We start from the raw sequence: 72,089 nt of genomic DNA, 5'->3' as shown, positions 1-72,089 counted from the left end.
TTTAGGGCGCTCAGTCCGGAACCACGCGACTGCTGCGGTCGCAGGTTCGAATCCTGCCACGGGCATGGATGTGAGTGATGTCCTTAGGTTAGTTAGGTTTAAGTAGTTCTAAGTTCTAGGGGACTGATGACCACAGCAGTTAAGTCCCATAGCGCTCAGAGCCATTTGAACCATTTTTTTTTTGTCTCGTGGTTTCTGCATTCTGAATTTGAATTTGGTTCGCTATGTCTTTACGTTGTCTTGTCATGGTTTCAGTAATTTGTTGTAATAATTCTGCCAGATTGGTGGGTCCTATTGCGATTTGTTCCGACGTCCTACGCTCTGTGTTTTCGCCCAAGTGTTGGTTCGCAACCGATTGCACTGAACTATGCTGTGACACGTTTCTGCTCGCATTCCTTGTACTCTGTGGTAAGGGAGGTCTGATTACTTGTACTATGGGTTCTACGTATTCAAGACGCAAGTTAGAATCCTCATTGCCTGTCTCACTACTTTCCTTCTCCTCTGTCGTATGTTGACTTACGTTTTCTGTGCCTTGGCGTACATTATCCTCGTTATGGTGCGTTACATGTCCTATTTCTCGCGATACTGCATCGTCTGTTCTATTGTCCTCTATTCTCTGTCCATTTTCATGCTGAGTCTCTACCTCAATTCAGTCAAGGTCTCGATCTGCCATTGCTAATCTTTCCGAATCTCTTATTTTCTGCTTTAAAAGCAATTCACGCTCACTACTTCTCGTCAACATGCGCTCGTACGATCTCACGCGTTTCATAAACTTTTTGTTCACACGACTTAACACTACCAAGACTGACAATCCATTCACTTACTTGTTGGGTCAGAACCAACTTGTCAACGATGTATCCGCCACCAGTGCGCTTGCATTGGGGAGAAAACTTAATTCTAACAATTTTCAAAATTCATAACTTAATTATGCATTTGTCTCTCCTAGACTCATTTCTATTTAATACTGTTACTATGTATCGCAGCAGCTACTATTTTCGACTATGTATTACTTTAGAAAAAAAATTTCTTACAAAGAAAATTTTTCAGCAGGATATTTTTCTGATTTAGTTAGACATTTGGTTGACCTTCAATCATGGTATTTTACCATCCTGGCAGGGTCGCCATTTTCTAAACATTCATGGTGGTGTCTGTTTGTTCTATATCGTTTCTCCCTACCACTCTCACACAACGACACTCTGAGTGTGTTTTTTTTTGGGAATTGTCTAGTTTGAACCTGGGACCTGTTGCTGGTAAGAAGACGCTACACCACACATGCCATGTAGAATTCAGAAGAGTTCAGTGAGACTAGCAACGATATAACCAAATACTTAATGATTTCAGCATCAGCTCCACTGCACTCCCTGTAAAAGAAACTTAATACTAACTAAATTTAGTGGAAGGGGTTCAAGGCCTTCCTATTTTTAGTTAACTGGTAAAATAACGTCGAAATAGCAGTTATGTTTACCACTGGAAATTTTATTCTACTCACAAAACATTGTTTATAAATTGCACTATTGATAAAAGGAAATGTTTTAATACAGGATGGTAAAAACCAACTGCGTTCAACAAAAATGTGAACGAATATTCCCTGAGTTGGTTTCCAAGTTCTACAATGGATCGAAGGATGACCTATGCCATATCACATGTATAATCTAGGTTTACATTAAGTTTCACAAGAGAGAAATGGTCTACAGTGACCCTCAATTATCTTTAATTACTTATCTAACTTGTCGTAAATTACAGTGGCTGATGTGGCTTCTCAATAATTATATAACAGAGAAATCATAGTGTTTCAGATTTTTACTTCAAGTGGCAAATGTGAACACCATGAGCTCTAATTGACGATCGACACTAGTATTACGCAAAAAGGGGTGTAACAGATGAGACTTCTGCAGTTCTGAGTGAAGCTTTGTACGCTGTTATGTGGCATCGCGTGCGTTCATTACCTTGTCGGTGTTCGTCAGGGGGCGGTGGCCGGCGCAGCAGCCATACAGCTCGCCGTCTCGGAAACAACTCCCAACTCCTAACTTCTCCTTACTACAATTTACCGAAGTTGGTTTAAAAACATTATCTGGCTGTGTTTTCATCTGACCAATCAGGGTCTTAATGTTAACCTTAAGCTCCGCCTACAAAAATTCTGTCTATCCAATGAGAAACGTTAAACTTTTCGTGGTGGGTCAATGTTTCTAAAGTTTGCAACGTAACAGAGACGCGAAAAAGTCTCACGCTAAAAGCTGCAGCTGGTGTGGTCCGTTTAGCGTTATCGTAAGATCTATACTGTTCTTCTGGAGGGCTCTATCTTTTAACATGGGCTGGGGAGTGGACCTAATGTAACAGACACGCGAAAAAGCATCACGCTAAAACTTGCGGGTTGTGTGGCCCTAGTGGCTAGCTGGCGACGTGGGTGTCCAGTCCGTCCCTTATGGTAGGGCCTTCTAGCTTAACACGGTTCTGCTTTCGGCTTCTGTTCTCGTTTCTCCCCTCGGAATTGCGTCGGTCTCACGGTGGGAAGCTACGACATGCATTTAGGCATTCTTGTGTTAGTCTGTGGTATTCCATTTGCTCACTCGTTACTCGTATTACTTTGGTTAATGTAATGTCACGATTTAATCGGAGCTATGTGACATTCTACTGCATTTGCTTATCATGTCAGGGGTTTGATGGAAGGTGTTGGATTTGCCTGACATCTTACAAAATCCTGCTTAATTTTTAATTTATAATTCAAGTCTACAGCTGAATCGAGCATTTCTGTTTCCAGCCGGTAATTTAACAAATATGAGGGTCATTCAATAATTAAAGAGACAAATTGGCCAGCAGTAAAACTGTGAGTACGGCAAGTTTGGTACTTTAATGGCTTTAAGTTAGCATCATTGGAATGAGTCCAGATCAGATTCAGTATCAACATTGTTTTGTTTATAAAGTCACAAACAAATTTCAAGATGGCGAGTCCGTTTGGAACCTCCACATTAGTTGAATAACTTTCTCTAATTCGTTTTTAACTTCGCGAACACGAGAAACTAGTGAATATATATTGTAGAATATCTACACTTTATGGTGAAGATTGTACGAATAGTGCAAGTTTTCAAGTGGGTAGAGCAATTCAAAAATTATCGTGACTCAGTGACTGATGAACACCGTTCAGGCCGACCAGTTGCAATTTCAAATACCTCACTTGAAAGTCGAATTGATGACATTATCGTGCTGACCGAGGTGTGACTGTGGAAATGATAGTTGATAAGTTTCAAGTTTGTAATAAACAGTTCATAATATTATCTGCAACAAGCTGAAGTACCGGAAAACATGTGCAAGATGGCTCCCAAAGGAGTTGTCGCAGCTACACAAGGAAACTAGGTTGACAGCGTGCACAGAATTTAAGGAAAATTATGAAAGAGAAGCTGAGCACTTTCTCAACAAAATTTTAACTTGTGATGAACCTTGGGTTCACTATGATGAGCTGGCCGGGATGGTCGAGTGGTTCTAGGCGCTACAGTCTGGAACCGCGCGACCGCTACGGGTGCAGGTTCGAATCCTGCCTCGGGCATGGATGTGTGTGATGTCCTTAGGTTAGTTAGGTTTAAGTAGTACTAAGTTCTAGGGGGCTGATGACCTCAGAAGTTAAGTCCCAAAGTGCTCAGAGCATTTGAAGCATTTGAATCACTATGAGAGCCTGAAACAAAAGTATAATGCATGGAATGTAAGCACACCAACTCACCCATCAAGAAAAAATTCAAAACCCAAGCATCAGCATGAAAAGTCATGTTGACTATATTTTGGGATGCTGAAGATTCAGTTATTTGTGATTATCCCGAACAGCAGCGTATAATGAACAGTCAGTGCTGCTCGGATTCTCTTTTAAACAAGGTGAAGCTTGCCATGAGAGAGAGACATCGTGAATCTCAGGGGAGAGGTGTGATTTTCCAATAAAACAACGCATGTTCTCATATTGCTCATCTAACATGTGAAACTATCGACAAAATTGGCAGGGAAAAGTACAGCCTCATCCCCCTTAAGTCCTGATTTAGCACCTAAAGATTTTCGTTTCTTTGGTGCACTGAAGGAGGCAGGTGGAAAGAGGTTCCAGAACAACTAGGAAATGAAAACTTTTGTGGGAAATAGGTTCACACATCAAGAGTTCTTGGCAGCCAGAACAATAAAGCGTGTATCCCGTTGGAACAAGTGCATAAATGTTCAAGGGGATTATGTCGAAAAAGTACAAACAGTATTGTTTCGTAAAAATAAAAGCCTTTTCTCCAGACGAATTAGTCTCTTTAATTATTGAATGACCGTCGTACAAACAAGGTATGTTCTTAAATTCATGTACAAATCTTTTTCCCTAACAACTACCGTTTTTATTGCTTTAACAATTAGTTCCGTTTTCACCTGGAAGTCTCCTGGCTTACGGGATTTGGGGAGTTTAACTTTACCTCTAATTTCCTGCACACGACTATTCTTATAATGCACCACATCTGTGTTAGTGTATGCTACCAGCTCATCTCTGGAATTTACTGTTTAGAAATTTAAGTTTAGAACTCTTGCAAAACTAGTGCTTATGAAATGTTTTTATTCCTTGGTTTTTAATCTCTGCAAGGTGCGTGACATCCAATCCACCACATTTAGATATAATGTGACCATGCTGTTTAAGCAGATCCATCTGAGAATTGTGATTTATAAACAGATTTTTCTTATGTTCGTTAATGTAGCATATTGTTACAATCCATCATTTTCAGCCAGCAGTCAACATATGAACATCTACGATTGTCGTCTGCAGTAAATAGTAATATCTTGTACTGTACAGCTGTAGCCAGAGTTCTCAATATGCTGTATTTAAAGTCATATGTAAACCTTGCTTGCACATATGCAATAGCTTCTTCTTTTTCCAATTGTAGTTTATGTTCTTTCTACATGGCAACTGTTTCTGCCATTTACTCCAATATTCATTTTTTGACATCAGTCTCTTCCGTTTCCAGTTTCCTTTTTGTGTGCATAATACCGATTACCTAACACCTGCAGTATTTGTGAGAAAGGTAAGTCTTTAAAGGTTTCTAAAAAATTCACTTACTTCTCATTCCACTGCCTAAACTAGGAGAGATGTTAGAGATTGACGTAGCTGAACGTCTTCCACAGGCAAGGGGCGTCATTACTTCTGCTCTGTATGATATGTTTACCGGATATGCCAAAGTAACCAAAAATAGCCATACGTTGGAGTATTGGTTTAAAAAGGCCGGAATAAAGACCAAATCTACAAACGCTGGTCGAATAGTGAAGAAAATGAAAGATGGTAATATCCCAAGATTTGAAGAGGCGCGCTCTCATAAAAAATCTGATTTTACCTCAAGAGCATGTAGGTCGTTTTTGCGTGACCAGGACATTAACCGATACCTATCTCGAAAAATCATCCAAAGTTGAACCTGACGGGGAGGGTATTTAGAAAGATTAACCACTTCATTAGGACTGTCGTACCTCAACAATAAACCAAGTGGATTGAATATCTCACATTGTTTGAGTTGATTATAAATAACTTGCCGCATTCTTCTACACAACACACTCGTGCTAAAAACATGGTAGGTACCCATGATAAAAACAAGTGGACACCCGCTCTTCTACATATGCCTGGCACTGATGAGACAAAAGAAAAGAAGTTTCGTGAAACATTGATTTCGCTCAGAGCCAGAGTAAATTTACGGAAGTCGTATATATCATCTTGTGTATTGAGTAAGGAAGTAACAGATATTACTTAAGTACAGAATTTCTTCAGACGAATGAGTGAAATATGAACAGAATATGGCTATTCTTACATATTCACATTTATGTATATTATAGTTATTTCAATCGTGATTTCGATATAAGTGAGAAAAATAATCGTACTAAACTGTTAAAACTGACGTATTTATGGACAAGCTATGAACACTTTACCCAAGACTAACCAGTAAGAGAAAGGTTAGGAGTTTGTTTTAATGAAACGGAAATATTTGTTTATACTCTTTTAGATAGTGCCGCTGCGAACATGGTGGTGTTGCTAACCAAAGTAAACACAAATAGCCACACGTTGGAATATTGATTTAAAAAGGTAGGAATAAAGACTGTTTACGATATTAAGGATCACAAAAAAAGTCTGTTTTACAAAGCCCCATGTACCTGGAATTGATAAAGAAAAGTAATGTTACATGGCATCTAAATGTGGCCAGATAGATATTGTGCACCTAGGCCTATGTATTCCACTAATCACGATTGAAGTGATTTGTATACAGAAAAGAAAACAGGAAATTGAAGTCATCAAAATCAAAAAATCAAAAACTGCAGATTATGGCGTAGACAAATAGAAATGAGCAGCTATTCTTCGCATTCCCATAGTTACTATGATGGAGTATGGCTCGAAAAACGACGGACTCGACACAATTTACTGCAATAAGAGTTGCAGTACATCGACATAACAACGGTTTCTGCACAGTTTAAAGCCGACTGAATAACAGCTTTTACTGATAATTCAGAAGTGCTGCACAGCAGTCTGCTGTCATAAATGGGCAGCCCCTGTGCATACTGATACATAAAGAAAGCCAGTCTGCTGTTTGTCTGCTGGGGTAATATGATTACCAAAAGCTGACTGTATGGAATAAGTGTTCCAGACACTCAATGCTGAGAAAATCTTCGTTCCATCTGCACATAGTTTTAATAACCTACCTGTAAACTAAGTTGAAAATGAACTACTATCCTTAGGCCCACTTTCTCAGGACGAACATTCCATCTGCTGATCGAATCGGATGTTGTGTGTAAACCAACACTTATCTCACTATGCAAGTGCTACACTAGCGCAGCACATTTTTCGCGGCAGTACTGTCAAACAATGTTATTCCGTAGGCTTTAAAGGACGCAAACTATAACCACTTGTCTATAATTTTTGGGTGGTTTTAATAGTGATCTAATGCAGGAAATGTTGGTTACGATGTGTTTAACATTTACACTGGAAGGGTGTTGGTCCAAATGAAGTTGTCAGCACAGTGAGGTAATCGATTTCCCGAAATCGCAGGTATACACAACGCTGGTAGGCTAGAGTAGAATGTACGGCTATGTAATGGTTCAGCGTTGCCTGTATGTGCAATTTAGAGAACTCGATGGTGCCACAGCGCTGACAACTGCATTTCCGAAAAGCATGCACTTCTGTACCGGCTATGAAGATCTGCGGCCTACTCACTCCTCAGTGTACGTGCTAAACACGGCGCGTAAGCATTTCCTGCATAAGGCCAGTGTTATAACTGTCGTAACTGACAATTCGGAAGTTTTTACAACAAAACTTTTATTTTACGCGAGTCTACATAGAACTGACTGAATAACAACGAAAAAACACACCCACAAAGGCAGTAATAAATCCTACTAGAGGCAACAAAAGATAACATCTCAGTTTCCCATAAGAGTCCGTTGTAACACACATACACTTAATTCCAAGTCCTATTCCGATGGTGAAGACGTAGTCTTTCGTGGAGACGTCCCTGAGGCCGGTATTCGGCGTCAGCTGGTTCTAGCCTTTAAATAGTACTGGTAAGTCAATCAGATGTTGGTGTAGTAATACTTCCTGCAGGCCATCTCTAACTCACTGTACAGGAAATGCCGATGTTTACCATTGCTTACGCCTTTGGGCATAAGCAGCCTCGGTCATGTGTCGTGTTAGATGTGTTGCTGGCCCGCAGGAGCTACCTTGGCGACGGCTTAACAATAACCACTCAACAACTATACGAAAATGGAAGATACTTTGCATTTGATAATCTGATTATTTTTTCTTAAGACCTACGACGTAAGTTACTGTGGAGACAAACATATTTTTCCTGCTGCTTTAATGTAGCACTTGTGTAGTGACTTAGACGTTTGTTTTCCATACAACATACGTGGATGAATAATTCGTCCTGACTAGCTGGGAATAGCAAAAGCGGCTAGTCCATAACTTTAGCTGTTTTGTCTGGGTTCACTGGTAGATAACTAATACTCTTTGCAGACAGAAAATAGTTCATAAGCTATTCTCTGTCCTAAATGTTTGGAACAGTTACTCGTAGCCAGCCGGTATGGCGGAACTGTTCTAGGCGCTTCAGTCTGGAACTGCGCGACCGCTACGATCGCAAGTCCGAATCCTACATCGGACATGGATGTATGATGTCCTTAAGTTAGTTAGGTTTAAGCAGTTACAAGTTTTAGGGGACTGATGACCTAAGCTGTTAAGTTCCATAATGCTAAGAGCCATTTGAACCAGCATATTTGTACATCAGGAAGTTTTCATGTAGCAGTGTTCCTAGTACCTCAGCAGACAAACTGCAAAACGTTGCTAATCACCAAACAGCGGTTGTTCTGTCAGTTATTCGTTAATAGAAGCCACATGGAAACAGTTGGAACAGAGTAGAGTGGAGCACATTTTACATACTGTATTTTAGTCTAATAAACTTAAACAGCCTTGCAGTGCATCGAACAAAGGATCCATTCTGTAGCTTTGTTCCGCAGTCTGCAGCCTGACAATATGATGATGATTAGCCAAGGAAGACTTAACACTTTCTCGTAGTAGCGTTTCTGGGCACTTTATACAATCTATGAGGTTGTTACCAATAATTTCGTTCACTCCTGGGCTTATGATCTGACATATAAACTTGTTATCTATCTTTGTTTTGTATTTGGAGCTCAACCTCAATGAACAGTCAATTACAACTGTCTTATAGTTTTTCAAAAGCACAATGCAGTTTGTGGCAGTCTCTTTCCTTGTAGAAGCCGTGTTTCGATATAAAGTTGCTGCACAGCTCCACTTTATCCAAATGGTAACAGTCGTCTATATGGATCTGCTCCAATATTACCGGAAGTTCTCTTATCAGTACGTCTTATACGTGTAGCTGTTCTCTGTATCTTCTGGATGATTTCCAGTGCTTTCTTGCCTATTTTTCCAATATTCCTCCCGATGTGATATTTTCATTCTGGTATACTAGAAGTTATAGCTTTGCACTGACACTGTATCTCACAGTGGCGAACACGAAGAATTTACAACACAATAATGATTATATGATCCATACATCCCTTTCTTTGACACAATAGACCGTCTCCTTTCTAATCACTTCTTACACCCCACTCAATCACAGACTTTAACTAGTATAATGCTATCACAGGATGGTTCTATAATTGTGTAGGCACCTTAAAATTTTTCTTGCTAAGGAACATATTTTCAGTGTAATTTACGTTGCCAATGTCAGAAACAAGGTTGTTCTGAGTCACCAGTAATCAAACGAAAGGTTCTGTCAGTTGTTCTCGTCTTCCCACGTCTCAAGCCCAACTCCACTCCCCCCCCCCCCCCCCCCAATATGGCTGACAGATGGTTAGCGCTTTGAAGGAATCCATTTTGACTCTGTCGCTACCACAGAAGACTGGTCGATTTCGGCTATCCAACCTCCTCTTATACTCCAAAGAACCAAGATGGAGGCGCTCTGGCGAGCTACCATTTCATAGCAGCTGTGGCGTAAGTTGTTCGTTTATTAATACGACGTGGAAGTAATTGTAATAGTGTACAATGGGGCACATTGTAAATACTGTTTATTCGTGCCTAATACACTCAAACAGTCCTGCAGACGGTCAAACACGCACTCCATTCTGCTTCCAGCTATAAGATTAAAAACTAAAGGGCCAGAGAAACTGGTATAGGCATGCATATCCAAATGCAGAGATATGTAAACATGCAGAACATGGCGCTGCTCTTAGTACGGCCTATATAACAGGTGTCTGACACAGTTTTTAGATCGTTTACTGCTGCTTCAGTGGCAGGTTGTCAAGATTTATGTGAGTTTGAACGTGGTGTTATGATCGGCGCACGAGCGATGGGACACATTACCTCCGAGGTGGCAATGAAGTGGGGATTTTCCCATATGACCGTGAATAGCAGGACTCCGGTAAAGCAACAAATCACCAACATCGCTGCGGCCAGAAAAAGATCCTGCAAGACCTGGACCAACGACGACTGAAGAATCGTTCAAAGAGACAGTAATGCAACCCTTCCGCATACTGCTGCAGTTTTCAATGCTGGACCATTAAAAAGTGTCAGGGTGAGAACAATTTAACGAAACATCATCGATATGGGCTTTCGGAGCCAAAGCTCCCCTCATGACTGCGCGACACAAAGCTTTATGCCTCGCCTCGGCCCATGAACATCGACATTGGACTGTTGCTGACGGGAAACGTGTTTTCTGGTCGGGGAAGTCTCGTTTCAAATTGTATCTAGCGGATGGACGTGTGCGAGTATGGAAACAACTTCATGAATCCATGGACGCTGCATGTCAGCAGGGGACTGTTCAAGCTGATGTAGGGTCTGTAGTGGTGTGGGAAGTGGGCAGTTGGAGTGATATGGAACCCCTGATACGTCTAGATAAGACTCTGACAGATGACACGTATGTAAGCATGCTGTCTGATCACCTGCATCCATTCATGTCCACTATGCATTCTGACGGACTTGGGAAATCGCAGTAGGACAATGCGACAACTCACGCGTCCAGTATTGCTACAGAATGTTTCCAGGAACACTCTTCTGAGTTTAAACATTTCTCAGGCCACCAAACTCCCCACACATGAGCACTATGGAGAAGATCTGGGTTGCCTTGCAACGAGCTGTTCAGAAGACATCTGCACCCCCTTTAGCGACAGCCCTGCAGAGTCCACGGTGCCAGCTCCCCCCAGCACTGCTTCAGACGGTAGTCGACCCAGTGCCACGTCGTGCTGCAGCACCTCTGTGTGCTCGCTGAAGCTCTACACAATATTAGGCAGGTGTACTAGTTTCTTTGACTCTTCCGTGTATTTGAGAGGGGGGGGGGGGGGCGGGTGTATGTTTAACTGGTAGACATCCTAAATCACCAAAAAACCTAAGCCTCCTATTTACAATGTTCTACAAGCATGTATTCCGTATGACAGCCTGAAGCTATCAGTTATATAGACAGATATCGTCAAAAAAAAAGTCTTAATGTGACTAGAACATCTGGTAATAGGTGTCTGTGTGGGTAACATATAGACAGTAAATCACAAATAGTGTCATTAGACTTCCCGCCTTTTAAGTGTTTGCAGAAGGTGGTTGGAAATGTTAGTGATCCATACAAACTACGGAAGCTGTTAGGAAAATGTCATACTGTCTGCCACAATCGGTAGCTGTTTTTCCTCTTCTAATGCAGTTCTAGTACAAGACTGATGGTACCAGTGCATAGCTTGGCACTAATAGAAAGGCGCCGAGTGTAGCAACTGTCTCTGTGTTTCTGTCCTAAAGCAGGAATGCAGTTTCACCTGCAAACAGAGCGGAAAAGAATACTTCTGACTCTGTACTCGGCGGCGTAGACATGTTCATGCTGATGGTGGTAGCTGTGTGCTGAGTAGCAAAAAGTACTTCTGTGAATCGACTTACAAAAGTCGAGTGCATGCTGAATTTGCATCATGCGTAGTAGGAGGGGTTTTGGGCGCACGACAGCGAGGTCTTCAGAGCCCGTTCAGTAACATAGTGAGACGGGTGTCAAGAAAAATCCCAGAACAGGAGTATAAAACGAAACAAAAAACATGGGTGACAATCGTTGAAAAACATGTGCTCACCCACACCAAAGCGTGGGATGAAGCAGAGCGTCAGCAGTAAAACATGGACAACACAGGAAGAAAATTATAGAGGGAGCTAAAACAATGTAGCAGATGGGAGTGGCTGGCTGACAGCAAGGAAAAAAGAAGAGGAGTCAGCCACTCTCCAATATACTAAAACCACCAGCCTAAAAGTTTAGGCCAGAGTCCAGACACCTCACAAAACTTAAAACCCCTAGACACACACATCTCATCATTAGCTAAAACAGAAGGCAGATCCCCATCAACTTGTGCTTCTGCCCGTGCATCACGGTATAAAATGCAGTATGTTCAAATGTGCCGGACAGATATGGACACAACAAAAGCATCACAAAACGGAGGATCCTCGAGCCGTAATAAAAAGCTATGTGTGAGAGGACTGCCCGATCCGAAGACGTGTGAGGGCCACCTTCTCCCGCCTGAGCAACCGGCAGGAGAAACGCCACAGCCGAGTGGTTGACTTTATCAACCGCAGTTTATTGGCCGTCACTGCCAGCCATTCGTCCTCCCACAACTCCATGCACTTCCTGTGGAGTTTAGCGATGACTGACTGCAAGAGAATAGGACACTGGACCACATCCTCTTCTCTGCAGGCCTCCTTGGCAACCCGATCGGCCTGTTCATAGCCCCATATGCCGACATGACCAGGCACCCAGCAGAAGGATACTTATGTACCCCACCGTTGGAGCAAGTACAGTTGGTCCTGTATCAGCTGGACCATCTCCTCAGTTGGGTAAAGATTCTGCAATGACTGTAAGACACTAAGAGAGTCGGAGCAGAGAAGAAATCGATCGCCCCGAACACGATCCATCTGCTCCAGTGCCTTCAGGATCGCGTGGAGCTCTGCTGCGAAAACGGTATATTCAGCAGGGAGGCAATTCCGGGTAACTTGATCAGGGAAGACTACAGAACAGCCAAGGAAATTCTTCTGTTTGGAGCCATCAGTGTATACGACAGTGAAACCGTGATGCACATATAAAAGGTTAAAAAACAGAGATTGGAATGTTAAATCTGGTGTGCGATCTTTCTTAAAATTACTCAAATCTAAAATAAGTTTGGGTCTCCGGAGGAGCCAAGGTGCAAATCTGCTCCAACCGCGACGCAAAACACGAAGACCAGCCATAGACATCGCAGCAAGGCAATCCTGTGTGCGAATCCCATAGGGCTGCGTCGCATGTTGCCGGTTATGAAATAACTGTGCCAGAGGAGGCTGAGCAACGGTATGGTATGCAGGGGTGCATGGTGTGGACAAAGTTTTATACGCCTGGTGCACTGTAAGAAGCCGTCGTCGCATATGAAGTAGCGGTTCACCAGCCTCTGCACAGAGGCTCGGTTTGGGGCTAGTTCGGAATGCCCCAGTGGCCAACCGAAGCCCTTCGTGGTGCACAACGTCCAACATCTGTAGGTAAGAAGGCCTCGCAGACCCATACACCGTGCACCCATAATCGAGCCGAGATCGCACAAACGCCCTGTAAAACTGGATCAGACAAGCCCTGTCAGCTCCCCATGTACTGTGGCTAAAACACTTTAAAATACTTAAAGCCTTAAGTGACCGCCGTTTCTAGTCTTTAAGATGAGGTAACCACGTGAGCTTAGAGTAAAAAATGAGCCCCATAAACCTCACCGTGTCCTTAAATGTAAGAATAGTGTCCCTCATCCGCAACTAAGGAAAGGTTAAAATCGAACGAGAACGGTTAAAAAGAACACATAAAGACTTCTCTGTGGAAAACTTACACCACTCTTCCGCGCCCAGTCATCCAAACGCCTAATCATAAGTTGCAACTGACGAATTGTCGTTGCAAGGCTTGAAGAAGAGCAAAACGAAGAGAAATCATCCACAAACAAAGAACACTGGACAGAACTTTTCACTATGGACGTAATGCTATTAATAGCGATGGCAAAGAGAGTCACACTTAAAACGCAACCCTGAGGGGCACCGTTCTCATGCTCAAAGTGATCAGACAGGACGTCACCAATTCGGTATCGAAAATATCGCGGCGAGAGGAAAGACTGAATAAAAAGAGGAAGACAACGACGAAAACCCCATTTGTGGAGCTGCTCCAGGATACGCCGCCTCCAAGTAGTATCGTAGGCCTTCTCGACGTCGAAAAACACACCTAGAAGATGATGACGGCGTAGGAAAGCTTGTTGTGTAGACGCCTCCAGGAGGGCAAGGTTATCGAAGGTGGAACGAAACCTCCTGAACCCACACAGAAAGCGACTAAGGAGTTGTCGGGATTCTAACATCCAGACAAGGCGGCGGTTGACCATCCACTCGAAGGTCTTCCCTATGGAACTAGTGAGGGCAACACTATGGTAGCTACTTGGGCTCGTGCGGTCTTTCCCTGGTTTTAAAATAGGGATTAAAGCTGCCTCTCGCCACGCGTCAGGAAAGTGACCCGACGCCCAAATAGCATTAAAAAGTGCGAGGAGGATTTCTTTGTTGCGCATTGTGAGGTGCCATAGCATACTGTAATGGATCCTGTCGTGACCAGGGGATGTGTCACGAGCTCCAGACAATGCAGAATCCAGCTCCCACATAGAAAATGGGCAGTTGTAAACTTCATGACAGGGGGACTGGAAGTCCAGACTAGATCTCTATGGCGCTGGAAACCTGGATCCTGACTGGTTGTTGCAGAAACTGTGGCAAAATACGCTGTCATAGTCTGGGCAATGTTTCGCGGATCTGTGTGGAGAGTGCCGTTATTCATTACAGCAGCTATGGGGCACCTCCCTCCTCTGCCAGAATGTCTTCTGATGGTCTCCCACACGATGGAACTTTTGATGGAACGGTTAATGGTGTTCAGGAACTTATGCCACGACCTCTTCTTGCTCTCACGAATAATACGGCGACATCTTGCCCTCGCCACCCGAAAGGCTGCAAGATTCTCAGCAGTCAGCCCACACTTGAACCGACGCAGAGCCGCAAGCCTGGTCCTCATTGCAGATCGGCATTCGGCACTCCACCAAGGCACAGGTGGCCTCTTCCGGTGGCCTGTGGACTGTGGAATGGATGCTGCAGCGGAGTGGTGGACCGTTTTGGTAATATGATCCACCCACACCTCAACATTCGCACAGTGTTCGAATTGGGCCAACTGGCTATAAAGTGTCCAATCAGCTCCACTGAGCACCCATCGTGGTGGTCTGCTTTCGGGGGCCACGCCATCTGGCAGGTGAATCCAGATTGGGAAATGATCACTGCCGTGCAAGTCAGCGACGACTTCCCAGTGAGCAATGGCAGCAAGAGCAGGAGAGCAAAGTGAGAGATCAATGGCAGAGAACGACCCAGTCACTGTGCAGAAATGAGTACTCTGTTCTCCATTGAGCAAGTAGGCACAGGATGACAGGAGAAGCCTCTCAACTGCTCTACCCCTTGGGCAGGTAATTGCAGAGCCCCAAAGCACATTGTGGGCATTAAAATCACCACAAATAATGAATGGCTGGGGGAGCTGTGTCAGAAGGTCGGTGAGGGCCGCTTCATCAAGTACATCACGTGGGGGCAAGTAAAGCGAACATACAGTCAATGGCTGACGCACGTGCACGGACACAGCGACGGCCTGTAAAGTGGTCGTAAGTGAGAGAGGCGAGGAGTGGTAGTCCGTCCTGACGAAAATACCTACACCTCCTCTAGCTGTCTCTCCACGCAGGTCATCCTTTTTGTGGAGTGTATAGCCTCGTATCTCAGGGGAGTATGATGGATGTAAATATGTCTCCTGGAGACAGAGACACAGTGGTCTACCCTGAGAGAGTAGACGAAGTTCGCCCACATGCGTCCTGAACCCTTGCAAGTTCAAAAATGGTTCAAATGGCTCTGAGCACTACGCGACTTAACTACTGTGGTCATCAGTAGCCTAGAACTTAGAACAACTTAAACCTAACTAACCTAAGGACATCACACACATCCATGCCCGAGGCATGATTCGAACCTCTGACCGTAGCAGTCACGCGGTTCCGGACTGCACGCCTTGAACCGCTAGACCACAGCGGCCGGCCCCTTGCAAGTTCCACTGAAGTATGGGAGCCATCTATGTTGGGGGTAGCACCTTCATCCTGTCTCTCCGATGGGGCGGGGAGACCGCAGCATGTGGAGGGGCAGGCGTGGGACGAGATGATTGCCCCACACATACATCGAATTCTATAAACTCAGTAGAAGAGTCAGATGAAGCCTCACATAAAACAACATCCGCATGGTCAGATGGTTTACCACGGGATTTGACCCGCTGTTGCTGCTGTACAGGAGCTTTCTGTGGTTTGGTGGGCTTTGGGGGAGCTGATGTGGGAGTGTTAATTGGCGCACTGGACTTGGGAACAGCATCAGCTTTTGGAGGCGCCAGGAGCTGGCCCAAGTTCGCCACTGTTCCTTTGTCTGCCGTTCGAGTAGGGGCTACCGGCTCTGAAACACTGGCTGCGTTGCAAGTGCACTGACAGCAGCAGGTGTTAGTGCCAACGCTCACCAACTCGGTCTGCGTTGAGGCATCGACTTTTGGACTAGGCTTCTGAACCAGCGATGCAAAAGATGTAGCAAATATGGGACGTTGCATCGACTTATAGATTTTCTTGGCCTCACCATAGGGGATACGCTGGGTTGTTTTTATTTCCTGGACTTTGCGTTCCTCAAAAAATATTCGGCAGTCCCTACTCCAAACAGGGTGGTTCCCAGAGCAATTAATACATTTAGCCGGAGACGAGCAACCATCTCCTTCATGAGCAGCCTTACCACAGTTTCCACAAGTCGCTTCGCCCTTACATCGTAAGGTGGTATGCCCAAAACGCTGGCATTTAAAACAGCGCATTGGGGTCGGGAAACAAGACCTCACACTAAGGCGAGGGAAGCCAGCTTTAACATGTTCAGGAAGATTTGTGCTACTGAAGGTCAGAATAAAGGAGTCGGATTTGACAGGATTGCCATCAACCCTGTTCATGATGTGTTGGACATCAACGGTACCTTCTGGAGCCCACTCACGTTGCAGTTCGTCCTTGGGAATGTCAACTAGGTCCCGGCATGTCACAACACTTTTGCTGTAGTTCAAGGTGCGATGCAGTTCAGTGCCTATGGCATACTCCCAAGGCATTTAGCAGCTTGCAGGTTAGTTGCTTGCTGGGAAGTGGAAGTTTCCACTAGCAAGGTCCCATTACGTAAGCGCTTCACCGATTTTAAGGAGCCACAGATGCCCTCCAGTCCCTTTTGTATATAGAAGGGCGAAACCTTCTCGAAACTACCCTCCTTCCGTTTCACAATGAGAAACACATTCGGATTACCAGAATGCATTCTGTTACCTAAGACTGGACTTGTCAAAGAAGTGCCGGAGTCAGGGTGACTGACTGCACGAGCCCTCTTAAGCGACTGGGTGTTAAAACCTTCCAGCGGCCCACCCTTTCCGCTGCGAGGAAGAAAAGAGGATTTCTAAGGATCCATCCACGAGCACCTAGGGAACTAGAAGTGCACATAGACAGTCCCGCGTGCCTAGGTAAGCCTTATACACCTGAGGTGCGGCAGGTTCCCCAGAGGTTGCCCGCTAACGACTGTTCCACCTCAACAGCCATGCATCTCATCAGCGCGCAGCACACCTTCAGATTGAGGGGTTGTTTATAGAGGTTTATTCCATCCTCGCGATCCGGGCGGCCAAGCCAAGATCCCCACTCCCTGAGACACACAACATTCCACCGCCGCGCAGCACGGTGGTCGTTAAAGCATGCCCAGAGCTTACGATGACAGAGGACTGGCTGCGCTTACCAGACCCCAGCTCATAAACCCCAGGGTCGCCAAGCCCGTACCCAGCAAATGAATGCTGAGCCCCTGGGGGCTGCATCAGGCGAAGAGTGTCTCACAAACTGACTCAGTATTGTGAAGCCAGCAGTGTGGCATCCTGGCGCTGTACCGTCTCTGCATTAATTTATAGTCATGTTTTAAGATGTGAGGCTGACACGTACATGAATGTAGTTTGTGCCTTATTTCCGTATTCAGACATTTTCTTCCTGTTCATCATGGTAGTTCTGCTGGCAGGTTTAGAACGTGAGTTGCATGCATTTGGTGTCCGTACGTTTTTAAAGGTTGACGGTAGTAATGCTTGCAGTCATTGCATCGACTCTTTTGCGGGGGCAAAAAGTTTGTCTTTCTTTGTAGTGAAAGCAGTGGCCCTCATCGTGTTATCTTACGAGAGTTGGAATTTAAATGGTGACAACTATTTATTCACAACCAATAGAAAAGGGTTAAACGTTTGCATCGGTTATTGCCCTTCAAATTAGTCAACAGCATTGTGTAGAGCCCGTTGCCAGTGATGTGGAAGGCGTAGTATACCGTTAGCAGAGCCTGTTCTGTTGATGGTGCGATTGGAGCGGTCTAAAGTTATACTGATTCTCGTGTACGACTGTGACGGTGTTATCCTAACGCATTACGTTCCTCCACGGCAGACCTCCAATGCAGAGTATTACTTCTCGTTTTTGGAGCATCACCTGCGACCAGCTTCGCGAAAGAATCGACTACACGTTCTGCCCAACCCACGCATCATTTTGCACGACAAAGCGCGGGGGCATACAGCGCAGGCTGTGGCTGCAGTGTTCGGTCGATAGGACTGGGAAGTACTGTACCATCTACCATACTCCCCGCACTTCAGTCCTTTTGCCTTTGATTTGATTCCGAAGTTGAAGGAACCACTTCGTGGCATGTGCTACAGAACTGTTCCAGAGATTCTATAGGCAGTAGGGCGCTCCATTCGCACCATCAACAGAACAGGCTCTGCTAAAGGTATACTACACCTTCCGCTACGTTGGCAACGTTTTCTACACAACGCTGGTGACTTCTTTTGAGAGTAACAGATGCAGACATGTAACCCTTTTGTATTGGTTGTGAACAAATGTTTGCCACTATTTAAGTTCCAACCCTCGTAATATCAGGCAGCTGATATGATTTCTTGTGTGTTTGCATTTTGATCTTTCTCAGTACTTGTTGACCTATTGTTACATTCACAAGGAGTACTTGAGGTCCATTACTTTTATTAAGTATGTTCTGTCTGCATACACCTCTAATAAATTACACTGCCTCAAACAAGTACGGCAGCGAAGCGCTAGAGAAACATATTCTTTTTCCCACAATATCCACAAGCATTGTTACTCCAGGGGTGCAACTTTTCCAATGCACAGAATTTAGTATTTCAGCATCTCAGCATGTGCTACAATATTCAAAACTTTTTAGCTATCATCATCTCAGTAGAAATGCATGTGTGTTTATATGTGTGTGTGTAGGGACAGGACGAGACTTGCAGAAAATGTGAGTTCAGTCAAACATCTTAATGTAAATGCGCTCAGAGTACCGTCCTAGATATGGTTTCACCACAGAATGCAGACCTAGAATGTACTGACAATTACCAAAGAGCATCAGAGCAACAGTGCATAATTCATAAATGGTTCATATAATTTTGAGACCTACGCTTAATGTCAGGCAGCTAATTATTTAAAGTGTACGCATTTTTTTGTCAGCATTTACACAGTAGAAAGATACACATCTGCATAAAGTGCTCAATTTTTTGTGGCTGGTACTTCTGTAGTTCGATGTATGTACTAATTTTTACCACCAGCATTGTGTGTGTGTGTGTGTGTGTGTGTGTGTGTGTGTGTGTGTGTGTATTTGTGTGAGGGTAGATGGATGCTTGCTGTTTTTGGTTGATACTGATGTAAAAAAACAATTATAGGACATATTTATATGTATGTATAAATATGCATCAATTTAGAACCAAGAGTCACTGTAATAGCCAGTCATTGCTATGCTATATTCTTCCTGATTGACTGACTGTACAGATATACTCAATGTATCAGGTTGGTGCTGTGGCTCATGGAACACCAGCATCGGATTACATGCCCTCCTGCCATTAGCAAGTGATATGTTATAACTAAATTCTTTTAATGCGTGTGCATCACATAATTACTTAGAAACAGAATTTGCTTACGCCGAAAAGACAATCATTCAGCAGAGCAACACTGTATTCCATAATACTACTGTCAGTAACACTGTTCGGTAACTGAAGTAACTAATTACCTGGATTGTGTGTACTTCCCCGCAAGTCACCAGTATTTATCTCAGAAGCTGCTGATTAGATCCCTTATAGGAGTGTTTTAGTATTCACAAATATGTAGGAGAAATTCCGGAATGTGTCTAAGCATAAGATAATGCTTTTTACTAATGACGACTATTGATACCAGTAGCAAGAACCTTTGGGTAATGACGACATTCTCACTTACGTGGTCGTCTGGTCATACCTTCTAAATGTGACTCCTGTTGCAGTCCAGTTTCTCTATTCTCTGTGTGCTGCAATGTGGGCATCCCAGAGCCATGGGATGGAGTTTGGGTCCAGCAAACGACCACAATCATGCATGCGTTTTGTTTCAATGCATAGTTAGCGACGTATATTTATGTTACATGCCACCCGAAGTGAAGAGCAAACCCCAACACTGAAAACTGTACTGAAGATCGTAATGATGTTATCCTAGCGTGGAAGGTCGTTCTAACGTAAGAGTGCCTTTGAGATCGTTTTAAGTAGATCTAAGACAAGTATTTTGGTAAAATAATATGCACAATATAGAAGGTCAGCCATCCCACGCTTTTACACCCTTTGCAGTCGTAATCAGCTCAGAATACTTCATTTTATATGACTGCGCTAACGAGACGAGTCTGTATAATTGATTTCCAAATTAAATAATTAAATTATGTTGAGCCAGATCATATTTTGCATTGGAATCCCTCCTGTCAAATATAATTTAGTCATACAGCTAAATCTACATCTGTACTCTGCAAACCACCGTGAGGTGCATGACAAAGGGTGCGTCTCATTGTATGTTTTATTAGGGTTTCTTCCTGTTCTGTTCACATATGGAGCACGGGAAGAATGACTATTTGAATGCCTCTGTGCATGTAGCAATTATTATAATCTTATCCTCAAGATTCCTATGAGAGCGATATATATGGGGGTTGTAGTGTATCCTTAGAGTAATCATTTAAAGCCGGTCCTTCAAACTTTGTTAATAGACTCTCTCGGGATAGTTTACGTCTGTCATCAAGAGTCTGCAAATTCTTTTCAGTATCTCAGTGACACTCTCCCAAGAATTAAACAAACATGTGACCATTTGTGGTGCCCTTCTCTGTATACGTTCAGTGTCCCCTTTAATCCTGTCTCGTACAGCTCCCACTCACTAGAACAATATTCTAGAACTGGTCGCACGAACAGGTCGCATGAGTGATTTGTAAACAATATTCATTGTAGTGTGATTGCACTTCACCAGTATACTACAAAAAAAATGAAGTCTTCTACCTGCTTTACCCACGACTGAACCTATGTGATTATTCCATTCCATATCCCTACAAACTGTTACATCCAGGTATTTGTATGAGTTAGCCGATTCCAACATTGAGTCATTGATACCAAAATCATAGGATACAGCGTTTTTTTTAGTTTTTTGAAGTGAAAAAATTTTTCATTTCTGAATTTTAGAGCCAGTTGCCAATCCCTGCACCACTTTGAAATCTTATCAAGAACACACTGAATATTTATGCAGCTTCTTTGAGGTATTACTTCACTATAGATAATTGCATCACCTGCCGATATCCTGATATTACTATTGATATTGTCGACAAGGTCATTCATATACAAAAGATTACATGCTGTGTCCTCCCTACAAAATTCAATCCAATCACAGATTTCACTTGATGCCCCATATGTTCGCAATTTTGACAATAAGCGTAGGTGTGGTACTGAGTCAAATGCTTTTCGGAAATCAAGAAATACTGCATGTACCTGATTGCCTTTATACAAAGCTTTCACTGTCATGTGAGAAAAGTTCTAGCTGGGTTCCACCTAATCGATGTTTTCGAAATACATGCTGGTTCGCGTTAAGGACGCCATTCTGTTCAAGATACCTCATTATGTCTGAGCTCAGAATATGTTCTAAGATTCTACAACAAATCGATGTCAAGGATATTGGTCGGTAGTTTTATGGATCACTTCTACTAACCTTCTCATAGACAGGTGTGACCTGTGCCTTTCTCCAAGAACTGGATACGGTTTGTTGTTCGAGGGATCTACGATAGATTATACACTCCTGGAAATGGAAAAAAGAACACATTAACACCGGTGTGTCAGACCCACCACACTTGCTCCGGACACTGCGAGAAGGCTGTACAAGCAATGATCATACGCACGGCACAGCAGACACACCAGGAACCGCGGTGTTGGCCGTCGAATGGCGCTAGCTGCGCAGCATTTGTGCACCGCCGCCGTCAGTGTCAGCCAGTTTGCCGTGGCATACGGAGCTCCATAGCAGTCTTTAACACTGGTAGCTTGCCGCGACAGCGTGGACGTGAACCGTATGTGCAGTTGACGGACTTTGAGCGAGGGCGTATAGTGGCCATGCGGGAGGCTGGGTGGACGTACCGCCGAATTGCTCAACACGTGGGGCGTGAGGTCTCCACAGTACATCGATGTTGTCGCCAGTGGTCGGCGGAAGGTGCACGTGCCCGTCGACTTGGGACCGGACCGCAGCGACGCACGGATGCACGCCAAGACCGTAGGATCCTACGCAGTGCCGTAGGGGACCGCACCGCCACTTCCCAGCAAATTAGGGACACTGTTGCTCCTGGGATATCGGCGAGGACCATTCGTAACCGTCTCCATGAAGCTGGGCTACGGTCCCGCACACCGTTAGGCCGTCTTCCGCTCACGCCCCAACATCGTGCAGCCCGCCTCCAGTGGTGTCGCGACAGGCGTGAATGGAGGGACGAATGGAGACGTGTCGTCTTCAGCGATGAGAGTCGCTTCTGCCTCGGTGCCAATGATGGTCGTATGCGTGTTTGGCGCCGTGCAGGTGAGCGCCACAATCAGGACTGCATACGACCGAGGCACACAGGGCCAACACCCGGCATCATGGTGTGGGGAGCGATCTCCTACACTGGCCGTACACCTCTGGTGATCGTCGAGGGGCACTGAATAGTGCACGGTCCATCCAAACCGTCATCGAACCCATCGTTCTACCATTCCTAGACCGGCAAGGGAACTTGCTGTTCCAACAGGACAATGCACGTCCGCATGTATCCCGTGCCACCCAACGTGCTCTAGAAGGTGTAAGTCAACTACCCTGGCCAGCAAGATTTCCGGATCTGTCCCCCATTGAGCATGTTTGGGACTGGATGAAGCGTCGTCTCACGCGGTCTGCATGTCCAGCACGAACGCTGGTCCAACTGAGGCGCCAGGTGGAATGGCAAGCTGTTCCACAGGACTACATCCAGCATCTCTACGATCGTCTCCATGGGAGAATAGCAGCCTGCATTGCTGCGAAAGGTGGATATACACTGTACTAGTGCCGACATTGTGCATGCTCTGTTGCCTGTGTCTATGTGCCTGTGGTTCTGTCAGTGTGATCATGTGATGTATCTGACCCCAGGAATGTGTCAATAAAGTTTCCCCTTCCTGGGACAATGAATTCACGGTGTTCTTATTTCAATTTCCATGAGTGTAGTTAGCAGAGGGGCTAACTCAGCCGCAAATTCGGTATAGAATTTGACATGGATTCTATCGGGGAATGGAGCTTCGTTCAATTTTAACCATTTCAGCTGTTTCTTACACCACTGACACTAAAACCTATTTGGTCATATTTTCAATAGTACGAGAATTAAATTGGCGCAGTTATTCTGTGTTTTCCTTTGTAAAGGAACATTTGAAAATGGAGATAAGCATTTTAGCTTTTGCTTTGCTGCTCTCAATTTCGGTTCTTGTCTCATTAGCTAGGGACTGGACTCTAACTTTGGTGCCACTACAGCCTTTACACAATACCAGAACTTCTTTCGGTTCTGTGAAAGATCACTTGACAGTATTCTGCTATGGTAGTGATTTAAAGCACTACGCGTCGCCGTCCTGATCTCTCTATATACAGCCCTACGCTCTTACACCTGTTCTGCAGTAATGTCTGTTCCTTTAGCATTTCTTTACAGTGACTGTATACCATTGAGGTTCCCACCCGTTATGAACTGTTCTACTGGGTATACATCCATCCCGTCTTTTGTACTGTGGTAATCAGTGTTGCCACAACCATGTTCTGATCACTGACACCGATTTCGATGTGGCCATCTTCAAAGAGGTCAGATCTGTTTGTTGCCATTTGATCCAATATGTTTTCTCCATGAGTGCGGTTCCTAACTATTTGTTCTAGGTAGTTTTCAGAGAAGACGTTTAGTAAAATTTCACAGGATGTCTTATCTCGCCCACTATTAATAAAAATGTAATTTTATCAAGTAATTGTTGGGTGATTAAAGTTTCCACCAATGATTACAGTATGATTGGGGAACTTACATACAAGTGAACTGAGTTTTTTCTAAAGTTTTCTGTTATATCAGGAGATGGATCTGGTATGCAACAGAAGGATCCAATTATCATTTTATGCCCACCCCTGATACGGAGCCTTGCCTGAACAATCTCACATGCAGTTTCAATATCTGCGCTCCAGGGATTTGAGTTCCTTGTCTACTGCAGTAAATTCACTATCTCCATTTCCCTTTTGGCCATCCTTTCGACATACACTTAAATTTTCCCCAAAAATCTCATTGCTGTCAGTCTCCAGATCCAGGTCTGGGGCTAGCGTTGCTGCCTCTACATCACTGCGTCCTAGGTTCGATTCCGAGCCGGGTTCGAGATTTTCTCTGCACAGGGACTGGGTATTTGTGTTGCCCTCATCATTTCATCATCATCATCATTCGTGGCAGTGGCTAGATTGGATTGTGTAAAAGTTGAACTGTGCAAAAATTGGGACTTTGTACAGGTGCTGATGACCGCGCTGTTGAGCGCCCCACAAAACAAACATCATCATCATCATCACTGCAACCAATCACAGATTTCAACCAGCTTTTCCTATACGTGGGTGCAATTACACTATTCTGGGAGTGTGCTGCGATGTGGATATGACAGGGCCAGGATAAAATGGAGGTTACGTTTTTACATGTATGCATCGTGCTACACAACAATTCAGACTGCAGACTAATGGAGAAAAACGTCAGCCAGTTTCACTTTATAGCAAGAGAGTATTTTAATTGACAAAATAATAATAATACATCATAGCTGAATGCTGAAAAACATAGCGCTATGGATGACGGTACACGATGGCCCTAAGATAGAGATATCAAGAGATCTCATCAATTCAGCGGAGCTATACCTAAACATTCATACCGTAGAAATTAGGTATGAAACAACATTCGAGCTGACAGCATTTCCAGATTTTCCTCTCACCAGGGTGTGATAACCCAATTCCAAAATAACCAATTTCATACGTTTCAAAAACAATATATTTCCCACAACGTGTACTGTCAGAGAGAACAATCGAAGAAAGGGTTAAAAGTAAGATAAATGTTTTAAAACATTGGTAAAATCGCGAGTTGTAGTATTAGGTTCTAATTGTTGTCCACAAAGCCCTTTTATTCTCCGCCAGGAAGCTTCTCGTGATTTCCTCTGTGGTAGCGCAATATGTGGTCCTTGAGTATCGCTTTTAGTTTCTGGAATCATACACCTTTCTTCATGCATATAGTGTTAGTGGGAGTATGGCAATTTTGTCATGCCACCATGTATGTATACAGCACAATCACCTTACCAATATTAAGGCATATGCTGTATCAAATCCTCTAATATACATGGTTGTTACATAGTGTCTTATAGCCATTCGCTACCAGTCACTCTCCCTCTTTCTTATTTCGAAGCGTATGTGTTATGTCATGTCTTTACCTATTGTGCATCAATAACAATTTTTTTGCAAGGTAAGGATTTAGTAATGTTTCGTATACAGACCTCCCCTCAGGCAGCGTCAGAGAATTTTGACACTTAATCAGCTGCTTTGTGATTCATCTTCAATGAAGCTGTCACAGTCAGGACGTTGTCGGGGCTGTAACTATGCATGAGAACCAGGAGAGGAGAACTCATGGAAAATCTTATGGTTCAGCACTTTAATCCTAATGATTTTATTCTAGGAAGTACGTGTAGAAATGTATTTATTATTACACAAAACGTTTTGCTTACCGCAAGATACGGACGTATTCTTGTTAATAAGACTGTATCTGCAACTCCAGCAGCTTACAGACGAGGTCGACGCCATAATTAAGCCGCGTAAAAAAATTCTACAAGATTTTAAGGTTGCCTTCATACCATGTTTGGTGACTGCTTCGTTGTCACAAAGATGTCAAAACTACACACACATGTTGGACAGCAATAACACGGTGAGGAAATGCCACTGCCTGAATTTTACGTCAGCGGCCATAGCAGGTAACTGGAACACTAACTGCCAGAGGGCAGAAAATTCCGCTGGTGCATTTGGACTTCAAAATCGAAAATATAGTTAAACTCCACCGGATGGTGGCCAAACTCTCCCGAACTCTAACTCTCGCTGTTGCTCACGGGAATACCCCCAACAGCCAACCATGAATGTGAACAGACCGGCCTTGGTAATTAAATCACCACTCAACTTTCATGTCCTGGTTCGGTGCGCCACGAACCTCGTAGCAATCAAATGGTTCAAATGGCTCTGAGCACCATGGGACTTAACTTCTAAAGTCATCAGTCCCCTGGAACTTAGAACTACTTAAACCTAACAAACCTAAGGACATCACACACATCCGTGCCCGAGGCAGGATTCGAACCTGCTACCGTAGTGGTCGCGCGGTTCCAGACCGTAGCGTCTAGAACCGCTCGGCAATCCCGGCCGGCTCGTAGCAATCGTAACAGCTTCTGCACACTCCGACACTCTACAATGCTAACGGCAGGGACCGTACAGTAACAGGGACGAATCACGAGTCGGCACACACACAGCCAACCCATAAGCGATTGCCGGCCAAATATACGCCGTCCGGCAAGACGACCAACCGACGACCCACCAAAGTCGCCCCCTCTCCAGTCATGTGTGTCGCCAACCGTCGGGCGAGTCATGGCCGTCCGGACCTTACTCCTGCCGCGCTCCGACTGAACTGCCGCGTGCGAACTCAAACACTGCCAGGTCCGAATTAACTGGTGGCACGTTCCAAATGACCGGTCGACACACGACAACCGGGAAGTAATAGCAGTATAGCAAAGAAAATACGGCAAGGCGTATATCTATAAGCGCTGCTGCTGCCGCTCACGGGCAGGCCAAGCAGCAATTCATTGACAGAAGTAATTGAAACTAACATAACGAACTGACAGTACGGCAAAAACACGATGTTAAATAAGAGATGGTTCGAACACGAGCCACGCACGGCTCATTTATATTATATAATGCAGTTTGCGCCTTTGAAATTCTGCAGATCATTGGAAATTACGTTAAAGGGATGGACAATCTAGCATTATCTTTTGCATTTAATGTATGGGTCACATAGTAATGTTGCATATTCTGATATTGGAGCATTTATTTGTTTGAATATCGTATTTTTAATTATGTGTCTTTATTCAACTTGGGAGTTCTGAAAATAGGGATTCCCACGCATAAGCGCTAGTTTTGCAAGCAGGATAGTTGTACAGCTTTGTTCTGATTGGTCGAAAGAGAAAGAGAGTACAGAAGGTGAATTTTGCGGCTTGTCTTCAAAACTGGCCACAGATTTCAACATAGGCTCTGGTGTTTTAAAATTGGTTTACAGTTATTACCTTGAGCAGGTTGTTCCTCGTTAAATTCTTAGTCACAGTATCGTTTTCACTAGGAATCAGGTCAGTTGTAAACTTCTCGCCCATTGCAAGCGCAACGTTCGCCTCTACATCCATACTACAAGCATCGACAATCGAGGTGTGAGCTCCTGCAAAATGGCCCACGCTGTCCTTCCACTGCTGATTTATACCGTGCTTACATCTATCTGTCTCAAATGACCTGCAGTGGTTGGAGATACTGTACAGCTGTCTAGGTGCGTATTTTGTTGCGCTGTGGTAATTCGTATACACACATAACATGTCTTTAGTTGACAGTCTTGGAAACTGGTGAACCTCAGAATTTGCTCTGATGTAAATTTACCGTGCCGTTCTTATTTCTAACAAGATATTTATTTTCCAGCAAAACTATGACATCACATGAAAGTTATGCCAAGACATAATTATTCATAATAATAGGGGAATGTGGTCGTTTTTTAACACATACACTACGACATCACAAAATATTGAATGAACACACATTTATGCCTGAGTGTGGCCTCTGCTAGTGCTAAGAATTGTGAAAACATAAAATTTAAATTTCTTTAAACAAATACCCACACCCTTAGCATTTAGTGATGCAACGTAGTGTAATTACAATAACATTTTTTTGTTATTAACAAATAACATTAATATGATCCTCTCTCAATTTGGCACTACTTAAGAATGAAGCCACCAATTCAAGAGTTCCAGTTATAAAACACAGAAGGGGTGCTTGAATCCTTTTGATCCAGCGGAGAGTATGGGGAGAGAGGGATCAGGCATGGGGTTCTCCATCAATTTCTGGAAGGAGAGGAGTAGCACAAATTTGTAACCCGACACCGGTAGTAACCTTGAGATTAAATATATATCCAGACCCGTAAGTCCACTGACAACCTAACAACCAAAAGTTATTAATCAATTTGATATGCAATATTTTCTGTTGCCATTACTTTCATACACATGATAACTAAACGGAATCTGTTAAACTGGCCGCTTCTGTGTACCTCTGTTTACTTGCAATTCGTTCCTGCTGCTGCACAGTGACTGGTTTTAGTATTTTCTGAACTGCTTGTGGTACTGAATTTTTGGGTGGATCTGTGGAGAAGCGCAACTAATAGGTTACTACTGGTATAAACAGATCAACCGCATCTTTTTTTTAAATTGTGTTTTAGAGTTAAATTAGTTATTCGATGGAGTGTCGCTAGACACAGTGGAATGGCTGTCATGTAGCGGACACTGTGACCTGAGCCTGAATGCCCTACATTGGCAAGGAGCAATATATGCTGGCCTAGTTAGCCATATCGTACGCTGACCTAGCTCCTGGTCGTCCGACCGAGCAACAAACTGTTCCGGCCTCACCAGCCCGCCGATGTGACGACAGCAGAGGAAGCGGGTGAGGACCTGGACAGGGGTCCGTAGTTGGGCCTCACAGTTGCAGAGATGCAACTGTGGGTCGTCGCTTCTTAGGCTTACTACGATGCTCTTCCAGGGATGCTCTTTCCAGGGATATTCTTAATTTTCCATTCCTCGTTAAACTTGCCCTTACCTGCCTACCTGAAATCAAGCCTCAAAATTGTGCAAATAGGAAGGTTTCAGGCCATCAGATAGTTACTAAATTTCACCAAGTAAAACTCTATTGCAAGTTCAGTTCACCACAGACATGTTTATATATGGAATTGTTGCCAATTTACCTAACGTTTAAGTCTGTACAGATCAGCAAGCTTTCACTGTTTTTACACTTATTGTATTCATGTTAGCCACTACCTGTCCTAGTTGTTTTGAAGTGGAACATTTATTCTCTTAACTTATTTTGGAAGAAATGTCTTTATCTATTTCTGTTAAAGCGTTTCTTTATATTATTTTAAAGGGAATATTTCTAAGCCTTGTAATACTTAAAAATTTCCAGACAATTTCTAAGTCTTCCGGCACTTGGTGATTATTGATTCTGATCTTGTTGAAAATTTTTTTCAAGTCGAAAATTTAAAGTAATTTCCAAACTTTCTGTGGCTTTGTGATTATTGATGTGAATCTTGTAATTTTTCCCGAAAAGCGATAAATTTCAAAGCAAATTTTAAGCCCTTCTGGCGCGCTGTGATTATTGTTTTTGTTAACTATCTGTTCGCTTCATTACACTGTAAAGGAAAATTTTAATTATTACCGCGAAGTAAATCTGGATGATGTCAATAACAAGTGATGTTGATCCTGGGATACGTCCCTTCCATGAATTGATGCCACCACCAATAAAGTCCATGTTAATGGTAGCAGAGTGTGGTCGTTCCATTGTATGAAAGGGGGCAGGAGACTTTGTCATTCCCTTGTTGACATTTCTCCTTATTTCATGTTGAATTACATTACTAGTTAATATCCTTGTCTAATATTTGTCATGATTTTGTAGAGGCATATTGCGTGCGATGCATCGCAAAAGCTGCTTTGGCCTGACCTCTTTAAAAAGGGAGCAGCTTGAATATGAGCTTAAGTTACGGTGGCAACCAACAGGTGGCGGCGTTGCTGAGTCAGCAGTGAGGATGCGTCCGTCCTTGGACAGCCCGAATCATTTTTCTATCGACCTGACTGAAGAGGTAAGTGCTGTGTTATCTACTTCTTCTAGTCATAATAATATCTTGAAGTGGTTCAGCCAAGTCTCCAGTAGATAGAGAAAGTTGAGACTCAGCTATTCCAGTGGTGGAACCATTATATCTGATTTGGAGCATCTCCCTCTTGCTAAGCAGCAAGATGATGTGATAAGTCAATGTTTACTCACGTCAAAAATTTACAAGTAACCATTACCGTCATGAGTTCAGGAGGAGCTGCGAGTGGCACAATGAGGGGTCGCACCAGCCAAGACCTGTCGCATGAGGCGGGCCAGGGTACTAACGCTTACCTGCCCAACGGATCAGCTGTAGATTCATTTTCTAAGTTGCCTAACCAAATTATGCATTTGTTTTGGGGCGACTCCAATCTAGCCATTGACCATCAGCGCCAGACTGAAGAGCTGTTACGGCTGACAGTCCTTTTTGAGATTTATGCTGAAGCTTTGCACTTTCCACACTCAGTTATCCTTCGCCATGAGGTTCGCTTAATAGTGTACATTCGGAAATACTTAGGGGATGGGGTACTCAAGGAGATCTGAGGATTCTTGTGATATAGTTAAGGTTATGCCTAACATTCTGAGATTTGAGTTGGAATGTCTAACTTCGGTTTGCCTTCAGAAATTTGATAGTTTTCGCTATACTTTCTTTAGTCACTAGGATACCTTCTTTCTTGGATAGTTGCTAGGAGTATGTTGCTGTTTAAAATGTCTGTAATTTGTTTAGCTTTCCAAACTTTGCAGATGCAGTTAACAGTGAGTATTGCAAATTTTCATTTTCTCTTATATTTCAGTCAGATTGCAAAGAGTTGTTGCTTGTGGGATAGTGCAGACACTCAAGGATCCTTTTAGGACTGGTAGATTGACCAGCTGGAGTAATACTGATGTTTTTCATCAAACATCACAGTCATCCTGTTTTTACAATGAGGGACGATCTTGTCTACCACAGTTAAGGCTAAGATAGCCTTAGAATGTTCTTTTCCAGTTGCCTCTAACATTGTGCCAGCTCTAAGAACAAGGCTGCCTCTTCCACCATACCGATAATCTTCAGCTCTGCATTCGCTGCAGATGAGGACTTCACCCTAACGCTGTAAAGTGATCCTTTCATGGTAGTGTCACCCAGGCCTGGTAGTCACCAGCATTGTATATAACCCGTTGCTAGTGATGTGGAAGTCATAGGATACTCTTAGCAGTGCTAGTTATGTTGACAGTTCAAGTGACACGGTCTATTGCCCGACGAATTTGTAGCAGTTCTGAAGCAAATGCCCTGAAGTGTGTCCTTCACTTTAGAAATCGAGTTGAACTCACGAGGGCTTAAGTCAGGAAGTACAGTAGGTGTATAGCACCTAACAGCTACATCAGTCAAACAAATCAGTAACAGCTTGCACTGTATGTGTTTCATTGTCCTGCAAAATGATGGTCAGGTCCTGCAGAAAGTGTCATCACTTCTGTCTCTCAGTTACTCGTAAGGTTCCAAAAATGAACAGAATAGAGACAGAAGTGATGGCATTGTCTGCAGGAACCGACCATCATTTTGCAGGACAATGGTCCAGCATGTACAGTGCAAGCCGTTACTGATTTGTTTGACTGATGGGACTAGTAAGTGCTATAGCATCACCCCTGCCTCAAGCCCCGGTTTGTTCAACTCCATTTCCAAGCTGAAGGAAACACTTCACAGCATTCGCTCCAGAACTGCTACAAATTCGCCGGGAAATAGACTGCGCCGCTGGAGCTGCCAACACAACTGGACCTGCAAAGAGTATCCTACAACTTCCACATCGCTGGTAGCGGGTTATACACAATGCTGGTGTCTACTTTGAAAGTCAGTAAAACTTTGAAAAACGTATCTATTTTGTAAGAGTTGTAAATAATTATTTGCCGCTACTAAATTTCGAACCCTCGCATATATACAGAGTGTCCCGTTTATCTTAACCACGCTACATAATTTTTTGTCCAGATACAAATTACCAAATGTTTCAAGCAAATGTTCCTTGGCCGTCAAGGGGACATCAATCAGCATGATTGCCTTGGTTATAGGTTTGTCTTTTTCAAATCGGTATGACTTTTTTAAATGGCACCCAATATTTTTTATTCGGTGATTCATTTCCTATCCTAAAGACTTACTCAAAAATGTATCGCAGTGCACCACTCACTGATACACAACGTTATTAATTACATAACACAACACTGACTTTGCACCCGGGATCACAAACTCGTCCACTTGGTCGGCCACTGTGGTTGAACCGTTCTAGGCGCTTCAGTCCGGAAGCACGTGGCTGTTACGGTCGCAGGTTCGAATCCTGCGTCGGGCATGGATGTGTGTGATATCCTTAGGTTAGTTAGGTTTAAGTAGTTCGAAGTCTCAGGGACTGATGATCTCAGATGTTAAATCCCATAGTGCTCAGAGCCATTTGAACCATTTTTCGTCCACTTGCTGGAGTTGTGAGTAAACAAATGGAAACCAAGTAAAAACATAACACAAAATTAACTTTGACTCTCCTGCATCACCGCCCAGGAGTAGAACATTCAAAGGTGCTCAAAGTGGTGACCATGGACATCGATTCACTTGTGCACTCGTTGAATGAAAGAATATTTATTGCTTCCAGTGTTGCCTGCTGAAGAGAATTTCAAGCACTCACAATACGTTCCCGCATGTCCTCTGGAGTTGTTGGACTATCGCAATAGGCAACGTCTTTAATGCATCCCCAAAGAAAAAAGTCCAGCGGGTTTAAATCAGGAGACCTAGCAGGCCAAAAAACTGTTACTTCTCGACCAATTCATCTGTCAGGATACCTTCGCTTCAGAACACGACGTGCTCGCAAGGCATTATGTGCTGGACATCCGTCGTGTTAATACCACATTGGCATTCTGGTCATTAGTGCCACTTCATCCAGAAGAGTAGGGAGAATTAGTCTGAGGAAGATGGTGTACGCTGTGCCGTTTAAGCAACCATTAATGAAATAAGGGCCAACAATTGTGGTACCAAGCATCCCACACCAGACATTAACTCTCCATTTCCGCTCATGTTCCACCTGTCTAGGCCATCGTGGGTTGTCGTTGGGCCAATAATGCATGTTCATTGAATTTCCTGTCCTTTGTTTGAGAAGGAACATTCGTCGGTAAATAGAACATTAGAGAAGAAGTTCGAGTTGGGGAGGATTTGTTGCTGTGCCCACTAACAGAACTGTATACGATTATGGAAATCATTCCGATGCAATTCTTGATGTAGGTGTACACGGTAAGGATGGAACCGATGACGTGTTAGAATACGATGTACACTGCGTTTAGGAATGCCAATCCGTCGTGTGCTCACATGTGGATTCGTAGCAACGGAGCGAGAACCGTAACTTCGGAAGCTTTGCCTGTTCGAATTCTAAGACGATTGCGTTGTCGTGGCTTGAAACTTCCCGTTTCCTGAAGCGTCGCAAAAATACAAGAAAACATACGTCGCGAAGGTGGGTTCTTGTCAGGATATCGCTCTCTGTACAGTTCCGCTGCCTGCGTAGCATTTCGCTTACCTTCAACTACAACAACAATAAAAGAAACGTTATGTTGATGCACTTTGCAGGAAGGACAGTCCTTACTGTATGTCTACTCTACACAATATTGTTTTAAGGGATTGAAGTACTGTACTAAATGCACCCGCACATAAGAATACAGTATTGCAATTACTGTTCTGCTAACCCACATTCCCCATAGATGAGTAGCATTTCTACCTTCTCTTCGTTGGCGTACACTCTACTCACACAGCTCTTCAACTGACGATATTTGACGGAATGATTGGTGTGCATTCTGCTTATGTTTATATTCGTCCTCTATCAACGTCAGCGCGTGGATGGGTTCCATTACCCCGAGTATCTGCACTAAGCGCTGGGAGCGTCAACGTAAGTGTTGTGTTATGTAATTAATAACGCTGTGTTTCAGTGAATGGTACACTGTAATACATTTTTGAATAGGTCTTTAGGAGAGGAAATGGATTACCGGATAAAAAATACAGGGTGCCATTTAAAAAAGTTATACCGCTGTTTAAATCGATGTAAAAAACAAAGCTACAAAGAAGAATATCACGCTGATTGATGCCCCCTTGACGGCTAAGGAACATTTGCTTGAAACATTTGGTAATTTGCATCTGGACAAACAGTTATTTAGGGTGGTGTGTGTGTGTGTGTGTGTGTGTGTGTGTGTGTGTGTGTGTGTGTGTGTGTGTGTGTGTGTGTGAGTGAGTGTTAACCTGTCATCTTGGACTGTTAATCACTTAAGTATGTTACCTGGACAAATGTGTGATGAGTGCCCGAAATTCATTACTCTACATTGATTATGTTTTGGCTTTGGGATGTATAAAAAGTTGATATATAAATACCGTTTTAAAATTTTATCGTTTCAGTTCAGAAATCAATAGGCAAAGCAGCATCTTGGTTAAAAATGAGTTAATAGTATTAACCATGGAACAAAATTACTTTCCAAGCTCTGTACTGTAATTTTCAGCAAAATTCTCTCCCTTATCTTGAACAGTTCGTGAAATATACACACCAGTATATATGTGGATTTTGTAGATAGGTGAAGATCTCTTATTTAATTTCTGCAGCTATTTAATCCCAACCATTCGTTAACTCAAGTAATGCCAGAGTACGTAGTCTATTCCTCTTGAATAGCAGAAATGAGTTGTCCAGTTCAACGTCCTCTTTGGGTCGGCCAGTTGTTCATACCAACCTGGCGATCAGATTTATGCAAGTCCGGTCCCGAACAACGTCTCTTGCTTAAAAGCTTTTTCCCCCACCGCTCGATGTGAAGGCGACTGCTATTAGGTTGAGCGCCTCAGCACACATCAGCGAGAAAATGTAAATTCAACTTTTTTTTTGCACTGGTGCCGTCGTGGTCTCGACTGCCATCGCCAAATGTGTCGAAAGCTTGGTTCATGACTGGTTAGGAGGCAGCTAATTCAAATTAGGTCCGCTTGCGGCCTTTAAGAGACGCATAGCTGCGATTTGGCTGCTCCGATTTCCTTTCAGCGCGAATGAAGCTATCAAGTTTTTGTTGTCTGCTGCGCCGACTTTGGCTCAGCTGAAGATAATTGGTGCGGTGGCACACGATGGCACGCAGGCTGCCTAGTGGAATTTTTCTCGCCCTAATTAGCTAAACGTAGCTCTCGTGAGTTGTGAGGATTCTTGGGTGCGGAGAGGAAAGACGCTGCTGCCATGAAAATTTTCTCAGTGTCAAAACCAGTGTACTTCTCTGCGTCTCTCAAGAAACGCCCAGTAAGAGGGATATTGATTTCCTTTGCAGAGACAAAATAATGTTCCGCGAACCACCAGGATCTAAGTTTGATTACGATGTAAATGAAACACTTCAACAATTAACTTTACTTTACTTCTCTGTATAACCACTATTCAGATTTAAGCATTTACGATGTATTGTAACCAGCTGACAAATCAATTGTCCATAAAATCCTGCCATCTGAGACAGTAGCTACACTATGTGTTCAAAAGTATCCGGACACTCAATGAAACATACGTTTTTCATATCAGGTGCATTGTACTGCCACCTACTGCTAGCTACTCCATATCAACGACCTCAGTAGTCATTACACATCGTGAGACAGCAAAATGGGGCGCTGCGCGGAACTCACGGACTTTGAACGTAGTCAGGTGATGGGGTGTGACTTGGGTCACACGTCTGTAAGCGATGTTTCCACCCTCCTAAACATATCTAGGTCCACTGTTTCCGATGTGATAGTGAAGTGGAAACATGAACGGACACGTACAGAACAAAAGTGAACAGGCCGACCTCGTCTGTTGACTGACAGAGACCGCCGATGATTGAAGAGGGTCGTAATGTTGTATAATAGGCAGAGCATCACACAGGAACTCCGAACTACACCAGAATCAACTGCAAGTACTGTGACAGATAGGCGGGAGGTGAGAAAACTTGGATTACGTGGTCGAGCGGCAGCTCATAAGCCACACACACATCACGCCGGTAAATGCCCAACGATGTCTCGCTTGGTGTAAGGAGCGTAAACGTTGGACAACTGAACAGTGGAAGACCGTTGTGTGGAGTGACGAATCACGGTACACAGTGTGGTGATCCGATGGCAGGGTGTGGATAGGGCGTATGCCCAGTGAACGTCATGTGCCAGCATGTGTAGTGCCAATAGTAAAATTCGGAGGAATGGTGTAATGATGCGGTCGTGTTTTTCATAGAGGGTGCTTGCACCCTTCGTTCTTTTGATTGCACTATCACAGCACAGTCCTACATTGATGTTTTAAGCACCTTCTAGTTTCCCACTGTTGAAGAGCAATTCGGGCATGATGATTGCATCATTGATCGAGCACTTGTTCATAATGCACGGCCTGTGGTGAACTGGTTATACGACAACAACATCCCTGTAATGGACTGGCCTGCACAGAGTCCTGACCTGAATGATATTGACCACATTAGGGATGTTTTGGAACGCCGACTTCGTGCCAGCCCTCACCGACCGACATCGATACCTCTCCTCAGTCCAACACTCCGTGAAGAATGGGCTGCCATTCCCAAAGAAACTTTCCAGCACGTGATTGAACGTGTGCCTGCGAGAGTGGAAGCTGTCAACAAGGCTAAGGGGTGGGCCAACACAATACTGAATTTCAGCATTACCGATGGCGGGCGCCACGAACTTGTAAGTCATCTTCATCCAGGTGTCCGGATACTTTTGATCACATAGTATAGATTGCCAGAAAGCTTCGTGTGGTCTAGAGTTTCTCCAATTTCATCTTCATAGTCTTCTGGAGAGACATTCGTTGGAGGAAGCAATATACTCTTATCTATGAACGTCTATTCTCTGAACAGGCCAAACCGTTAAGCAGAACGACTCTCCTGCAAAGTTTGACAGTGGAATTTGTTGATAATCTCCGTTACGCTATCGTACTTACTGAATGAAGCTCTAACGAAACTAGCTGCTTTATTTTTCTCTATTGTCTTTATCAAGCATGTCTGATTTTTTGTGTTTATTTATTTATTATTATTTTTTTTTTCAGTCTGGTTTGATGCGGACCTCCAAGAATTTCTCTCCTGCGCTATCCTCTATATCGCAGAGCAGAACTTGCACATCAGATTCTCAATTATTTATTGAATATATTCAAATATTTGTCTTCTCCTATAATTTTTACCCTTTATGTCTCCCCCCAGTAACATAGATTTTATACACTGATTTTTTAAATCATATTCTATCATAATGTCCCTTCATCTTGTCAGTGTTTTCCGTATGTTTCTTTCATCGTCGATTCTGAAGAGAAGTTCGTTCTTTCTCTTATGTCCACCTATTTTCCAACATTCTTCTGTAGCACAACAGCTTAGTCGTTTTGATTCCTTTCTGGTCTCATTTTGTCGCTGGCCATGGCTCACTGCTATACAAGGCTGTGCTCCAAACCTACATTCTCATAAAGTTCTTCGTCAAATGAAGGTCTATGTTTGATACCAGTGGACTTCTCTTGCTCAGTAGTGCCCTCTTTGTCTGTGCTAGTCTGCTTTTTATGCCCTCCTTGCTTCGTCAGTCATGGGATATTTTGCATCCGAGGTAGCTGTATCCGCTCACTTCAGTTACTTCATGGTCACCAGTCTTGATGTTATCTTTTCGGTATTGTCGTTTTTGCTACATCATATTATTTCTGTCTCTTTCCTGTTTGCTCTCAGTACATACTCTGTACTCATTGGACCTTTCATTCCATCCAACGGAACCTATAATTCTGCTTCACTTTCACCGAAAGTAGCAATATAGTCAGAGAAACTTATGACTGTTATCTTTTCACACTGAATCCTACACTTGAAAATTTCCGTCATTGCTTTTTCGATATATGGGTTGGACAGTAGTGGCGAAAGGTTGCATCTCTGTTTTATACTTGTTTTGATCGGAGCACTTCGTTCTTTGCCTTCCAATGTTACTGTTGCTTCTTCGTTCATCTACATATCATACATCAGACGCCTTTCCCTACAGCTTATTCCATTTTCCTCAGCATTTCGAACATTAGGGACAATTTTATACTGTCAGAGGCTTTTTCTAGGTCACCGGCTCCTGTGAACATGTCATGATTTTTCTTCCGTCTTGCTTTCGTTATCTAGTGCAAAGTGACAGCTGCCTCTCTCGTACCTTTACCATTCCTGAAGTCAAGCCGCTCGTCATGTACCTGATCTCAAACGTCTTTCCATTCTTGTGTAAATTATTCTTGTCAGCAGCTTCGATGTAAAGGCAATTGTGCTCTAGTTTTCCCACTTACCCGCCATCGTTATCTTGCTATTTCGTACGAGTCTAATACTGACAAGTTAAATTGAAGTATTGGTCGAATGAGGGATTTGTGAAGTATTTCCTTTGATGGTGGACTATATTTCCTCGAGATTATTTCAATGAATCTCTGCCTGGAAAGCGCCTTGCTGCATTCAGTTTTATATGGACGTCCTGATATAAATCGCACCGTACGCATACTCCTAGATACTTCAAGGAAATAACTACTATCAGTGACAGTTTTCCACTCGTGTGATTATAACATAATGGGACAGTTTATACACAGACGCAATACATTACATCTGAGAGTCAACTGCCAATCGTTCGTTCGTTACACCCAGTATCGGTCCTCTGCATGTCCTCCAGCGTTTCAATATTGCTTGTTAGCATTGTAACTTCTCTGTACACAACAGTTTTATTACCGAAGAGCCTGATGTAACTTTTAATGTTCTCTACCATGCATTTATTCATACTGTGAAAGCTAAAGTAACTGCGAGTATTACATTCTCTCGTAATACGCCAGAAGTATTTTTTTCGTTAAAGCTTTCTCTTGTTGTATTCTGTTTACTAGAAACATGTAAGTCGAATCACACATCTGGTCTGCTATTCAGTGGGCTCGCATTTTGTTCATTAGACGGCACTATGGCATTATCGCGAATTCCTTGCGGAAGTGAAGAGACAGCGTCTACTTGGGCGCCAGTGTCCGGTGGACGAACAGAGTGAGCTGGGTTTTACACAGTCACTGTTTCCGGAACCCATGTCGATTCCTACTGATGACATTCCGGCCTCCAGAAATAATTTGCGATCATAACACATTTTCCAAAATTCTACAACTGGCCGATGTCAGAGAATTGGTCTAAGGCTCTGAGCACTATGGGACTTAACATCCATGGTCATCAGTCCCCTAGAACTTAGAACTACTTAAACCTAACTAACCTAAGGACATCACACAACACCCAGCCATCACGAGGCACAGAAAATCCCTGACCCCGCCGGGAATCGAACCCGGGAACCCGGGCGTGGAAAGCGAGAACGCTACCGCACGACCACGAGATGCAGTTGGCCTAAGGTTAGGTACGTCTTTTCGAACACCCTTCTTATAAACGGGCATAACCAGTATTTTTCTACGATTCCTCCTGATCTCAGGAGACCTGCAGTACACCGCACCTACTCCGTGTTGTGGCCTTCCCTCTGTCCAGTTGCTTTCCTATCGCATGAAGACTTATCTAGATATTAGCCATTCTTTCATTCGTGCGGAGATTTAACGGAGGTACTGCAGTGCAATCTTCCTCTGTGAAACAATTTAGGAATAAAGACTTTTGGTATTTCGATCTTTCCTGAGTCGTCCTCCGTTTCAGTGCCATTGTGGTCACAGAGCGTCTTGTCAGTTGTTTCAGGTCCCCTTATTGATTTATTTCACTCTAAATGAAGTGATGCGGTTTCAAAGCCAGTAGATCATAATGAGAAGCAGTGCTAAATTCATGTATTCCACGGATCCCTAAGTCGCTTCTGGAAAGTGTAGAGTTCTTAGGTACATCCGTCCGGTTCAGTAGTTATGGCATGATTGTCGCGCCCCACACCAAGTAATTGATATGATGCTAGTGTTGACGACCACATCTGATGTCAGTGTGAAAGGGCCATGTTAACCGACAAGGGACTCCTCTGTCCGTCGCCAGATTCGAACGTGGATTCTCTGATAGGCGTGAGGAAGAGGATGGTGAAGGTGTGTCCACGGGTGGTTCTTGAGGACGGAATAACGACATGTATTCATCAACTGCATTCACACTGGTTGTAGGCCTTGTGGGTGAGGTTTTCTCCCACTCGTAACATTCTTGGAGGTGACGGAGGTGACTGGCGGACGTTCACACGAACCCCCGCTGCTGGGCTGGTGGAAGGCAAGTGGGCATCAAAAATTCGATGTTTAGATTTTAGCACATTTGAAATGCCTGGTCTTTTCTGCGTCAAACAGTTTTTGTTTTATATAAAAACGAATTATTTTTCCTGAGATACAATGGTTTCTCTGACGCTCTGTGCAATCTGGGGACGGTGACAGCAAGGCTTATGACGGGGTATATGCAGGAGAGTCCATTGGGCATGTCCAGAAGAGAATGGAGTCCAGGTTGAGAAGATTATTGAAAGAAACGTTAAAAATAGTATTGGAAGATGGTAAGAAAGGTGGTAAAGGTCGCCTGACAGATTTTGGAATAGATAGATTACAGAATTATTAGCGCCTGGCCATCAGAAGAAATGCAAGGAATTTAGAAAACATGAAAAAAAGCTGTTTGGGCTGTGTTTTTCCATATGCTCTCCACAAATGAAAATCCAGCTCACGGTCTTTGCCCAAATGATCCTAACACTTGGTGCAAGTACAGGAGAAATGCCCCATATGACCACAAACATTTTTTACCTGCATCATCAATGAATGAAATTACACCCATAATTAGAGACATTTGTAAAGATACATTGTTGAAGAAATGTCTTCAATGGAAAACCAAAAATTTAAATTAATGTGTGAATTCTGTCACTTGGAAGCGGTTACCAAAAACTATATTTGTTCAGCTTATGACCCTCAAATTTTGGTGTTTGTGATGCTATTTTATGCTTTAGTGATGGTGTAATTAGGAAAATGGTTGTTTTGGAATTATTGGGCATAAAATCTAGTGGAAATACGGCAAAATCCTTGGTGCAAATAGATAAAGAGAGAATCCGCAAAACAGATATTGCTAATTTAAAATGCACAAAAGAAGCCAGACAGAAAAGAAGAAGGACCAAGAGGAGAAAAGAAGATCAGTATGATTCAGATGATGCTCAGTTGTTGTTGTTGTTGTGGTCTTCAGTCCTGAGACTGGTTTGATGCAGCTCTCCATGCTTCTCTATCCAATGCAAGTTTCTTAATCTCCCAGTGCCTATTGCAACCTACATCCTTCTGAATCTGCTTAGTGTAGTCATCTCTTGGTCTCCCTCAACTATTTTTACCCTCCACGCTGCCCTCTAATACTAAATTGGTCCTCCCTTGATGATTCAGAACATGTCCTACCAATAGATCCCTTCTTCTGGTCAAGTTATGCCACAAACTTCTCTTCACCCCAATCCTATTAAATACGTCCTCATTAGTTATGTGATCTACCCATGTAATCTTCAGCATTCTTCTGTAGCACCACATTTCAAAAGCTTCTATTCTCTTCTTGTCCAAACTAGTTATCGTCCATGTTTCACTTCCATACATGGCTACACTCCATACAAATACTTTCAGAAATGACTTCCTGACACTTAAATCTATACTCGATGTTAACAAATTTCTCTTCTTCAGAAACGCTTTCCTTGCCAGTGCCAGTCCACATGTTATATCCTCTACTTCGACCATCATCAGTTATTTTGCTCCCCAAGTAGCAAAACTCCTTTACTAATTTAAGTGTCTCATTTCCTAATTTAATTCCCTCAGCATCACCCGACTTAATTCGACTACATTCCATTATCCTCGTTTTGCTTTTGTTGATGCCCATCTTATATCCTCCTTTCAAGACATTATCCATTCCGTTCCACTGCTCTTCCAAGTACTTTGCTGTCTCTGACAGAATTACGATGTCATCGGCGAACCTCAACATTTTTATTTCTTCTCCACTGATTTTAATACCTACTCCGAATTTTTCATTTGTTTCCTTCACTGCTTTTTCAATATACAGATTCAATAACATCGGGGAGAGACTACAACCCTGTCTCACTCCCTTCCCAATCACTGCTTCCCTTTCATGTCCCTCGACTCTTATAACTGCAATCTGGTATCTGTACAAATTGTAAATAGCCTTTCGCTCCCTGTATTTTACCCCTGCTACCTTCAGAATTTGAAAGAGAGTATTCCAATCAACATTGTCATAATCTTTCTCTAAGTCTACAAATGCTAGGAACGTAGGTGTGCCCTTCCTCAATCTAGCTTCTAAGGTAAGTCGTAGGGACAGTATTGCCTCACGTGTTCCAACATTTCTACGGAATCCAAACTGATCTTCCCCGAGGTCGGCTTCTACTAGTTTTTCCATTCGTCTGTAGAGAATTCGCGTTAGTATTTTGCAGCTGTGACCTATTAAACTGATAGTTCGGTAATTTTCACATCTGTCAACACCTGCATTCTTTGGGATTGGAATTATTATATTCTTCTTGAAGTCTGAGGGTATTTCGCCTGTCTCATACATCTTGCTCACCAGATGGTAGAGTTTTGTCAGGACTCGCTCTCCCAAGGCCGTCAGTAGTTCCAATGGAATGTTGTCTACTCCGGGGCGTTGTTTCGACTCAGGTCTTTCAGTGCTCTGTCAAACTCTTCAAGCAGTTTCGTATCTCCCATTTCATCTTCATCTACATCCTCTTCCATTTCCATAATATTGTCCTCAAGTACATCACCCTTGTATAGACCCTCTATATACTCCATGCACCTTTCTGCTTTCCCTTCTTTGCTTAGAACTGGGTTTCCATCTGAGCTCTGGATGTTCATACAAGTGGTTCTCTTATCTCCAAAGGACTCTTTAATTTTCTTGTAGTCAACATCTACCTTACCCCTAGTGAGATAAGCCTCTACATCCTTACATTTGTCCTCTAGCCATCCCTGCTTAGGCATTTTGCACTTCCTGTCGATCTCATTTTTGCGACGTCTGTATTCCTTTTTGCCTGCTTCATTTACTGCATTTTTATATTTTCTCCTTTGATTAATTAAATTCAATATTTCCTCTGTTACCCAAGGATTTCTACTAGCCCTCGTCTTTTTACCTACTTGAACCTCTGCTGCCTTCACTACTTCATCCCTCAAAGCTACCCATTCTTCTTCTACCGTATTTCTCTCCCCCATTCCTGTCAATTGCTCCCTTATGCTCTCCCTGAAACTCTGTACAACCTCTGGTTCTTTCAGTTTATCCAGGTCCCATCTCCTTATATTCTCACCTTTTTGCAGTTTCTTCAGTTTTAATCTACAGTTCATAACCAATAGATTGTGGTCAGAGTCCACATCTGCCCCTGGAAATGTCTTCCAATTTAAAACCTGGTTCCTAAATCTCTGTCTTACCATTATAAAATCTATCTGAAACCTGTCAGTATCTCCAGGCTTCTTCCATGTATCCAGCCTTTTTTTATGATTCTTGAACCAAGTGTTAGCTATGATTAAGTTGTGCTCTGTGCAAAATTCTACCAGGCGGCTTCCTCTTTCTTTGCCCCAGTCCATATTCACCTACTACGTTTCCTTCTCTCCCTTTTCCTACTACCTAATTCCAGTCACCCATGACTATTAAATTTTCGTCACCCTTCACTATCTCAATAATTTCTTGTATTTGATCATACAATTCTTTAAATTTCTTCGTCATCTGCAGAGCTAGTTGGCATATAAACTTGTACCACTGTAGTAGGTGTGGGCTTCGTATCTATCTTGGCCACAATAATTCGTTAACTATGCTGTTTATTGTAGCTTACCCTCATTCCTATTTTCCTATTCATTATTAAACCTACTCCTGCGTTACCCCTATTTGATTTTGTGTTTATAACCCTGTAGTCACCTGACCAAAAGTCTTGTTCCTCCTGCCACCGAAATTCACTAATTCCCACTATATCTAACTTTAACCTATCCATTTCCGTTTTTAAATTTTCTAACCTACCTGTCCGATTAAGGGATCTGACATCCCACGCTCCGATTCGTAGAACGCCAGTTTCCTTTCTCCTAATAACGACATCCTCTTGAGTAGTCCCCGCCCAGAGATCCGAAAGGGGGACTATTTTACCTCCGGAATATTTTACGCAAGAGGGCTCCATCATCATTTAATCATACAGTATAGCTGCATGCCCTCGGGAAAAATTACGGCCGTAGTTTCCCCTTGCTTTCAGCCGTTCGCAGTACCAGCACAGCAAGGCCGTTTTGTTTATTGTTACAAGGCCAGATCAGTCAATCATCCAGACTGTTGCCCCTGCAACTACTGAAAAGACTGCTGCCCCTCTTCAGGAACCACATGTTTGTCTGGGCTCTCAATAGATACCCCTCCGTTGTGGTTGTACCTACGGTACGGCTATCTGTATCGCTGAGGCACGCAAGCCTCCCCACCAACGGCAATGTCCATGGTTCTTGGGGGGGGGGGGGGGGGATGCTCAGTATGGTGCAGGAAAATATTGGTGGTAAGTAACTGTCACCAATAACTACACTAGAATTGCAATATTAAACTTTAAATGGATTTTTCTCAAAACTACATTTTCTTTACTTTCATGTACCATTATTTCATAAACTATTGGGGTTGGAAACATGAAATTTTTCAATTTGTATTGCAGATGATAATAAGTTATTACAAGTGAAATGACAACTACCAAACAGTCACAAACTGTTTTGTAATAAGTAATGCACAAAAAAAGTTAAATTTTACTAGTCAAAGAAAAACCTTTTTTCACCAAAAACCATAAGAACTATTATCTTCGTTTTCCTTGTAAACTGAAGCAAGTGTTACATATATGCCGTAAAAATTTCATAGTTTTATCACTTATAGTTCTTTTGAAAAGTGTACCTATTCAATGGGTAAAATAGTATTGGCAGAATAGGGATAAAAATTGCTTCCGTCTCTCCTTAATTCGAATCCCCTGCGTCTGGAGCGGCACTCTGGCCTTGCAGGACTTACTGAGGCTGTTGCAACGACACGCCACGAGCCTTTGTTGTGCTGGCGGCGGGTGGACGTGGCAGCGGGAGAAGTCAGTGCCCTTCCTGTCTCAGAGGACATCCCCGGCGGCTGCTGTCCGGCTTCGGTGAACCAGGGTCCCCGGCTCCTACCCCGGTCACGGCGATCGTGGCGGCAGCGTCCCAGGACAATGATAACAGTGTGTTACCACAACGCACGGCAAGCGTTGACTCCCATGACAGGCAGCTGCCCGTTGAAGGCATCACTCTGGCGCCTCCTAGGCGGCACATGGGCCACGACGGCGACTATTGCGATGATTGCGATGGCACGGAAGACTCGAACTGGTGGCCGCGCTTTGTGACACAGGGTCCTTAAATATGGCATTTCTGCTGCTGATGTCTGGTGTTCTTCTTCCCCAGTAGGTCTGGTGTTGCTCGGCTGGTGTGACTGACCCGATGTCGACACCCTGGCGTACGGCGAGCTGCTCCTGATCACGTCTTCTGCTGTGCAGCGAGCTGACTGTTGACACAGAGTTCTACTCGGTGTTGCTCAACTGGGAGCTCCACTGACCAATTACGCCATGATATCGTAGCGCTGAACTGCGCAACCGAATGTAACTCACATACAACTTCTGGCTCCCAACATTCCTTGAAATTTTAACCAACTGTATTACTGCAAAACTCCTACCTTCAACTAACTTAATCACTCTCATCTTGCGACCGTCTACATCAGTTTGGACTGCTTGGTGCAATTCAAATTGCTAACGACAGTATGTTTGGGTTGTGTGTCTTCTAATTAACCTTTTTATCGGAGTCCAGAGTGAACCTTAAAATTACTACTGGTTCACCAAAGGTTATTAATCACAATTAATACACAAAATGTAAAGTGAAAGTAGGTACCAAGGAATAACTGGTGAAATTACTGAAACTTTTCAGTAATACTCTTTATTCAAATTTGGTGCAAGACTTTACGATATTTTTTTAAACCAACAATCATTTAACGTATAAGTCACAATTTACGATAGGAAATAACACTTAAATCATTAAATTATTATAAAAATTTCACGCCAGCAAAAGGCTAGTACAGGCAAGCAATTTAACGTATACAACGCGACGCTGTATAATATTTCAAGCTCAGCTAAATTACAGGAGAATTTCACTCCATTAATAAATGAATACAATTTGAATATATGGCTTCACTTTTGGGCAGACAACTTTCGCATTTGGTTACAATAGCCGTAGCTACGGCCGCCCACAACAGCCTCACTCAGGCTCATTAAATAACGCACAATGTAAATTGTCTGCAACATATAAAGACAATCCTGTTTACAAAAGTTCTCAAAATAGAAAAACCAAAACGCATGAATAATGCACAAGCGGGGACATTCACGGTTAATATTTACATTTCCAAAACATATAAAAAAACAAATTTTACAAATTTCTGCCAGTTAACTTACGCCCAACACACACACTCGCAAGTAACACTTACGAACCTTTACAATATTCTCCTTTCAAGGCAACAATTTCTACCAGTAGTGAAATGGCAAACTTCTGCATGGCAAGAAAACACACTAATAACCAACTACCTGTATAAAACACATAAGCACGTTGAGTAAAAGCCTTAAAAGGTATTGAATTGGAAAAACACACAATAGTTTTTGTTGACTAGAAACAATATTTAAGAAATCCACAGCTTCCAGATGAGCAGGAATTCGTTATGCAATTGATTAGTTGTTACCACGAGGCAAAAGGAATTTTTCTTCTTTCTTAGAATACCTTTTACACGTGAGTCTAATAATACTAGTTAAGGCAGGCGAGGGAATGGATCAGGTCTTAGTGCCTTGCATTTAAACAGTACAGCCATTGGTGCCTTAGAATTTAATAGAGATGGCAGAGGCTAACACTCGAATAAACCCGCAGGTAAGCTGAGAGGGGAAAGAAGCAATCCGAAGCACAGATATACTCTGACCCATTCAGCCCCCCCCTCCTTCGTCCTCAAGAAGGGACAAACGGACCACCCTTTCTAATATTACCACCTTCCCGCGGGTGGGCAGACGAGAATGAATGGCGGGAAACCCCCAAAATATACGGCTGATATAATTAACAAGAATAAGTAAATTGAATTCAATTAAAATTCATAAAATCTGTTAACAATCAATACTCAGCTTCTGGTGCGTCACGACTCCCTGGACTGAACGAACGCAACACCTCCAAATGCTCTGCCGAGCCGCAAGCTGCCAGCCGTTTCAACGGACGCAGGAAGGCGCGCCGATTTTCAGAACCTCCTCGCCGGTCGATAGCATACGGCCGAACTGCAAATTAGGCCCCTCGCGGACACACGCTCAGGAAGATTCCTTCCGTGAAGAGCAGTTAACGCCCCTTACCACGGAGCCGCTGCTCGCGCCGCTTACGCTGACGCCGCGGTCTGCGTGCTGTCCCTCTAGCATCGGCACAGAAGTCGCTTCTTGATGCCCCGACTGCCAACTCTTCACCAGAGCCCATACAGCCACTTCTTTAACCCGCGCGAACAGCCCACTTTTCCCCTTTCTCGCTAGAGGGAGACACCGATGCCTTCAATTGCGACAACGGCACCACCGCCAGAAAACGGAGGGCGACTGCTTCACGCTAAACGCTGTTGCGCGCTTTTCAAAGCTAACTTTAATACATCTCAACCTCCACCCCTCAAACTAGAACAGGTGCCCGAACTCGAAGACACTTCAGCAGGACTTAACATGACTGAAATGGACTCGGTATTTCCAACCAGTCTGATAATGTATCATTAACAGGTTAAATGACCCCAACACACAGAGCACCGTGCATGGACCTATAAAGTGGGATGTAAACTCCCCTACTCGGGAGTTCAATCATACTCTCCGGCGGTACTCCGCAAGGTTACCGCCCTTCAGTTGTGCCATTGCAGCACTAATCGAAGCGCTAGTTTTCCAGGTGCCAGCCAGCCAGCCAGCCAGCCAGCCAGCCAGCCAGCCAGCGGTACAGCCGCAGCGGTCCCGGCCGGCAGCAGCGGTACCGGCCAGCATCAGCGGTCCAGCCCGTAGCAGCCAGCCACCCCTCCAGCAGCAGCGGTCCAGCCAGCCAGCCCGCCCTCCAGCAGCAGCAGCAGCAGCAGCAGCGGCCCCGGCTCTGGCCCCGGCCCCAGCCCCGGCCCCGTCAGCGGCAACTGCGGCATTCCTGCCAGTCGGCGTCGGCGTCAGCTTCAGCCTCCGCACCAGCAGCGTGGGACTCTGGTCGTCATCCGTCTTCGTCCGTCTTCGTCTGTCCCCAGTTCTTTTTTCTTTTTTTTGTCCTGTGTCCTTTTGTATATCCTTGTCATGTCAGCCCCCACCACCACTACGACCACTATCACCACAGCCTTAGTCTACACGTACCCCTCTGCCGCCGTCACCAACACCATTACATGCTGTGCCCAGTCACACCCCCCACTTTCCATCCCTCCTCGTCTCACTCTCCCTTCGCCTTCGCTCTTTGTCGCCCTCCCTCTCCAGCTTCTTCCTCCCGCTCCTCTCCCTCTGATCCTTTCCCCCCACTCCCCCAGCCTTTTATTTCAGCTCCAGCTAGGATGATGGCCTGTCGGGCCACTGCCCATGCCTAACTCTCTCCATCGCCTTCGCCATCACCGCCGTCGCCGTCGCCTTCACCGTCATCTCCGGCGTCGTCTGCTGCGTCCACGCCGGGACCTGCCCGTTCCCGCTACCTCCCTATAGCTCCCATCGCTCGTATCACCACCCACCCTTCTGCCCCGTTAAACGCCCTAGTGGCACCGCCACCTCCTCCGCTCTCAAAAAGGCCCCGCCCCGTCCTCCTTCCCCCTCCCAGGATGCCGTGGATGTGTCCCCACCTGCCCCTGCTCCCTCCGCTTCCTCCTCCTCCTCCTCCTCCCCCCTTCTTTATACAAATACCTCCTCTCCCATCTGGATCCTTCCGTTCTCGAGGCCCGGAATCTCTCCCTCCTCCTCCGTCAACACGTCCTTGGTGCCGCTATCTCTCTCCTCACTCCCAGACGGGATTCCGTTCTCATCTCCTCCCCCAGCCCTACCCTCCATACTGACATCCTGTCCCGCCTCCCCATCACCCTTTTTGGCGCCAACGCTTCCCTCACCCCTGCTCCTTCTCCATCTCCAACCCACCAACCCCAACCCCTGCATCTCCCGCCGACCCTCACCACTGTGATCACTCAGCTCAGTCTGACGATCACGGAGGAGGAGGTGTTGGCGGAGCTCAAGGCTCATCCCACACTGGAGGTGCAGGCGGTCCGCCACATTTTCAACTCGTCTGGCCCCACCCGCCTTATGCGGGTTTTCTCCGAGGACGCCCTCCTCTTCCACCAGCGCTATAAGGTCGACCCCTCCCGTTCCCCTCCTCAATCCCTGCGCTGCCAGAGGTGTCTGCGCTATAACGCACACCCAACAGCTGAGTGGCACGAGGCCCCCACCTGCCCGCATTGTAGACAAGCGCACTTCCTCCGACAGTGCCCTAACCTACAATCCCCTCCCTCCTGCAGTACCTGCAATCTCCCCCATCCCACCTACTCCCAAAAGTGTAAAGCCCGACCTCCTCCGACCACTCCTGAACTCACTGTGCCTGTCTGTTCTCTGGACGCTCCCACCCCTCCTGGAAATTACCTTCGCCCCCCCCCACTGCTGAGGACATCATCAGGTTACTCACCCTTGTCTTACAAAACGTTCACCCTTTCCAGCGCCCTCACACCCTCCAACAGGTCTCCCTCGCCGCCCGTTCCATTTTACACTTGAAAATGTATGCCACCTACTCCAACAACCAGGCCCATTTCACCTTCTCCCTTCTTGACACCCTTGTCTAAATCCCTGTCATGGCGCGACAGCACCGTATCCTTTACAACAACATCCACTCTCTTCCCGCCAACAAGAACCTCTTCTGGCACACCCTTGCCACCCACCGCTTGGATGCCTTCCTCCTCAATGAAACTTTCCTCCGATCCCACCACACCATCCACACTTCGCCCTACCTCCTTCACCGGTCCGATAATCCTCTCCCGATTGCACGTGGCGGAGTTGCCATTGGTCACCACCGCCACATCCCAGTTCGGTTCCAACCTCTCCTTCCCGACCCCACCGAACACCTGATCCTTCGTCTCTTCTTCCCTGGCCTTACCGTCACCTGCGCCACCATCTATGTCTGCCCTAACGTCCCTATTCCCTTCGACTTCCTCTCCCACACTGACCGTACCTTCTCCTCCTACATGATCGCCGCCGACCTCAACATCTATAGTCGTTCCGCCGCCCAGTTACGGCGGTGGCATCGGTTCCTCTCCTCCCTTCAAGGGGACCTCATCCCCATCCCCCAGCACACCCGTCCTGAATCCAACTCCTCTCCCGACGTTATCCTTTCCTCCCCTAACCTCCTTGGCCGCATAATGGTGGATGTCCTGGAGCCTATTGCTAGCGATCATCTCCCTGTCCTCCTCGCCGTTTCTGACGGTCGTCGCCCCTGCCCCGACCCTCATAATGACCCTCCCCCAAAGTACATCCATGACTATTCCCGTGCCAACTGGAATGCCTACCAGGATACCCTCTCCACCCAGGTCGATAGCCACCCCTTCACCTAGTGCCACCCTGACAATGTAACCTATGCCGCATCCTTTCTCCAGCAGACCTTGTCTGAGGCCGTGGCGGCCCACGTCCCTGCTGTCGCCATCCATCCCCACCATCCCACCTTACCCCCACAGGCTGTCCTCCTCCTCCGTGAATCCCGTCGTCTCTACTGTGCCTTCCTCCACACGCGTGACCCGGACACACTACGATGCCACCTGCAACTCCAGTGACACATTCGTAATTTGCTCGCGGCCAAGAAACACCGGGACTGACGACAGACATGCACCCATTTAAATGCTACCCTACCTATCAACTCGTCCAAGTTCTGATCAGCCTTCCGTCTCCTTACCGGAACTAAACCCTCCCCCTACTATCCTCTCCTCCATGATGATCACCCATTCCCTGACACCCTTAGTAAGGCCAATCACTTTGCCTCCTAACTCTCCGATGTATTTTCCATCCCCGACGATCCCCAGTTCGATTACTCCCTCTTCCCGGATGTCTGCGATCGAACTGACACCTCTGTCCCTTCCCTAGCGCCTGGTTTCCAGTACTTGGACAACATTGCACACACATAACTCAATGCCCCTATCACTACACAGGAACTCATTGCTACACTCCGCACCAAACGCAACATTGCTCCTGGTCACGATCGTGTCACCTACCGTTACCTTCGTGAAGCTCCTGTCTCTTTCCTCTCCACCCTGGCCAGGCTCTACAATGTAGTCCTCTCCACCAGTTACTACCCCAACCTGTGGAAAACCTCATGTATCCTGATGCTCCTTAAACCAGGTAAGCCCGCATCTCGTGGTCGTGCGGTAGCGTTCTCGCTTCCTGCGCCCGGGTTCCCGGGTTCGATTCCCGGCGGGGTCAGGGATTTTTCTCTGCTTCGTGATGGCTGGGTGTTGTGTGTTGTCCTTAGGTTAGTTAGGTTTAAGTAGTTCTAAGTTCTAGGGGACTGATGACCATAGATGTTAAGTCCCATAGTGCTCAGAGCCATTTTTTTTAAACCAGGTAAACCGCCATCAGCCGTCTCCTCCTACCATCCCCTCGGTCTTCAGCAAGGTCCTGGAATCTATCCTCACCCGCCGCATCCACCAGCATCTCCGCCAGCACCGCCTCCTTCCCATTACCCAATGTGGCTTTCGGCCATCCTTCTCTTCCGACGACCTTCTCCTTCACCTCAGTCATCTCCTTTCTGAACAGCTTAATTCCCGTTGCTCTGCAATCTTCCTCTCCCTGGACCTCGAACGTGCTCATGACCGCGTCTGGCATTCCGGTCTCCTCATCAAGCTCCAAACCTTCGCCTTTCCCATTAATTACGTCCATCTGATCGGCTCCTTTCTCTCCTGCTGTCCTTCCTATGTCACCATCCTTAACACGGATTCCTACACCTTTATTCCCTCCGCCGGTATGCCCCAAGCCTCTGTCCTCTCCCCCCTTCTGTACCTTTTCTATAGGGCGGACATGCCGCCGCCGTCACCCCGTCCACCTTCTCCAGTTTGCCAATGACACCGCCTTCCTTGCCCTTGCCCCCACCCTGCAGCGCTCCCAACAGCTTCTCCAATCCCATCTTGACCGGTTCACCGCTTGGTGCGACCAGTGGTTGCTCAAGGTCAATCACTCCAAAACCCAGACGATCATTGTAGGCAAAACCACCCCTTCCTTCCGCCTCCTTGATTTCTATCTCACCGTCTATGGCCGTCCTATTGCTCTCACCCCCACCCTCAAGTACCTTGGCGTCACCCTTGACCGACGACTCTCCTGGACCTCACATCTCTGGACAATCCAAGCCAAGGTACACTCCTGTCTCCATCTCGTCAAGCTCCTTTCTGGCCGTACGTGGGGTCTAGACCCCTCCACCATACCCCACACCTATAAACCCCTCATCCGCCCTATCCTTTGTAACGCCCATCCAGCCTGGATGTCAGCCCCCCCTACCTTTTACAAATCCCTCCAAATCCTTGAACGCCATGGTCTCCGCCTCGCCTATCGCATCCGCCTCCCCTCCCCCACGTGGATCCTGCACAATCTCATTCCATTCCCCCACCTCCTCCTTTTCCTTGAGAGGATACGAATCCTGTACACCTCCTGCAAACTCGATCCTCCTCACCTGCTTGTCTGGCTCATCCTCTCCCACCCCTGCCCGCTGCCACGCCTGTATTCCCACGTCCCACCCGGTCTCCATCTCTCTACCCTCCTTACCCTCTCCCAAGGTGGCTTCCGCCAGCTCCCCCTCCCTGATGATGTCCTCCTTCCCTCCATATATCCGTCATACCAACTTCGATCCTCCTTCCCTCTTCCTGTCTCTGTTCCTTTGGGCACCCTCCCTCCCTCCTCCCTTTCTCCCCACTCCCCTCCCGGGCTTCCCCTCCCCTGTCCCTCTACCCCTCCTCCCATCTCCTCAGCCATTGGCGTCTTTGTTCTCCCCTCTCCACCCTACCCCACCGCCCTTCTTCCCCTTATGGCAAGTCCCCAGACTCGCACACGTTACGTGGACTTTCGGGCGCCGGAGATCATCGCCATCAGTGTCTCGTGTGTGCCATCGTGTTTAGTGTTCAGTGTTCACCGCCGCACTCCGTCGTTCACCTGTGCCGTCGTCGTCTTCAGTGTTTGCGCATTGTATCATCAGTTTCAAGTGTGGATTCTCGTCGAATGTGAACGGCTCCGTTTTGTCTTTCTGTGTCAACTGTTTTCTTGCCCACCGTTCTGTAACTTCTGTATAATCTTTCTGTATTTCCTCATTGTGTATCCTCTGGCTGAAGAGCAGCATAGAACGCTGCTGACAGCCTGCCTGTTGTACTGGTTTAAAATTACAATAAAGGAAGAAAAAAAATCCTACTCGGTCCACAATCCTTCCACGGCCCTGAAAATTCTTAATGTAGGCATGATCACTCGGTTTTCCTTGATAGTGGCGTATACGTCCTGGCGACTATGAGCAGCTGCTATGTTGCGGCATGCCAGATTCCAGTTCCTTCTAATCAATTGCGGGGTCACCAGCTAAGAAAGCAAATCTTGGACGAGCCATAAATTAGACAAAGGCGAATTGATAGGATAGGCAAATAAGAGAGAAGCTGGAGTAGGCTTCAATTCCTCATGGACCGCAGTGTTAAACGCAAAATTAATCCAGGACAAATTATTATCCTACCTACTCGGTTTAACTACATGCTAAATTATTAGAGCTGATTTTAAATTGCGATTCATGCGTTCAGCACTGGACCCCTCAGTACAATATGGTGTTGTGTTTATATGCTTAATGCCTTCCCGAAATAGAAAGCTTTTTCGACACAAAGGTAGGGGCATTATCACTGACCAAGCTCTTAGGAGGCCCGAAAACAGAAAAGATGTTAGTAAGGTGAGAGATCGTTACGTTGGTAGTAACACTTCTTCTGGGAATAAGCCAAATGAATCGAGAAAAGGAATCAATTACCCCCAAAATATATATATTACCTCTACTGGACCGTGGCAATGGACCCACATAATCGATATAAAGACGATCCATTGGGTAATTTTCAAGTTCCGAAGATAATAGACCTTGCTGTAGGGCATTGCTAGGTTTCGCAGCCCTTACACAAATGACAACCGGCTACTAATTTCTTAATGTCATGCTCAAGATGAGGTTAGGTCACATACTGCTTAATTTTCTGAATCGTTTTATATCTGCCTAAGTGACCTCCCACCGAAGAGCAATGACAATACTGGAATACTGGCTGGATTAATATTTGTGGCAGACAAATTCGGAAGTGGCGCTCTCGATCCACTGCCTTACAAGCTGTAACCTTCGACTACCTTACCGACCTAATCCGTTGTTTGATGGAACCCAATTCAACATCCAGGTCCTGATTTTCTTCGAGATTACGAAACAGTTGGGTTACTTCCACCAAAACCAAAAGCTGACCCTGAAGTGGACCCTGGTGGTTCTCCTCCGAACAATCGGATGGTGGGTCAAACATCCGGCTGAGGGCATTCTCGGATCCCTTGATGTGCCTATCCTTATATTAAAAGGCTGAGATTCTCACGGCCCAACGAGCGACCCGACCGGTCTTGCGTGGCCTAGCCAAAAAACAACTCAAGGCTTGGTTGTCAGTCTCCAGAAAAAAAATTATATGTTCAAGATAAAATCGGAATTTATCTAATGCAAAGAGAAGCGCCAAGGCCTCACATTCGTAGACTGAGTATTTTGCCTCAGCGTCATTCAAACGGCGCGAGGCATAGGCCAAAGGTTGCCTCTGGCCTTGCCATTCTTGTAACAAAACGGCTGACACTCCCGCACCTGACGCGTCAGTCTGAACCATCATTAGCAATCGCCGTTTTGATCTCTTCGAACGCCGCCTTCTGAGTGGGACCCCAGTAAATTTAGCCCCCGTTTTACGGAGTTGATTCAAGGGGGCAGCTAAGGCCGCAAAATTCGGAACGAACCACCTAAAATAATTCACCATTCCAATTAGCTTAGCGACTCCCCGCTTATCAGTTGGGGGTGGGGGCGCGCGCAAGACTTTAGTACGATCTTGATCGATCCGAACCACATCGCCTGAAACAGTATGGCCAAAGAAGGAAATCTGGGGCCTCGAAAGTGTGACCTTCGAGAGTTTAGAGGTTAAACCAGCCTGCTGAAGCTTAGTAAATACTTGGTGAAAATGACTCAAATGCTCTTCAAACGATCTACTTTATACCACAAGGTTATCCAGGTCATTACAGACAAAATGTAGTTTAAATTCACCCAGTATACTTTCTAACAAACAAGTCAAAACAGCAGCTCCGGTGGCCAGGCCAAAGGGCATCCGGTTGAACTGAAATAGATTCCAATCAGTTCAAAACGCTGTGACATGTTTACACTCCTCTGTCAACGGGATATGATAATAAGCCTGATTTAAGTCAAGCACCGTGAAACAAGGCGCACCTGGAAACCAAGTAAAGGAACTGTGTAGATCAGGCAATGGGACTGATTCCAAAATCATCTTTCATTTAAACGACGGTAATGTACCACTGCCCTGAAATCACTACCCTGTCTTTCGGTACCAAGAATATCGGAGAAGCTTACGGAGAAGTCGAGGGACGAATAACCTCTTGATCTAACATCTCCTGTACCCTTTCCCGCAATATTTTCATCTTAGGTGGTGAGAGACGATATGGGGACTATGTAACCGGAATATTGTCACACAAACGAATATTATATTCTAATTTATTCGTTACCTCACGTACATCACAAAATAAGCCAGGAAACGCATCCAAAAACTCATGGACTTGTTGGCCCTGCCGCAGAGAAAGATGACAGAGATCAATATCGTTAATAGGAGTGCCTGACAAGGAAGGAGGCGTGGACGTTAACGCCGCTCGACATTCACAAAATCCAAACTCCTGATTTGGCGCAAACTTAAAAAGAAAACTTCCCCCTGGAATAATCCAAAATGAGTTGAGTTTTAGAAATGAAATCACAACCCAGTACCATATTTAGAGGCAGGCTAGAAACGAGAGCAAAGGTCACTGGCCACGAAAACTGTCCTATCGAAACACTACCCTTAACCCACCCCGCCAGAGGCAGCACCTGACCATTGGCCACACGGCATCTCCGAAGCGGGATTCTTTCAGGTTTCAGTTTGGTAAGATTGCCAAATTCCAGAAACTAAGCCTCATTAAGCAAGGAATACTGCTACCCGTATCTAATAAAGCGCACAGAGGTTCCTGATTCAAATTAAAACAAATAAGGTAGGCGTAACAGGGAATCGCCAACTACGTCAAGCCCTCACTAAACAACAATAAGTTGCTATCGAACACGTGCCATCTGCCCTTATCTCATTTAGTATTTCTTGCCTCACGTGAAACCGGACAACCCCTAACTAAATTCGTAACAGCACCACATCGAAAACATTTCCTATGTATCCCCTGATAACTTCTGTTTGGATTGTGTCTTTCCACTTCAAAACTTTCCTTCTCTCACCCCAACACATCAACACTCTTTAAGTCCTCACTCAACTTTAATGCAGAGGACGAAGTAACAGTAACAGAGAACTCTTCCCATGTCCTTTGGGGTGATTTAAAAATAAAATTTATTTTATCAGCAGCCGCCATCCCTTCAAGAATTACTGCAATTAATTGTTCTTCTGTCAAATCACTTAGCTAGGCTTGCGAAGCTACCCTTACCCTTTCCACATACGTCAATAAATCTTCACTTGCGGCCTGCACCTTCTAAATATATTGACTTTCAAGATGATTCCTAAAACCCTCTGTAAGTCTTTCAGTGATTACTAATTGTCTAAGGTGATGTAAAAAGAACCTCTACGAAACAGCTCTAGAAATTAATTCGTTACATCTCCCCTTTGCTAACGGGTACAGCAGAGCTAACAGGGTAGAATGTGGTATTCCAAAAGCCAAAGAATGGTGCTCAAAATAAACCAGTAATCAAAGAATTTCCTGTATCTTCACTAACGATTCTACTGTTAATTCTCCTACATCTTTTAACAGCAGTGCAATCCGGTTAGGTAACTTTGGGAAAAATTCCGAGATATGTTCAATTCAGCAGTTTTGGTTACTTGGTTCGATTTCCGCTCGCACCGGATCCAATTAGACCTGCCCACTACATTCTTCGGAGCTAGATTCTAACCCAGTGAACCTAATCTTTAACGCAGCCACCTTCCGCTGCAATTCAGTTACTTCCTTTCGATCCGCCTCACTTACAATAACTTGTTGTAAATCAGAGACCCGGTTAAAAGAATGCACCAAATGTGCACGTAACCTAGCTAACAGTTTGCGACTCGATTGATCAGCAATAAATGTTGTTGGACCACACCGACTTCTGCCGCCGCTGCCACGGTTGTTGGAAAGTGACCAATAACTTCCGGTGTAATTTGCTCCGGCTTCAGTATGGCATCCTCTAAATATGCTAGCAATTCGGGAACAGTACCTTCCTTATTTATGTTACGAATGCGCAATTCGTACAGTATCTGGTCTTCGTGCAGCAGTACTAGTCCTGGGCATCCTCTCGCCCCCATCACAACCCGAAACGTACAACAGTAACTTGGCAAAAACAAAATACCACAGGATTGTTAATAAATACAACTAAAATTTCACCAGTTACTGAGCGGATAGTAGCGACAACGTAACCACGCTCAGATACCAGTAATGAACCGTGAAATTACTAAGTGTTCACCAAAGGCTATTAATCACAATTAATACACAAAATGTGAAGTTGAAGTAGGTGAAATTACACACAATTTTCAGTAACACTCTTTATTCAAATTTGGTACAAGACTTTAAGATATCTTTTAAAAAAACCAACAATCATTTAACGAGTAAGTCACATTTTACGATAGGAAACGACTTTTAAATTATTATAAAAAAATTAATGCCAGTAAAAGGCAAGTACAAGCAAGCAATTTAACGTATACAACGCGACGCTGTATAATATTTCAAGTTCAGCTAAATTATAGGACTGACATGTGATTACATTTTCACGCAGTTTGGGTGCATAGGTCCTGAGAAATCTGTATCAAGAAAAACCACCTCTGGCCGCAATAACGGCATTGATACGTCTGGGCATTGAGTCAAACAGAGCTTGGATAGCGTGTACAGGTACAGCAACTCATGCAGCTTCAACACGAACCACAGTTCTTTAAGAGTAGTGACTGGCGTATTGTGACGAGCCAGTTACTAGGCCACCATTGACCAGACGTTCGCAATTGGTGAGAGATCTGGAGAATGTGCTGGCCAGGGCAGCAGTCCAAAATTTTCTGTATCCAGAAAGGCCCGTACAGGACCTGCAACATGCGGTCGTGCATTATCTTGGTTAAATGTATGGTTTCACAGGGATCGAATGAAGGGTAGAGCCACCGGTCGTAACACATCTGAAAAGTAACGTCCACTGTTCAAAACGCCGTCAATGAGAACAAGAGGTGACCTAGACGTGTAACCAATGGCACCCCATACCATCACTCCGGATAATACACCAGTATGGCGATGACGAATACACATTTCCAATGTGCGTTCACCGCGATGTCGCCAAATTCGGATGCGACCATCCTGAACCCACCGATTCCATATTCTGCAAACAGTCATTGGATCTCGACCAACGCGAGGAGCAATGTCGCCATACGATAAACCGCAATCGCGATAGGCTAGAATCCGACCTTTATCAAAGTCGGAAACGTGGTGGTACGCATTTCTCTTCGTAACACGAAGCATCGCAGCTACGTTTCACCAGGTAACGCCGGTCAACTGCTGTTTGTGTATGAGAAATCAGTTGGTAACTTTCCGCATGTCAGCACGTTGTAGGTGTCACCACCTGCGTCAACCTAGTGTGAATGCTCTGAATAGCTAATCATTTGCATTCGCGTCTGTAGCACGTCATCTTCATGGTGTAACAATTTTAATAGCCAGTAGTGTAGTTATGGCAGGCGAGAGACTGGATCAGGTCTTAGTGCCTTGCATTTAAACAGTAATATTACCACCTTCCCGCGGGTGGGCAGACGAGAATGAATGGCGGGAAACCCCCAAAATATATGGCTGGTATAATCAACAAGAATAAGTAAATTGAATTCCATTAAACTTCATAATATCTGTTAACTATGAATACTCAACTTCTGGTGCGTCACGACTCCCTGGACTAAACCAATGTAGCACCTCCAAATGCTCTGCCGAGACACCCGACGCAGGAAGGTGCGCCGACTTTCAGAACCTCCTCGCCGGTCGACAGCATACGGCTGAACTGCAAATTAGGCCGCCCGCGGACCCACGCTAAGGAAGATTCCTTTCGCAAAGGCCAGTTAACGCCCCATACCACAGAACAGCTGCTCGCGTCGCTTACGCTGTTGTCGCAGTCAGCGTGCTGTCCCTCTAGCACCGGCAGAGAAGTCGCTTCTTGATGCCCCGACTGTCAACTCTCCACGAGAACCCATACAGCCACTTCTTAAACCCATGTTTCCCCTTTCCCGCTACAGGGAGGCAACGAAGCCTTCAATTGCGACAACGGCGCCACCGTCAGAAAACGGAGGGCGACTGGTTCACGCTACGCGCTGCGGCGCGCTTTTCAAAGGTAACTTTACTACGGCTCAAAGAGATATTAGAAGATACTTTTCTGTTTACAGTTAGTGCTGGGAACAGAGGAGGACAGAGATGCTGATCTCCGAAAGCAGCAAAATGTGATAACTTTTTCAACAGGTATATTTATCCACAATGAGATTTTCACTCTGCAGCGGAGTGTGCGCTGACATGAAACTTCCTGGCAGATTAAAACTACGTGCCCGACCGAGACTCGAACTCGGGACATTTGCCTTTCACGGTAGAGCACTTGCCCGCGAAAGGCAAAGGTCCCGAGTTCGAGTCTCGGTCGGGAAAGCAGTTTTAATCTGCCAGGAAGTTTCAGGTATATTTATCATTTGACACATTTATAAGTGAGATGTCAGATCAACAAATCCTTTCACCAATATACGTCAGCCATTCTTGATTTACTGTCGAAACCATTTTCTCCTATTACACGTGGGCTTTCTGCTACCGAGAGAGAAGACACACCAGTGTTATTGTCCTAGTTATTAGCACTTGTTGTGTCCCATACTGAATCAGTGGCCACATTGTCCAAATATTAAATCAATGGCCTTTTGGCCGACCTTCGAGAGATAACTTGCTTCCAGCTTTGACCAGAGTATTATCTGCAGGAAACGCACTGTCTCCTCCCGCACATACATACATGCCTGCCAAGACATTTAATAGGAAGCTCTTCCACTTTCACTATGACTTACTAACACATTTTTCGTTTGCAAACATTTTAAATCCAATGAAGATGCTAACATAAACAGAGAAAACTGTTCTGCATCATACTTTAGTTCTGTAATATTTCTTCGTCAGCAACTTTGGTACACGTTCTTCCAATATACAAAGAGAAGTGTGATTAGTAAATGTTACTAGTTCAATGAACATGCAATTCAAAACGCAAAAGACGATTCAGAATCTAACCTCAGGTCTGTAATCTACATATGGGAAGAATGGTGGATAAATCTGCATTGATTCAGAGGGAACTAGTTGGAATATAAACTAAATTTTGGCCTGAGTAATTCATTCACTGCCATACTGAGTTTCTTCTCTTTGTTCGTATAGTGAAGATGACATTTGTTATACTTTATGTTATCTTAACACTATCAAAAATTCTTTTTCTAGCTACAGAGTAGTAAATCGGAGCATTAGATGGTGGCGAACATGTTTGTGAGTTCTTTGAAGGACATTTTTTAGAGAATTGCGGTTTGAATTTAACAGTCGCCGAATAACTGCGTAAAACGATACAACATATGCATTGTCATATAGGACACGGGACCCTACGAAATTTATTTATTACATATTTTTAAGAAATCGTGCTCAGCAAGGGAATCGTGTGATTTTATTCTGAGCGTATCGTCCCGTATTTTACTCCGTCACTGCCTACCCTCGTTATAATGGGTCGAATCGATACCCTGGCTTACTACAACACTGCCGCTCTGAATAAACAGTGCCCCAGCTGCTGGTTGTATGAGACTGGCTGTACACGAGAGGGCTGCAGCTGGAACTGTGTCACAACAGTCATCCTCGTGGTGTCTGTAGTTAGACCTCACCTCACGTCTGCTGCAGATATCCTTCCTGCTGTAGAAGATACCGTTTCGTCGTGGCTACGTTTATGAACTGGTGCTGCAACTGTGTCGATCTTACGAAAAAATGGTAGTACCTCTCCGTAAATCACTCAAGTATTTTTGGTACAAGACATGCAATTTTATTGGATAATGAACATTTTGGCGCAGCAATGTTAACGTTGCACATGTGCTGTTAAAGAATCAGAAATGAGTGCTGGACACTCATGAGCATTTATGGTGTCGAATGCAGTTTATAATCAATTGTTGAATAACAACGTTCAAAAAGTTTTAACGTGGAAGTACAGAAAGGTAAGCACTGTTCACAATATCAATATACAGTGGCTTAACGCTTTCAGTATCATTACGCTGTGTACAAAACCTGACGCTTCTTAATGCATGCAATCACTTTCTCAAACACTAGGACTGATAAAACACATTCAAAGCAGCGAGCAGATTTCTACCCAGAAAATGAACTGTACGGCAGCTGTGGGTGCACTCAACTCGTGACGTCTTTCTGACATGCCTCAAAACTGTGAACCCGTTTTTACATTCATGGCCACACTCGGCAGTGACGGCCACCCAGTTCCTTCTGTCACCACGAGAATTCATTCAGTCTCGAGCGATTCAGCCAATCACAGTCCAGGAAAAGAGTTGTCTCACATGGTCGTGCTTTGTTCAGCCAGTATTAGGTGAGGACGCTGTTCTCAGGTGTGTTGCGATGCCGTGAACATGTTACCAAAATGCCACTGCTGTACTTTATCTATACAGTAGGTCTTCTGAAGTATTCTTTTTTTATTATTATATTTCAATATCAGTTTTATGCAAATGTTACAGGTTTCTCCCTTAATTCTTTTACTAAATAAGAAGTTCTCAAACAAAATATCAAATTTGAAAAGAAATCATGAACTGAGCCAGAAGCTCCATTATGACCTTACTTTCATTTCAAATCTGTTACCTTACAAAATGCGCCAGCCTTAGGTCTGGCTCTCTTTGAAAATGTGTAACCGCTACTTCGCTCTTGCCTGAATGCTATACATTTGCCTATGGGAATATTTTCCATCACGGTTACTTAAGTTATATAGAAACTTCTTTTCTGCACTTTTCTTAAGAAATCTCCTCGAAGTTGAAAATTAAAAATTAAAGTCACTGTATAGTGATATACGATCTAATACTTACATCTCTGATACTGTTAATTGTAATCATACATCTCTGTTTATTCGGTAGATCACCGCCCATGTTAACCATTATCACCTCTCTCCCTCTGCTGGGCATCCTTACATAACAACTACTCATTGACTACATAACTAATAATCACAAAATGACTTTCGACTTTCGATACTTTGACAAGATTCACATTCCATATGAACATTATTTCTGATGGGAGGCAACTGTTGCATAGTGTCAGCGAAGGGTATGCTGCTTTGGCATCATAAGATGCTTCTCTGTATAATGCTGTCACATTTCAGTGTTTCAGCTCTTCCAAATCTCTCTCTCTCTCTCTCTAAACTAGCTAAATCACTACAGCGTATTACATGTCACAAAAATTATTACTGAGAATCAATAGATCACATTGTAATCCTGTAACACAAATGCGCATTCATTAAAGATTCAAATACTATGTTGCTACCATTGATATAGTTCTTAGACATCATATAATTTACTTGTTGTACTAAGTGTTGTACTACACCCTGTTTGGAAATCAGCCTGTCTCTCCTATCAATTTTTTGTGAGTGCCGTCTCGGCGTGTTTGTTCGTCCTAAGGTTAACCCTCGCTGATTTCGCATTCGTTTTTTTATGTCGCTGATTGTGTACATGCTAATCTCACTAACAGAACACTTCCCTCTCAGCTCTAAAAAAAAGAGACTTTGGTCAATACCCACTACCAGTTTGCATTTATATGTTAAAAATCACTGTTATAATATTTCTTATGGCAACTGGTGCAACACATTGCATTCATTGCTCTCATATTTATTTATTAGTATATGCTTCCAGTTGAATACAAACGTAATATCCTCCGACTAAAAGATTTGTTCGCACTGACATTTGGTACTCAGTGACTACACTGTTTTATGACATACAATACAATGATTTACTACCCCTTCTGAACGGTATACTTAATTCAGTACATGTTGAGTATGGATGACTCACAATATTGTTTGTCAACACGAAAGCGACAATTTATTTTCGTGTTACATTGGGTTCTTTCTGCCTCGTCTTATGTTTGCGTTAAAATACCATACCTTCATAAGTTTATGCTATAATAATTACTGTTAAGTAATGATGTAAGGATTCTCATCATTATATCCTCTTAACTTGATGCATTGTGTTTTAGTAAGAGAAGTACTTACAAGGTAATCTATTGCTTACTATCTTACTTATTCATATAACTTATGAAGTAATTACTTCTCTTACTCAATAATTTTTATTACATAGGGATGTCTTTGATGGTTACAGACCCATTCAATTAATTTTTGAACATGAGCCCATTACCATTCGCCTACATTATTCAGTACTCTGTTAAATCATTTCCACTACTTTAATAATATGATCTGTATGCTTCAACCTACTTTCTATGCGGTGGCCAAGACAAAAAAAGAAACCCACTTCTTATATTATTTGCCACTAAGTGTTGCTATTTCTGAACGCTAGGGTGGTGCTTGAACGGGGTCAGGTGATGTCACCTTAAGTCGAGCAGCGATTTAGTGCTCAGTAATGCGTTTTCAGTATTCAGTTTGAAGGTTGTTGCGAGGAGAGGTATGCAGAATGTCGTTTTCAGTCGAACAAAGAGTGTTTATGGTTGAAACGCCAAACGTAACGTGTAAGCGATGTTTGTTCACCAGAAAATATTGATCGTGTTCATGAGGCTATATCAAGAAGTCCATGGAAATATACTAGACGCCTGTCTTCCCAATTAAACATCAGACGAATGTGATGAGGGTGATACATGTGCGAGATGAGTGACGCAGGTATTAATACCTTCGTATTACGGACAATGACAACACTACTGCGAATAGTTACTCACTCTTGTCGCTGATGGTTATCTGGATCCCTGACTTTATTTCAACTCACGCTAAACAAGGTTTCCTCTTAGTGGATGCGTTAACACTCAAAACACAAAAAAGTGGTTCAAATGGCTCTGAGCACTATGAAGCTTAACATCTGAGGTCATCAGTCCCCTAGAACTTAGAACTACTTAAACCTAACTAACCGAAGGACAGCACACACATCCATGCCCGATAAAGGATTAGAACCTGTGACCGTAGCAGTTGCGCGGTTCCAGACTGAAGCTCCTAGAACCGCTCGGCCACGCCGGCCGGATCTAAACACAAGCTATTGCTCAACAGATATCTAAGGGAACATGCTGAGGTGCCTCTGCATGATTTAAAATAGGAATTTGGCTTGCAGTTTCAGGCCAGTGTATTGTAGTTCTCATTATCTCTCAGTTATATGAAACGAAATTGTTGAAATCGTTCACAGTGCAGCTAACGGAGGAAGAACCGTAGTATGAGTTTTTCCAGCAAGATGGCGTTACGGCGCCTGCTTTACGGTTTTCAATATCATCCAGCTTTCAGACAAAAATATAGAGTTTCCGAAGGTTCATGGGCTCACAGATCTCCCGATCTATCTACCTGTGATTTTTATTTGGGGCGCAATTTAAAGGTAATAACCGCATACAACCAAAGATCAGAAAACAAACATTCTGAATGTGACTGTGGAAATCACTCCATATGAATTGGAATAAGTTTTCAGAAACATGTTGAAACATGTTGAGTTGTATATAGAAGTTTATGGAGAACAGTTTCAACACCTCCTGTTGACTATTGACCTAATGAATGTCCAGTACCTTGTTCTTCATAGTAATAATTTACTACTCTATATTCCGTATTTACGATAAACAAGATAATAGTATGTTTGTGGTTTATAAAGCAAAGTGAGTTTTTTTATTTTTACCACTCTGTGTTATAACTTAGTTTCTTAAATTTATTAACATAAGTTATAACTTAGTTTCTTAACTTTATTAACACCAGTATCAATTTTTTATTCATAAAGTTATTCACTTACCTATTGTTGACCTTTAACTCATACCCTTCAACTATATTGCCTAACACATTTACTTCGGTGTGATCAGACAACTTTGGAATATATTAAGTCTGCATAATATTAAATGAATTTTTGGTTATTGTCTCACAGACAACATGGTAAGCACATTCTATGTTGTTGTGGTAGTCTGTCCAGCCATGTAACTTAACAGCTACTCATCTATCAGCCTCTGTTAAGTTATACATTGCGTTATCTCTTACTTTATAACTATTCGTTCTTTCCACTATATCATCTTGTGTGTCAATCGAGGTTTTTTTTAGAGATAGTTAGTGTTTTATTATCTTCATGCTTAAAAAGATTTATTAGCATAGTACACGCTTGTCTGATGATATATGAAATGAAATAGAAGGAATACTTTCAATTAGTCAGGATTTTGTAGTCCTCAGTTGCATTGTTTCTAAAACACAAACTCCCTGTTGTTTTACTGCGATCACTGCAATATCTTTTTAAGCCAAAAAATTTCTTAATCCATCTACTATAGATCGATCCAGTGGAGCAAAGTCTCGTTCACAAGGGCTAGCAATATAGGAAAATTCATAGGGTCCTTGATGTATCTCAATGTATTTTTTTTTTTACATTTGCAGTTATTTTGGAGGATTTGTGTCTAGTCTTAACCAGCACTATATCAGATAAATTAAAGTCACGTATCTGCTCTCTCTATGGTTCCTTAATGTTCTTTGTTTGCCTTGTTTTGAATTCTTAATAGTGCCACAAAAACTCTGATTGCTCGTTGTGTAACAACGTGACTGATCAAAATTAAATCTGTTTAACTTCCTTAAATTGTTTCTTGCGTTCACTGATCCATACCCAAACCACATGCCCCTTAGTTACATCCAACAATGCTTTTTAACTCATTATCTGATAACGCAGAAATCTGGTATACAATTTGCAGAGGCCGAGAAACTCATTTATTTGCTTTCTCTACTTGCGTTAAACAATTTCTAAGTAACTTCTGTATCATCAGGATTTGGTCTTATTCCAATAGCAGAGGTAATGCGTCCTATAAATCGAATTTCCTATGTCCCAAACTCAGGTATTTTTCAGATTTAGTCTAATACTCTTTTCCATAATTGCCACTAAGATTTCTTCCGCTATTTGGTAGTATTGAGCAACCTTTTTGTAGCCACCAGTATATTTTCTTCAGCTGTAAGTTTTTATGTAACGGCTTGTCTTATATGGAAATGAAGGACGTATTTTACATTTTAAACCCATGTGGTAATACCTTGAATTGATATCTTTGTTCCTCCACTTTTCCCTCCATAGATAAAGACTGTGTATTCCTGCACTCATCAAAGCTTGCTGTTAAATACTTGGTGGGTATTATTCTTGTTTTATTAAAGTTCTGTACAGTTCCTGTAGCTCCTCTGATCGATCTCTTTGTGGCACTACAATTTTGTTAACTCCTGGTGTAGGTCGCGCTGATCTACCTTTCCTTCCCTACCACCACAATCGGACCTGAATACTTACTTTGGACCATAGCTGTATTTCCCCATTCAATCATGGTTATCATTTCATTATGTGCGGTCTTTTAGTGACTGGTATAGAATATGGTCATATTCCAGAAGCAGCATGGAGCATAAACTTCAGTTCATAATTTTGCACCGATTATTGTTCTGGTAAATATTCCTCACAGAATTTCCATAATGTGGCTTTTAAGTCTTCAGACTGTAAGACCCAATTCTTCCCTTTGTACAGTCCTTTGCTGGATCATCTCAATGTGTATCCCACCAACTCTACAACGAACTTCAGTCACCAATTCCACTTGTTTATCTTGTACACTCCACAAGAACTATTTCCTTAGTATATTTACTTTTATCCCTTTGTTTTATTCCGAACAGGCTTGATACTCTTTCAGGGCACCCTTTATCGCGTTTGGATTTACATTTAGCCCAGCAGTGGGAAATTCTATCTTAATTTGATCACTGTACTCTCAAATCTGACAATACCATTGCATTAAGAGTAACACTGGAAATCTAATAGAACTTGTCTTCTTATTAGCTTACGTGAGGTCCACATGCTGTGACTATTCTTATATGCTGCATCAGTAGTCTCTTTATCTTAATACTTATCTTAAAACAAAACAAAAATGTCCGCGTACCATTTGTAGGCTGATATTTACCAGAAACTTCTCTGTGATGCTCCTGGAAAAGTCCCACTTTAATACTATCAGTGGTATGATATCTCAAGAAAATGACCTTGCTCCATCTGTACTTACAGTTTATGAGCAGAGCTTATCAGAACGACCTTTGAGTTTCATTGAGGTAAAAGAGCCTGTTCATAATTTCCACAATCATGCTTACAGTAATCTCTTTATTCTCCTTCACAATTTCCTCGTCGACTGCCTCTATCAAGTGTACATCTTCCTCTTCTAGGTGGACTGTATTAGTGATTACGAGGATCCTTCATACTTCACACTCTGACTCTCCCTTCCCTCACTGAACATCTACTTGCGCCAGTGTCAAGTTAAATCTTCGCCGCAGTAACTGCTATCATCTTCGCAGAGCATTTTGTCTGTTGCACAAAACTTCTAAATTTAGATTGTTATTTCGTGAAGAGTCTAACTCATCCAGCACCTGACACTGGCACTGACGTCTACTTTCAAAGCGCCAACTAAAACTCCTCATACTGATATTGATCACTTAATCGTTATAACTGAAATTAGATCTTATCATTTAAATAGATCGCCGAACACAGATTTTTTTTTCTTCGTGTGCCTGAAACAACACTTCACCCCTTTTGAAGCCAATAGTGCAGAAATTACAACTTTCAGATAGTCCTCTTCTCATTATTTTATTCGCTGTTCCAGCAATTTTGATTTATATATCCTCTTACAAACTGGTTGTATGTCATGCATAGCGATCGTGTTCACAGAACCTGCTAACGACGCAAAAAATCTTTAATGTCTCATCCCACTGCTTTGGAAATATTCTCTCAAACTATTATTTGACTGTTACTGGGCTCTCTCCGGCAGAGACTACAATAATCAATACCTGTGACTTTATAAGTTTCACACATTAGATTATTTTCATGTTCCAGTTTTTCCTGTTCATACCAAGCTTCAAGCCTTCGATTTATCTCAGAATCCAACTGAGTATGGTACTCAGTCGTTGACTCAAATTCTATCATAGGTGTAATGTAAATTTGTTTGTGAAATTTGTTCAGTTTTTAACTAAGTTCATTGCAATCACAGACCACGTCTTTTTTACTACTATCACCCCCTTATCCCAACCAGTGTAAAACTTTTCTATTTTCACAATCAGCTGATGTTTGGCCATTTCAAAACTATCGTTGCTTTCATTGGGATAACGCAATAATTATACAATAGCGTTCAATATGCAGTGCAAGATGTACTTCAGTCAAACAATGCGAAATTTGTTGTGAAATGTCGTGGAATATTTGCGCTTCAGTCAGTGTAGTTCCATCAAGATACGACTTGTGGTGGCGCCATACGTAGCCTTCAAATGGCTCTGAGCGCTATGGGACTTAACATCTATGGTCCTCAGTCCCCTAGAACTTAGAACTAATTAAACCTAACTAACCTAAGGACATCACACATCACCCAGTCATCACGAGGCAGAGAAAATCCCTGACCCCGCCGGGAACCGAACCCGGGAACCCGGGCGCGGGAAGCGAGAACGCTACCGCACGAACACGAACGTAGCATTCAAAATGGCGTCTGTAACGGAGGTGTGTTTCAAGCATACAGCTGTCACTGAGTTTCTTTTGGCGGAAAACCAAACCATAGCAGTTATTCATAGGTGCTTGCTTGGCAGTGAACAAAAGAACGTTGAAAGAACAAAAAGAAGTCGTTGTACGGGGCGTCTGGCATCATCGCAACAAGGTCACGCAAACGTGTCCAGTCTCCCTTGTGCCGTCCTGCCGCAAACAGTTTTTACTGCTGCTGTATTGAATTTTGCAGGCACTCTCACTCGAGGTGATCATAGTACTACAAACACCTCACTGCGCAACTGGACTTCTCTGTTGGTAGTGTCGAAAGACTTGTCCACCAGTTGGCATGTGTTTCCATTGGGCCCCCGCCCGCTTGCAGCCCCAATCTCTCACCTTCCGATATCCATGTGTTTGGCCCAAGGAAGGTTGCTCTTCATGGGAAACATTACATGGATGATGGGTAGGTTATTGATGCAGCGTTGACTCCAACGTCGACCAGTATAGTGGTATCATACAAGCCCCTCCAGTATGGTAGCGTAAGTCTGCCGGATTAAGCAGAAATCATGTTGAAAATAGGGTTTTGTAGCCAAAAGATTGGGGAAGAATATCGTGTATTAGAATAATGAATAAAATTAAGAAAATAAATGTTTGAAATGGGTTATAAAGAAAGCATACTACAAAAATGCAAGTGACGCAGGAAAATAAAAATCGTCTGATACAATGTTTCCTAAGCGAGGTGATTTGGAGGTTACAATATTTTGATGATGACAGCACTACCTGGGGAAGAAAACACACCCAGTTTCCCTAGAAAATTATCCTTGTGTCCACTTCTTTCATTTAGTTTCTCGTGCTTTTCGCAGACAGTGTTTGTTGTTTCGTGGAAATGCAATACTGTGTCAGCAATGTCGTCAGCTATGTGCGTGGTGGTGATTGTCCACGGCCAGACGAGGACTGAGCGTTGTGAATCAGAGTGTGAGAGTGATGGAACAGAAAAATGTTCGTACAAAGAAGTAGAATATTTCAGCTGAAAGCAGTCTGATAATAATTCAGAGTGTTTCAGGGGAAATAGTTAATATTTTAGGAGGTGGTTGTATAGACGAAGAGCAATAAAAATTCCATAAACATGTGCCCAATTTTTATTGCCTAAAGAGGTGCAGCTATTTGTATGTAAACCAAAGAACATAAAGCAAAAGCAAATGACGACGTTCAAAGTTTATTTTCAAAAATTCCACCGCCAACTTCAATGCACTGTTGACTTCCCTTGATAACACCACGCGTATCTCTTCTGAGGTCATTTTTGCGTTCTTTTACGAGGGCTGCACTACTCATAATTCGAAAGATAAAATCGGCTCCCCTGGTTACTTTTTCTTTGTAGGTTCGCCTTTCATCCACGATAAAGGCAGAAATTCAAAGGTGTATGGTCCAGGGATCTTGGTGGCCAAGAAATGTACCCACATCTACCGATCCATCTTCCCGGGAATGTTAGGTTTAGATGATGTGTCACCTGACGACTACAATGTGCACGAGCCCCGTCGTGCTGGACGAACACACACATTATTACAATAATGCTGCAAGCTCATTTTGAAGAAAGTGTAGATAATGGGGTCCTGTAAGACGATGTGGGAACACAGCAGTCCCAGTCAGCTTACTGACTATCGAACCACAGCACACATTTGCAGAGAAGCGTTCTTAAAAATATGTCTCGACCATAGTAGGAGGGTTTTCTTCCGACCATTGAAGTAAATTACGAGTGTTATTCAAGCCGGCACCACTGAAAGTGGCTTCATCGGTGAAGGGTAAACATGGGATTACCTGGCGATTTTAAACTTTCCGATGACAAAATTCTAGTAGTCTTGCTTCGTCTCGTGCTCGAAGGTGTTAAATGAGTTGTAAATGGTACGGATGGAACCACTGCTTACGTAATGTCTACCATATTTTTGTATGTGGAACACCGATACGTGCAGAAATTCTACGTGCGCTTGTTGAAGGACTACATTCTGCCGTCTGAATAATGTCTTCTACTTGATCCACATTCTCTTCACTTACACGTTCAGATGCAATATGTCTGCTGGGCACTGTACCAGTGGGTGCAGTGTATTGAACACACTAGTAAACACTCCTGAATCTGGTAGTATGCGGTTAGGAAATCGTATGCCGTATTCTCTACAAGCAACAGCAGCGTTTGCATTACAAAACCCATACACAAATACCATTTCGACATACTCAGCATGTGTAAATACATGTGGCCTGTTTAAATGCTACAGCGCAATAAACTTGGCCAACAAATCACAATGAAAACTTTAATGTAAACTAAAGCACAACTTCACAACGTCAACATCAACACTCTATTGCTGACCTTAGATAAATTCGCCTATAGCTACCGATGCGCCAACAAACGAAACGAAAACCATTGAACTCAGATGTATCTCTGCACTCAATAAAAATTAGAGACATGTTATATGGCATTCTGTACTGCAGTTCTTCCATACTATCACGTCCTCAAATATTTGCCATTCCTCATGAAACACACTGTACAGTCATAGCCTTGAACAGATGTACGAGGAGTATAATAAAAAGAATATTACTGTACATTTAAACACAGAAAAAGTTGTGTTGATTGGTGCCTCTTCTTCAAGTCACGATATTTAGGATGTAAATTGGTTTCCTTCGTTATCAGGGTCTTTATTTTATTAAAATAATTATTCAAGCACACTCTGCGTGCAATTAAACGTTCCAGCACTGTAACAAGGTTCATATCGGCGCGAATGTATATGCGCCGCATTTAAATGTGTGGGATCAGGGCACCGTCACTTGTCCACAACAGTAGCCAGGGCTTACTCGTAATTTCAGTATTCCTCGATACACTGTGCTTGCGTTTGTTGCGACGTCACAGGTTTAGTATATAATAAAATGGAATACTTACAGCTACCCTTACGATGTTATTTATTATATGGTTACCATTCGGTGCTTCAGTACACCGCCTTCAATCCTTAACTGACGCTGATGGGGTTAGCTCCAATTGTGTAAGCGATTCCACCAGCGGCCAACGTTTATGAACAGGTTTTCGCAGACTAGCTATAACAATGATGTTGTGTCTCCAACCATCATCCAGTAAGTGTAACGTACGCACTGGGTACGTTGAGTGCTCACCACACTAATAGAGCTTAGGCACTGGCTGCATGCTGTGGTTTAAATCTTCACGACAATCTATTCAGTTTGAGCAGAAGACATGTAATCTCCCTCTTACAGATCGGCCTATCGTGCTTGCGATATAAAATGTGACCTTGTATCGTGTGTAAGCCTAATGGATTTTTTCTAATTCTATAAGGCTATCTCTCCCGAAGAAGTGATACCGATAAGTAGGAGGAAAGTGTACAACAGACCCTCCTGATGGAGAGTCTACTAAAAATATAAGTAATTAA

This window comes from Schistocerca gregaria, chromosome 7 (assembly GCF_023897955.1).
Source record: "Schistocerca gregaria isolate iqSchGreg1 chromosome 7, iqSchGreg1.2, whole genome shotgun sequence".
Classification (NCBI taxonomy): domain Eukaryota; kingdom Metazoa; phylum Arthropoda; class Insecta; order Orthoptera; family Acrididae; genus Schistocerca; species Schistocerca gregaria.
The sequence above is the reverse complement of the archived record's forward strand: the minus strand, read 5'-3'. Positions refer to the sequence as shown.